Raw genomic sequence first — 72,089 nt, forward strand, 5'->3', positions numbered from 1 at the left:
CTTAGTCTTCCTAAAGTCAGTTACCATTTCCTTTGTCTTACTGATATTGAGCTGCAGATGACTCAGCTTGCACCATTTGACTAAGTCCTCCACCAGGACCCTGTATTCATCTTTCCATCCTCCCTTTATACACCCAACTATTTCTGAGTCATCAGAGAATTTCTGCAGATGACATGACTCAGTGTTGTAGCTGTATTAAAGTTCAAGGTATACCGAGTAAACAGAAAGAGAGCCAATAGCGTCCCAGTGGCCCCAGTGCTGCTTATAACCATTCCTGACATGCAGCTCTGAAGCTGTACACACTGTGATCTGCCAGTCAGGTAGTCCATTATCCAGGACACAATGGAAGTACCAATCTGCATTGAATAGAACTTCCCCCCTACCACCCCCCCAAAGCAATGTATGGTATTGAAGGCACTTGAGAAATCAAAAATACAGTGCTACTTGTGGGAGTAGGCTCTGTTCATCAGGTAAGATGACATCAATCGTTGACTCTAATGTGCTCCTGGTAGGCAAACTGCAGGGGATTGAGGGGTGATCTGACCAGGGGTCAGAGGTGAGTCAGGGCCAGCCTCTGTAGGGTCTTCATGATGTGTGAGGTCAGGGCCACTGGACAGTAGTCAGGGAGCTAATGTGTGCTGCTCTGTCATGCTCTCGTGCCAGGGGTTCAGAGTACTGTTTTGCCTATGACTTGACTTTGAGGACATCATGCAAATTGGCCAGCATTTAAAGCAGATAGGCCGAGCTGACAAATCAAATCCCGGTTGCTGCCCACCAGAGTGCGTGGAACCCAGCCCTTGCATGTTATCTATCTCTGTGACAAGTTGTTAATAGAAACGTGTTGCTTCTGTAAAATATTCATAATACTGTCCAGGACTGGGTCAGTTTGACATTAGTGGCTGAAGAGATCACATTAGCCTCCACTACAGTGGCTTCCACCTCACTCGGAACTAGTCCCCTGCCTAGCTTGCTCCACACCAGCCTCTGCCTCCTCCCGCCACTCCAGGGCTTCTTTGAGAAGGGCAAAAAAAAAATTGTTGGGTTTTGTCTAATAATCTTTTTGATCTCCCTGCAGAGGCTGATATCGTAAACATTCTCCGCAAGTTGGTCATGCAAAGCAAAATGGCTGCTCCATGCTGCCACCACCTTGCAATGATTAATCTCTTCCATTATGGACATCGAGGCATGGGAGTGCTCACACACAGATTCTCCTTCCCACTGCGTTCTCTCAAAGAGCTGCTTTTTGTAGCCTGTGAGTGAACAGGACTGCACATACACCTCCCCTAGCATCTCCAAAGTGCATTCAGTGTCTGACCGCTTGGACCACAGACAATATTTACTCTTCTGCCTTGCTGCCTCCCCTCCTAAATATTCATAAATATAGGTTGTCTTTTTCACTGGAGGGGGGGTGGTGGAATGGAGAAGGCTTAACGCCGAGATCAGGTCACCTAGACGCTCCTAAAACGCAGCACTGGAACCACCTCCCCTGAGAAAATACGACACTTTCTCTTTCAGACAGGATATGACACATTCCCTGGCCACAGGAGATTCACCTGCCTGCTGGTAGGCCTATCACCAAAGGCAGAAGGCAAGGAAGAGACCAGTCACTCTGTTGCTATTCCTGCAACTGTCCCAATGAAGCCTCATTTGTTTCTCCCCCCCAAACAGCATCATAGCTTCCTCACCTTCCTGTATCCTTGCTCCAAGAGCTTGCAATTCTGCCAACACACCAGCGTCAGACATTGTTCCTATGTATGTAGCAAACAAATCAACAAGATGAGGGAAAACAAACATATTAATGTCATTTCACCAACCCCGCGCTGTCGAGTAAGCAGACTGGTGCTGAATTGAAAATGGCAACTCTCCTCTAATGTTACCGCCCACTCAACTTTCATGCAGCTCCTGCCTTTAGCCAAGCTGTTACTTCAGCAGCACACCCCGAAGCACTGTGCAGATCGACCAGCCTCTCTGTAGATTCCCTTTCTCCAATTAAGTCCCTGAGCTCACAGCGCCAACCTCAAACCACTGAGTCAGGATTACAGGCAGGTTATGTACCCCTTTAAGGCAGGCAGTCCGACAAGGTCGTTTAAAATTACAACCAAGTTTTCTGACAAAGAGTAGTTTTGTTAAAAAACGTATGTAGAGAAGCAGGTCAGATTTCACATAAAATACAGCTCCTGAGTTATTATCAGACCGAATAAAGCGTGTTAGGTAAGTTTACTACATCAGAATAATAAAGCGCATTAGTGCCTCAGGTTTACATGGAAATTTATGACTAACCATACAACTATCACAAACTCAAGTTAAACAAAAGGTGCTAAATAAAAGGGGTAAAGCCAACACTGGCCTCCCCTTGGACAAGGCCCCAAGCCTGTGGGGGCACGCTTTTAAGGCCGCTGGGGAGGAAAATCCCACACTATTTTCCCTCCTGCCAGAAATAACAGGCACAATTCTCTGGCTACACTCAGTAGAATCTATCAAATACACGGTGGGGTCACCGTGACTCCTTTCTCTTTGTGGGTACAGCTCCCATCTGGGCCATCATTTGCCCCCTTTCTGTTCCATTTCTCCTTGTCTTCTGCCTCCACCTCTTCATATAATTTTACTAAACTGGCTTCGCTCGTTCCTTTCCGCCCACTTGCAATTTCAATTGCCTCTTGTCCCTCTGCTGTCTTCTTTGCACTGCTGTCTGCACACTCATTTCCTTCCTGCTCCTTATTCTCCCTTTTCTAGTGAGTTCTTACTTTGACCACTGCCACCTCTGCCGGCCCATGTCATCAGATAATCATGCACCACCCCAAAGTCATACCTGCTGCCTGTATATATCATCTGTTTGTACTGTAGCGCTGTGCTTCTATCACCGGAGTTGATCAACTCCCTGGTCGTGCTCCTGAAGCAAATCTTCACCTTCCTTCACCGCGGCCCACATCCATAAACATCCTCTGCTTCCCCTTCCAGAGATGTTTCCTTCTCACCGATCTCTTCTTCCCGCTCTATTTCCATTTGCCATTCGTGTGCCTCCCCTCTGTGAGGATGGACCTCGCAGGATTCATTCCAGTGTCCCTAACGATTGTTACCGACTTGCCTTTGGGGGATGGGAACTGCCTTTCTGCTGTCGGTGTCTGCTCTCAGCCTCCCCGCATCCAGGAGCTCTACAGTGGCATGGGGTGTGTGTAGTAAGAGTTGCCCCATCGTTACAGCTGGTTCGCCTACTCGCACCGCCCACACAGTCCAGCCTAAAGGCTGATGTATAATTGTGCGTCGCATCTACGCTGTAGGTGTCACTTACCCTACGCTGTACCTACATTGTACTCTACGCAGTAGGGTGACGTGCATCTCTCCAGAAAAGTTACTCACGCATCGTGGCGATGCAGACCGGAACAACTGTGACTGGTCCGCTTGGTAGCATCACGTTTCCTCTTATGCATTTCCGGTTGCTTATTCTCCGCCATGTCTGTAGGCTGTGGGTACATCGATATGAGATAGATGAACCAAATCGTCAAATCTACCTGCCAACATGCGAAAATGTTTGAAATGCATTTCCTCATCCACGTCTCTCATGAAGAAACTCAACATGGTGGCACAGAAACCCCACTGCCAACTAGAGTTTTGGCGCACACCATGCATGCTCACTATGGCGTAGAGCAATGCAGAAATGAAAATGAGGGCTATGGTGTAGGCTGCGGCATAGCCCGTACGCACAAGTAAGAATCAGCCTTCTGCGGGAAGTCTTGCTGCAACGTGCACGTGTTTAATTGAATAATAGGCCACTGGCCTTCTTGTGTCCCCATGACTTGCACCACTACTGCATTGTAATACTGTGGTGAACGACATATACCTGTCTGGACACGCCCCCTGCTGACTGCTCCTGTGGCTCCTCCCACAGACCTCGGTATAAAGGTGATTGGGGCCTGAGCCCGGCCTCATTCTCCAGGATGTAGTATGGTGGTCAACTACTGTTTGTTCTTTCTTCCAGTCAATAAAAGCCGATATCTCGCCTTCACATCTCAGAGAGAGTTATTGATGGTGCATCAATTTTATTGACTGGAAATTTTAAAACATGGAAAGCATTTTACATCCAGAAAGATTGGATTTGGACCCCCAAGCCCCTGAAGCAGCTCTTGCCTTTGAACTCTGGCTTGCATGCTTCCAATCATACTTGGAGGAGGTTAGTGCAACTGAACCCGCTGTTATGCACCAAATTCTCCTCTTGAGGGTCACCCTGAAAGTTTACTCACTTATCAGAGGCCTGTTGACCTACCAAGGGGCACTGGATGCCCTCAAAAGACAGTACCTGCGGCCGGTGAACACCATCTACGCAAGACATCGCTTAGCTATGCGACGACAGCGGCCTGGAGAATCGAGCGCTGAGTTTCTCCGAGCCCTACAGACACTCGTGTGAACTTGCGACTGCAAAACTCTCATGGCAGAACAGCATGCGGAGCTCCGCTTACGAGACGCCTTTATTACAGGAATCAGGTCAGTGTACGTGCGCCAATGGCTGCTGGAAAATGCCTATCTTACCTTACGCTCAGCGATCGAGATGGCCGACACGCTGGAGGCTGCTCTGCACAACGCTGGCGCTGTCCAGCCGCGTGATTCCCCGCCGGTTCCATGGACATCTCAGACCCCGCCGCCGCCGGTTCCCGTGAGTGAATTCGCCAACGCCGCTGCCAGTCACGATTCCATGAATTCCCTGAACCCAACCACAGCTGCTGCCAGTTGAAAGCCCGCGCAGTGTTACTTTTGCGGACTCGAAAAGCACCCCCGAAAACGCTGCCCGGCCCGAGAAGCGACCTGCTCCAGCTGCGGGAAGAAGGGCCATTTCGCCAAGGTCTGTAAGTCTAAACCACGAGCGGGGTCAGGCAGCGCTGCGTGTGAGGCATGGGGGCCACCATCTTGCCTGCCCGCCTCATGCGAGGCATGGGGGCCGCCATCTTGCATGGCCGGATGGGGGCGGCCATCTTTGTCGGCGTCAACATGCCCCGCCCCCGACCCACCGATGTTTACCGGGTACCAAGATGGCAGTTCAACTCTGGCCACCGTAACCCTTGACCAAAGTGCCCCACACCAGCTTGCAAGGTCAATGATGGACATCCTGGTGGAGGGGCACAGGACTAGCTGCCTGTTTGACAGGGGCAGCACTGAGAGTTTTATTGACCCGGATACGTCCGGTAAGCCAGAGGGTCACCATGGCTTCTGGGTCGCATTCCACAGACATCCGGGTGGGTTGTGTAGCGACATTGCTGGTGCAGGGCGCAGAATATTGGGACTTTGCGCTACTGGTCATGCCTCAACTGTGCGTGCCTGTGCTATTGGGGCTGGACTTCCAGAGCCACCTCGAAAGTGTGACTTTGGCATATGACGGGCCCCTCCCACCTCTCACTGTCAGGAATCCTCAGTTTTGTGGGACTTCGTCATATACCCCGCTACTGACCACACACACGCACACCGACCCACACATCCCACCCAGCACCATGCCGACAGCTGCGCTACCGACACCACTTGCAGCCTCTCCACCCTCAAGATCCTTTCCCCACTGCTATTTGCCAACCTGACTCCCGACTGTAAACCTGTGGCAACTAAAAGCAGGAGGTACAGCGCGGGGGACAGGGCCTTCATTCAGTCAGAGGTGCAGCGGCTGCTCAGGGAGGGGATCATTGAGCTAAGCACAAGCCCTTGGAGGGCCCAGGTGGTTGTTGTTCGGACTGGGCAGAAAAATAGGATGGTCGTGGACTATAGTCAAACCATCAATAGGTTCACGCAGCTTGACGCGTACCCCCTATCCCGCATCGCAGATATGGTCAACCAAATAGCTCAGTACAAGGTGTACTCGACAATAGATCTGAAATCCGCTTATCATCAGCTCCCCATCCGCCCAGAGGACCGCCCCTACACCGCCTTCAAGGCGGGCGGCGGGCTCTATCACTTCCTGCGTGTCCCATTCGGTGTCACAAATGGTGTCTCTGTCTTCCAGAGGGAAATGGACCCGATAGTGGACCAGTACCAACTGAAGGCCACATTTCCCTATCTGGATAACATCACCATCTGTGGTCGCGACTGGCCGGATCACAACGCTAACCTCTGATTTTTCCAAGTGGCCGAAGCCCTGAACCTTACTTATAACAGGGACAAGTGTGTGTTCGGAACCACCCGGCTCACTATCCTTGGGTATGTCGTGGAGAACGGGGTCATTGGCCCTGATCCAGACCGTATGCGCCCCCTGTTAGAACTCCCTCTTCCCACCACCTTCAAAGCCCTCAGACAGTGCCTGGGCTTCTTTTCCTATTATGCCCATTACGCAGACAAGGCCCGCCCCCTGGTCAAGTCTACCACTTTTCCCCTCTCTGCTGAGGCCTGCGCGGCCTTCAACTGCATTAAAGGGGACATTGCCAAAGCAACGATGCATGCGGTAGACGAGACCATACCCTTCCAAATAGAGAGTGACGCCTCCAATTTCGTGCTTGCTGCTACCCTCGATCAGGCAGGCAGGCCAGTAGCATTCTTTTCTCATACCCTTCAAGGCTCTGAAATTTGGCACTCCACGGTGGAGAAAGAAGCCCAGGCTATAGTGGAAGCTATTAGGCACTGGAGGCACTATCTCGCCGGCAAAAGGTTCACCTTGCTGACCGACCAGCGCTCAGTTGTGTTCATGTTCAGCCACCAACAGCGGGGCAAATCAAAAATGATAAAATTTTGCAGTGGAGAATAGAACTCTCCACCTACAACCATGATATCCTGTACCGGCCTGGAAGGCTCAATGAGCCCCCTGGTGCCCTATCCCAGGGAGCGTGTGCCAGCACACAGCTCGACCAGCTCATCTTTGCCACCCTCCATGCACATCTTTGCCACCCGGGGGTCACTCGATTTTACCATTTCGTGAAAGCCACGAACCTGCCGTGGACATCAGGATGATGACCAGGGACTGCCAAGTCTGCGCTGAGTGCAAACTGCACTTCTACCGTCCTGAAAAGGCGCAACTTATCAAGGCCACCCACCCCTTAGAGCGACTGAGTGTTGACTTTAAGGGCCCCTTTCCCTCCACTGACTGCAATGTCTACTTTCTCAACATTATCGACGAGTACTCACGGTTCCCCTTTGCCATCCCCTGCCCCGACACCACTACCACGTTCGTCATAAAAGCCCTGCGCCAGCTCTTCGCTCTGTTTGGATATCCCTGCTATATCCACAGTGATAGAGGGTCCTCCTTTATGAGTGACGAGCTGCGCCAGTACCTGCTAGCTAGGGGCATTGCTACTAGTCGGACCACGAGTTATAATCCCCGGGGAAATGGACAGGTGGAGAGGGAGAATGCCACAGTGTGGAAGGCCACACTTTTAGCCCTTAAGTCAAAAGGGTTGCTGGTCTCTCGATGGCAGGAGGTCCTCCCTGAAGCACTCCACTGTATCCGCTCCCTGTTATGTACATCCACCAATGCTACCCCTCACGAGCGCCTATTCTCTTTTCCCAGGAAGTCTGTCACTGGGACCACCCTACCAGCTTGGCTGACGTCCCCAGGGCCAGTGTTGCACCGGAAACATGCGTGGAGCAATAAATACTCCCTGCTGGTCGAGAGGGTTCACCTACTACATGCGAAACCCCAGTATACTTACGTGGTCTTACCTGATGGGCGGGAGGACATGGTCTCCGTCTGCGACCTGGCACCCGCAGGAGCAGCAGACCACTACCCCAAACACTCCCCGGTAACTATGAACCCTGTACCTGATGTGACACCGCGCACACCAAGCCCTACACGGACTCCTCACAACACTCCTATACCAGGGGTCTCACAGGCGCATATACCAGGCGTCTCGCACACGCATGAGGGATCACTGACGCCTAGTGGGCTGGCACCTCCAGTTAGGCCGGAATCAGCACACCCACCGTCTCCGGTTCAATCACCACCGGCACCTGTGCAATCACAGCCGGTGCTACGTAGATCGCAGCGACAGATTTGACCACCTGATAGACTTAACCTGTAAATATACTTGTAAGAAACTTCGCCCCATGGGGACTATCTTTTAAAACAAAGGGGGGGTGAATGTGGTGAACTACATATACTTGTCTGGACACGCCCCACTGCTGACTGCTCCTGTGGCCCCTCCCACTGACCGTGGCTCCTCCCACAGACCCCGGTATAAAGGCGATTGAGGCCTAAGCCCGGCCCTCAGTCTCCAGGATGTAGTATGGTGGTCAACTACTGCTTGTTCTTTCTTCCAGTCAATAAAAGCCGACATCTCGCCTTCATGTCTCAGAGAGAGTTATTGATGGTGCATCAAATACCCTCCCTCTTTGCTGCAGCAGAGGTTAAAGGGGGTGAGGCACATCTGGTAATCCTGGCGTGGGTGTGGAGACAGGGCTTTATTGCTATGTTCAAAAGCCTTTTCCTCAGCTGGCCTTCATCTTACTTCTTCCAGAGGGTGACTTCCCTCTTCTAACCAAGGCCCATATTGGGGCCACTAGCTCTAAGAACCCTGCAAAGAAATCACAGCAGTAATTGAATAACAAACATGAGGAAATCTGCAGATGCTGGAAATTCAAGCAACACACACAAAATGCTGGTGGAACGCAGCAGGCCAGGCAGCATCTATAGGGAGAAGTACAGTTGACGTTTCGGGCTGAGACCCATCGTCAGGACCTTCATGAGTCCTGACAAAGGGTCTCGGCCTGAAACGTCGACTGTACTTCTTCCTATATGCTGCTTGGCCTGCTGCGTTCCACCAGCATTTTGAGTAATTGAATAGACCCATTACCTTCCTCACGTTTACCGGGTGAGGCATGAAGTGGATTGCCGAACATCTGTCATCTGACATGTCCTTCCTCCCCTGGGAAATGGTGTAGCCCAGCAACTGCACGGTTTGTTTCCCTTGTATGGACTGGTTTTCAACCCCTCATCTTGCAGTATCTCCAAAACTCTAGCTATCACCCTTAAATGACCTGCTTCATCTTATGATGCAATTAGATTATCTACAGATTGTAAAATGGCCTAACGGTAGGGCGTTAGATTGAGCTGTTCAAAGTCTGCACCATGACCTTGTGAAAGATGGCTGGGCTTTTGTGGAATCCCTGGGGGAGTCTGGTCTACGTATACTGCTGTACTCTGAGGGTGAAGGCAAATCGGTCATGGGACTCAGGTGCTAAAGGAAGCCCTCAAAATCCTTCAGCGATATCCAGGATGGAAGAAAACATTATATTTTGGAGAGTGGCTGTTCGGGATTGTTGTGGGCCTCGCCACAATGGGATGCAATCTCGGCATGGTCTGATTAAGGACGGCATAGTCTATTGTTAACTAACATGATCCATCAGGCTAATTTACTGGCCATATGGGTGAGCTGGCAGTTGCCGCAGTCTCTCTGAGTATCCCCTGGTGTATTAGCTCCTTTACTATACCCTGAACAGCGGCCAGTGTGGCTACGATAGCTATGTTGTGTTCTCTGTTACTTGTATGTGTTCACTGCCCCTGACTTGTCCATGTTATTTCTCCCTTTCCTGAATCTATAATGGCCCCTGCTTCCCTTAGGCGGTCTAGTCCAAGGATAGTACCCTCATTATTTGGACCAACCCAGAAATACACTGGAAGCTACACCCTGCCGATTTTCAGTATCTGCGACTTGCTTCTTTCTGCTTTCACTGTTTTTCCTACACCCGTAATGTAAATAGCCTGTCCGGTTTTTGGCAAGGGTAGGTCAGTTATTGATACCGATACCCCCGTGTCCACTAACATATCACATCCCCGCCCCTCCCCCCAACAATGCTGTTGTGTACATCCGTAAGTCGCCACCGCGGGCAGTGGGGGCCACTACATGTTGTTCTGACCTAGAAGCAGTCTTCACCAGCTCTATGATCTGATCGTCAATCTGACTGGTCAGGCTGGGCGCCGGTGGGGTGAGAGATTGCGTGGCCGCTGTGACATTCACCTGCTTTACTTTCCTCTTTTTTGGACACTGCCTCCAACCATGTCCCGATAGGCCACAACTGCACATATCAACTCCTTTACCCTCCACGTCTTTTCCAGCAGTTCATAGCTACATGCCTCACCCACCGGCAAACAAAACAACCCCTCTGAGTCAACACAGCAGCTGCATCCACTGTAGCCACTTCACAATTTCTCTTGCACTTTCTCTGGTCTATCTCACTGGCCCATAAAACTATCGCAGAGTAGGTCGATCCCACCACTATCCCTAAATCTAAAGCTTTCTGGTGGGCTGAGATCAGGCCTTCCTTATCATTTTCAGGAAGACTGGGTCGTCCGCTGGATTACCACTTGGGAATACTTCTCATATGCTTGGTATTACTGACTCACTGCCATTATCATTCCCCAGTTACTCTCACCTCCTTCCCCCAGTCACTGCCTCACTTCCCCTTTAAAAAGAGCAATATCTTTCTTTATTGCTGGCATTCCCAGTAGTTGCCCATTTAGCATTCCGCACCCCCTGGGCCATACTGTCCCACATATTCCTTGGGTGCTTCGCTTTTACCAACATGTGTATATCTTTATGGTGCATCTGGTGAATTACAACTATTTCCTCAAGCTTGTACCAGAGCTCTGAATTCCCACATGCCACTTTAAGTGAGGGCAACTCTGACAAAATGCTCTGTTTCTGCCCGGTGGTGAAGGGCTTATGAATGGTTGTAATCAGAGTCAAGGGCTGGCTCGGATCATTGGAGTTCTCGACTTGATGTTGCCTGACCTCAATAGGTGCCATCCCGACAGATATATCTGGGTAAAACCTCCCCCTGAAATATCTCCACACTAATTCCCATACTATGCAAAATGTAAATGTGGGTACCAGTTAAACAACACATACGTAAAACCTCAGAGTAAGTATTCCACAATTTGCTATTTTTGTGTTCCTGAACTAATGCCTGTTGTATCCTTTCACATCACACTCACAAAACGCGCGTGCTAAAATGCAGCCCCCAGAATGAGTATACACACCTTCACTGGCATCCCGAACCTTCAATACCACAGACCATAAGACAGTAAGACATAGGAGATGAAATTAGGCCATTTGACCCATAGAGTCTGCTCCGCCATTCAATCATGGCTGATCCTTTTGTTTTCCTCCTCAACCCCAGTTCCTGGCCTTCTCCCTGTAACCTTTGATGCCATATCCAATCAAGAACCTATCAATCTCTGGCTTAAATACAGTACACCCAACGACCTAGCCTGCACAGTTGCAGGTGTTAACAAATTCCTCAAATTCACCACTCTCTGGCTGAAGAAATTTCTCTGCATCTCTGTTTTGAATGGACACCCCTCTGTCCTGAGGCTGTGCCCTCTTGTCCTAGACTCTCCCTCCATGGGAAACGTCCTTTCCACATCTACTCTGTCAAAGCCTTTCAAAATTCAGAAGGTTTCAATGAGATCCCTCCTCATCCTTCCGAATTCCAGTGAGTACAGACCTAGAGTCATCAAACGTTCCTTGTATGTTAACACTTTCATTTCTGGAATCATCCTTGTGAACCTCTTCTGGACCCTCTCCAACGCCAGCACAACTTTTCTAAGATGAGGAGACCCAAACTATTCACAATACTCAAGGTGAGGCCTCACCAGTGCCTCATAAAGCCTCAGCATCACATCCTTGCTCTTGTATTCTGGACCTCTTGAAATTATTGCTAACATGGCATTTGCCTTCCTCACCACCAAATCAACCTGCAAGTTAACCTTTAGGGTGTTCTGCATCTCAGATTTTGTCCCCATTTCAAAAATAGTCCATACAGTTATTTCTTCTACTAAAGTGCATGACCATGCATTTTCCAACATTGTATTTCATTTGCCACTTCCTTTCCCATTCTCCTAATCTGTCTTAAGTCCTGCATTCTACCAGCTTCTTCAACACTACCTGCCCCTCCACCAATCTTTGTATTATTTGCAGCCTTGACAACAAAGCCATCTATTTCATCATCTAAATCATTTCTATACAGTATAAACAGAAGTATTTATGACCCCTGTGGAACACCACTAGTCACTGGCAGCCAACCAGAAATGGATCCTTTTATTCCCACTTGCTGCTTCCTACCAATCAGCCAATGCTCTAACCATGTCAGTAACTTTCCTGTAATACCATGGCCTCTTAACTTGGTAAGCAGCCTCATGCATAGCACCTTGTTAAAGTCACAGGATAAAAGTACTGGTAGATATGAAGCAGCTTCTTTATTCAATAGACAGTAGGTGCAGGAGTAGGCCATTCGGCCCTTCTAGCCAGCACCGCCATTCACTATGATCATGGCTGATCATACACAGTCAGTACCCCGTTCCTGCTCTCTCCCCATATCCCTTGACCCCGCTATCTATAAGAGTATCTAACTCTCTCTTGAATGCATCCAGAGACTTGGCCTCCACTGCCTTCTGGGGCAGAGCATTCCACATATCCACCACTCTCTGGGTGAAAAAGTTTTTCTGCATCTCTGTTCTAAATGGCCTACCCCTTATTCTTAAACTGTGGCCAATAGTTCTGGACTCACCCATCAGCGGGAACGTGCTTCCTGCCTCCAGTGTGTCCAATCCCTTAATAATCTTATTTGTTTCAATCAGATCCCCTCTCATCATTCTAAATTCCAGTGTATACAAGTCCAGTCGCTCCAATCTTTCAACATATGACAGTCCCGCCATTCCGGGAATTAACCTTGTGAACCTACGCTGTACTCCCTCAATAGCAGGAATGTCTTTCCTCAAATTTGGAGACCAAAACTGCACACAATACTCCGGGTGTGGTCTCACCAGGGCCCTGTACAGCTGCAGAAGGACCTCTTTACTCCTATACTCAATTCCTCGTTATAAAAGCCAGCATGCCATTAGCTTTCCTCACTGCCTGTTGTACCTGCATGCTTGCTTTCATTGACTGATGTACAAGAACACCTAGATCTCGTTGTACTTCCCCTTTTCCTAACTTGACTCCATTTAGATAGTAATCTGCCTTCCTGTTCTTGCCACCAAAGTGGATAACCTCACATTCATCCACATTAAACTGCATCTGCCATACTTTTGCCCACTCACCCAACCTGTCCAAGTCACCCTGCATTCTCATAACATCCTCCTGACATTTCACACTGCCACCCAGCTTTGTGTCATCAGCAAATTTGCTAATGTTACTTTTAATCCCTTCATCTAAATCATTAATGTATATTGTAAACAGCTGCAGTCCCAGCACCGAACATTGCGGTACCCCACTGATCACAGCCTGCCATTCCAAAAGGGACCCGTTAATCACTACTCTTTGTTTCCTGTCAGCCAGCCAATTTTCAATCCATGTCAGTACTCTGCCCCCAATACCATGTGCCCTAATTTTGCCCACTAATCTCCTATGTGGGACTTTATCAAAAGCTTTCTGGAAGTCCAGGTACACGACATCCACTGGCTCTCCCTTGTCCATTTTCATAGTTAGTTCAAAACAATATTCAACAAAACTATATTCAGTGGGCATCATATTGAGGCCCCTTTGGTTGAAAGATTTGGCTGGCCAAACATGGGGCTCAATATTTTATGTGCTAAACATCAAAGGACAATTTTATATTTACAATGAATCCACAATAACTACACATGAACTTCACACCTCGTGATTTGCACCCACACCACAGACATCTAAATGCATTTTAATCAGTATTGTTTGGTCTGTGGTTCAAGGCCTTTAGGAACCCATTGTTTAGAGCTGCATTTTAAATTAAATCTACAATTTATATTCAGATTTGAATATTGGTGGCTGAAGTCATTTACTAAATGTAAATGTGCTGAACCAAAAAATTGCTCTAGCACCCTTCTGACTGGGACCCTTTATACAGTGACACAGGAAATATTCCAGGATATTTAACAAATTCCACCTTATCTAGACTCTTCACACTCTGGTGGTCTAGTTAATATTGGATAATTTAAATTCATTAATATTATCCTATTTACTTACAACTTTGAACAATTTCTCTACACAACCTGCTGACTATCTGGGGGTTTGTTGACAGTGGCAGAATTCAAATATGCAAGAAAGTATCGAACTCGAATGGGTCAAGGATGCTGGAAACAGACGAACTAATTGTCTTTGTTCTTGCCATTTGTTTGGAGGTGATGGAGGCTACCACTTTGTGAAGCTGCACTGGCATTCTCAAATTAGAGCAGTTGACTGTAGATGCAAGGAGTTTCTGCTATTGACCTGTTAAACCCGAGATCATTCTCAGATAAACTGTGTATTGTATGCAATGGCAGGTTTGCAGAGGCTATGTCCACACTAGGCTGGATAATTTTTGCGTAATTTTTGCTGGTTTTGCGTAAAAACGATAGGCGTCCACACCAGGCGCTTTTGAAAATACCTCCATCCACACTAAAATGGGTATTTGAGCAAATCTCCTCCTACTGGACATGAGCAGGACACATCTACAGAAAACAAGCAAAGAGCAAATGGTATACTATTTCCGTTTCCATGGCAGTGTTGTGCTATTTCCATTGGTCAAAAACTGGAGTACCTACAACAACAGCAAAAGAAAGTTTTCAACAATATCTTCGAGGAATACAAAGAAAACCTCCGCTGGAAAAAGCAGACGCCTTTTTGTACATAGATATGCTCCCTGTACATGGTAGATAGCTATGTTTAACTCCAAACGAGCTATTAACATAGACAATAAAGTAAACAACACACGCATGAAGCCGTCCACCATTGTTGTTGTGGTGCTGGAGATTGCGTTCAAGAAAACGGTGAAATGTCGCGCTGCCGCCACCATCTGTTATGGCACGTCATGACAGCTCCGGTTACGCCATCCACACTGCACAGCCCAGCCGGCGTTTTCAGATTTACACACTCTGGAGAGTGTTTCTGAAAAGCTCCGGTTTCGAGGGATGAAAACACCGTTTTAGTGTGGACGGAGGGTTAGAACGAAGAGAAAAAGCTTCAGTTACGGATTCATCCGGCGTAGTGTGGATGTAGCCTAAAACTAGTCAGAACCGAAGAGAATAAAGAGCCATAATTTACCAGTTGTCACTTCTGGATCAGAGCGATAAGAAGGCGCTAAAGGCCAGTCAAATGACCCATAGCCAACAATACTGCAAGGAAACATTTCAGCTGGTAAGGAATGGATATAAAAGCAGAGGTTTTCAGATGCAAGATAGCAATAACTCTCCCCAGAGACCCATTGTTGGAAGGAGGAATCCCCACACCAAGGGCTGGGAGAAGGAATGATCGATCAACTAGCCAATGGAGATCCCCTATTTCGGTGTCAAAATTTGGGGGAGTGGTCTGAGTGAGTATTGGTACAGAGGGAACAGGAGAATTCATGCTTTAAGTTGTTGGCCTGGGGTCAACAAAGTTATGTTGCTGTTTGTGCAGAGAATAAAGTGTGAGCTTTGATTAATTAAGAGCTGCTTAGTAAGTTCCCTAACCTAGGGATAGGGGCAGTTGATGAACAGTCAACAGGGTCAATAATACAGCTCGACTGGAGTGGCTTGCTCCTTCAGGTTTTCAAATTCTACTCCTATCACCTCACTGAACAATTCCACAGGATCTCATCTTCAAGTACTGCTGTTATGCCTGGCCTTATCAAAAGGTCAGCAACCCCTTCTTGCTTACTTGTGCCTATAGCATCTCTATCCTGGATTATAGAGCTGGGAGAAAGCCTCTGACTATCCACACAATCAATGCCTCTCATCATCTTATACACCTCTATCAGGTCACCTCTCATCCACCACCTTAATGAATAATTATGCATAGTATGACCAATTCTAGGCTGTGTCAAAGTAATTCTTTCCCTTCTTGTTTTACCCCCCTCTTACTCACTCTGCTTGCCCCCTACTTTTTTTTGGCTGGTGTTAATTAGCTAATTAGCCAATCAACTATTAACTAACGATTAGCAAACTTGCTTCTTTTCAATTCTTGAAGGGTGAAACTCAAAAACATGCTTTGAGACCCACCTATTTTCAACTCTCCCTCTATTACTCCAAGTCCTGTGAAGTCAAACTCAGAAATAGTCACTGTTATTCCCAAAGATCCTCTTTTAATTTTTTAACACCGGCATATCTCTCTGTTGACATCATATTTTATATTGCTGACCATGCAACTTATTTTAAGGATGTGGTCTTCCAAACAAAATAAGCTATTATGTTGTAGCCATGGAACAGAATATGTTTACCAGTGATTAGTTTATGTTATTTAAGGTAGAGGGGTTGGAGGTGGAACTGAGGATCCTGGATAAATGATAAACAACAGATAACTTTGTATGTGTAAGTTTTATTTGTGGCTATTGCCATATTAGTTTTAACTGAAACTGAAAATTGATAAATCTGCCTAAATTTTTTAAATAATAGAAGATCTTTGTTTTTTTGATGAAGACAACCACTGAAGGAATAATCCTCAATGAGCTAAAAGAAAGAAGAATCAAATCCTAATGATGCAGAAACACTGAGTACTGCACAGGTTATCTGATTAGACTAAGTCCCATTTGTTGGATTTGGGTTTAAACCCAGAGGTCCTCCAATTGAACATAGGAGGTAAAAATTGTACTGGGCCAGCTTACAATTACAATTAAATTCTTCCAGCATCTTCAATCTCTTTTGTAAAGTTGTATTATTAATTAGTCTTGTTTAGGGATGAAATGGCAGCAACACAAACGAGAACTGTTCTATTATGAATGCAATTTTAAACGGAGTAGCCTTTACAGATTACCAAACAATTAGAAAGCAAACCTCATGATATTGCCAGGGGAATGAATTACCATTCTAAAGAATTGTTATTCACTGCCTATGTTGACAGTGACAACTGTCCATGCTATTTCATAACTGAGCTTGGACAACATCTGAGAGTCAGCAACAATGCAAGTTTCAGGCAAGTTTCCAAGAAGAAATACGCCCAGTGAATTTCCTTTGGTGTTTGACGCTAAAGAGAGAATTGGTGTTTGAGCCCTCTATTGCTTAACCATTCTTTTTTTTCAGACCTGAGTAAGGAATTCGTTAAGCTCCATGTCCAGATTAGCACAGTTGTAATAATGATAAAGTTTATGGTGACCTTGCTTCTCGTCATTTTTCTCTGGGAAAGGTTGAAGTGCGGGTATTAGCAGTTGATCACATGATAATGGGAAACAGATCAGAGCTGTAATGAGAGTAAGGATTAGTGAGTGGGAAGGTTTAAGGTCTATCGGTCAAAGTTGCAATATGTAGACTGAAACTATTTGTCAGGAAATGTAGAGGAAGCTTGGCCCAAACACCACAGTGGAGATGATTTATTGGTGAGTGATAACTTTAATAAATTGCAAAATAACAAGCTGTGAGGGGCCACAAGGCAAGAGAGAATGGATACTTAACCCAAAGGGCAATAAGGTAACTGAAGGCTAGGGGCAATTGGTTGAGGCTAGCTTGTTTGATGGGTGAGCAAAGACTGGGGATGAGAAGTAGGTTTAAATAAGCTGCAGGTGACGAGTTAGAAATGAGCAGCAGGTGACTCCTGTTAGCTGGGTGGAGACTGGGAAGTGCTGGCCTGGCAGGACCTCTCCTCCTATGGCTGGCACCCAAAGGCCAAGAATGTTTTGGATGGGTCTGGTGAAACTCCTCAATGAACGATGGATCCAAAATGAAGCTGGATGGCATCCAAGATCTCTCCTCCAGGCCATACCCCTCCCAGTCGACCAGGTACTATACACCCCATCCGCAATGATGTGAATTCATTAACCAGTGAACCGTGTACACTGGACCACCTTCTGCCATCGGAGGTTCCAGAGTTACAGGCTCAGGTGGGTTGAGTGGTCCATGGACCTATGGAAGATAGATGTGACCCTGAGGGATAAGTGGCAGCTGGAGATGGCAAGTGACTGGATTGATGCGATGGGTGATCTTGAAGGGACCAAAGCAAAACATAGTCCCCAGGCCGATGTAGTCTGGCTGGGCCCTGCCAGTCATTGACCTGGGGGCTCTAGGTGCGGTTGGCAGCAAGGATGGCCCTCCCAGTCCTCTTCCAAGCATTCTGGCAGTGGTGAACTGGGGTCTGGGCAGGGGCGACCTCTGCTGTTGGCTTCTCCGTAGGGATCAATAGGAGTTGGTAGTCATGAAGCACTTCAAAGGGTGACCAACCCGAGCCAGAGGAGATATGGGACAGTTCAGTCCAGAGCAAGTACTTCTTCCATGTGGAAGGGTTAGAGGTGGCGAAGCATCGCAGAAACATCTCGACTTGTTGATTGGTTCTTTCTGACTGATGATGATAGCCAAAGGACAGACACACTGAGGTGTTGTGGAGGGAGTAGAAGGCACACACAAAGTGGGAAATGAATTTTGGGCTCTATTTTGACACAACATCCTGAGGAAAACCATGGCGGTAAACTACATGTAGGAGACCCAGTTTCGCTCTCTCAGTGGCTGACAGAAAGCATTGAAGTGGGCCACCTTGGAGAACTGGTCCACCACTGCCATAATCACTGTGGCCCTGTAAGAAGGCGGCAAGCCTGTGATAAAACCCATGGAGATGTGGGATTGGTAGAGGCCGCAGAAGCCCAGAGGTCTGCTGGTTGGAGGAACTGGGCAATGATCGTATATCTGATGTACATCTGCGATCATGCAGGGCCACCAGAACTGGCATAGCAGAAAATCCAGAGTCTATCGTGTGCCTGGATGGACACAGAAGAACGAGGAGTGGGCCCACTGGAGTGCCTCAGAGCACACGGCTGCTGGCACACACATATGACTATCAGCTGAGTTGGCCAGAACAGGATTGAGCTGTAGGACTTGACAGATCTAGTTCTCAAGTGTCAGACAATCGGGGCAAGGATGGAATGATAGGCTAAGGGTTGATTTCCATTTCAGCTGGGTTGAACTGTCATGACAGGACATCCACCTTGGTGTTCTTGGAGCAGGGTTGGTAGGAGATGATGAAGTTGAATTATTCAAAGAAGAGGGTCCAGCAAGTCTGACCCGGGTTGAATTGGTGGGTCTGTTGTCTGGACACGAGGTTCTGCTGATCAGCTCAAATCAGGAAGGGCTCAGTGCTTTCCAACAGCCAATGACTCAATTCCTCTAAGGCCTGTTTGCTATTGAGAACTTCCCTGTCTCCTTCTGCAAAACAGTGCTTCTGCATTCCAGCTGCACTCCGCCAGTAGAATCCCAATTTTCACAGTGTAATCCAACTCAAACGTGAGCCTCGGCACAAGTGAAGTACCTGGCCTAAAGCCTCTCTTCCACTTCCTGGATGGCTGAAAGCCTGGAGCATCTCAGTGGTGAATTCCCCACATTTATTGCAAATAACGGTTGTATTGTCCCAGTTAGTGGTAACCCAGGACAGAGACAAGAGAGAGATGATGAAGGCAATTTTGGCTCAGTCCATCGAATACAGAGATGACTGGAGCTAGAAGTGTAAGATGCTTTGAGACAGGAAATTGTGGCATCTGGCAGGGGATCCATTGAAGCATGGGGTTTCCTGCTGCTTCTGGATCATGTATTTGTGTCAGTGGAAGACTTCCTTTAGGCGAGTAAACTCTGGTGAGTCAATCATTTGTTCACCCATCCTGGCTGGAAACGTACAGGGGGCTTAACCCAAATGCAGAGCAGTGGATATAATTTAGCAGTGAGCGACTAATTTAATAATAAACTACAAAATAAAAAGCCATGGGGGGCCACAAACCAAGAGAGAACAGATTCTTTACACAATTTCTGGTTAAAGATGGCACTGGTGAGACACAGTGATGCTTTACTGGCAGCAAACAAATCTACTAATTATTATATTCATCACACTTTTTCTGGATAATGATCACTTCACTGCAATGAATAGCCTGTAACTTCCCTTTTGTAGTTATAGTTTTGAAATGCATGTATGACCAGGCATCTCCATAAACTGGAGTCTTGAAGGTGCAGTAAGTTTGTGGTGCATTGGGTACGGGTGGTAGGGCCCGGGCTCAAGATCGAAGAATGATCCAATACTTGGCCAATTTAAGCACTAGGCCAGACTGAAAGGGTCAGGGACGGGCTGCATCCAGGTGTCAGGGTATGGGGCTGAGAGTGAGGAATATGCCCTGATATTTGGCCGATTTAAGTGCTGGCAAAAGTCGGTGTGTTGCGGCCGGAGGCAAAGGATGGGCTGATGGGCTTACTCATCTCAGCAGTAAACTGAGGCTGTGGCTTGCAAAATAATGACCCTGGACTGGTTGCAGCGATGAACTGGATTCATGGCTGTGGACTCACTTTCAGGAACATTATTGTTATATAACAATACTTCTTACTGTTTGCACAATTTCGTTTTTTTTCCATAATTGGTGTTTGAGTTTTTTAAAATTAGTGGTTCTATTGGGTTTCTTTGTTTTATGGCTGCCTGTAAGGAGACAAATCTCAAGGTTGCATATAGTATACAGTCGGCCCTCCTTATTCGTGGATTCAACCAACTGTGGATCGGGAAAACCCCAAAGTTCTCTCTCCAGCACTTGTTATTTGAGCATGTAGACTGTTTTTTCTTGTCATTATTCCCTAAACAATACAGTATAACAACTATTTACATAGCATTTACATTGTGTTGGGTATTATAAGTAATCTAGAAATGACTTAAAAGTACAGGCAGTCCCCGGGTTATGAACGAGTTCCGTTCCTGAGTCCGTCTTTAAGTCGGATTTGAAGTTGGAACAGGTACATCTGGCATTATTTTACGTCAGTTAGTCAAATGTTTTTCTTAGTATATAGTACATATTTTACATTTCTTTGCATATAAAACATTTAAGAAACATGTATTTCAATAATTAAACCACTGTGTTGCTTAGTAATAATTGTAGCTTTTATTGGGGCAGGGCCTTTCACATGCTCCATTAAAATTGTTCTGATTGTTGACCGACTGTAGCTTAATGCTTTTCCAATGACCGATGGTGTTTCACCTCTTTCTGAATGCTTTATTACTTCCACCTTTTTTTCAATGGCGATCGTGATTATTTTCATGAACAGAAACGTCGCGAATTCAGAGCTACACCACCAGGTCCTGATGTCCACTGCACTGAACATGTTAAATAAAGTCCGGGATTCTGCTGGGTCCTAAAGATCACCGCACTGAGACAGGTTAAATAAGGGACTTGAGCATCCACGTTTTTTGGTATTTGCAGGGGGTCTCAGAACCAATCCCCTGCTGATAAGACTATACATATTTTGACAATAAAGGTATTTGAACTTTGAAAAAAGCAACAGGGTAACTGAATGATAGGAGGAATTGGTTGAGGCTGGCCTGTTTGATGGGTGACCAAGGAATATGGATGTGAGCTAGGTTTAAATAGGCTGCAGGTGAGTGGCAGGTGACTCCTGCTGGCTGTGTGGAGACTGGGAGGTGCCTGCCTGTGAAAGCCTGACAATATTAGCCTCTCAATTTCCTCTCATGTGAACAAGAAAAGATTAGAAAAAGATCATCCAAGAAAGATGCAGAGAAAATTAAGTGGACAGAATGTTAGAGAAGTAAAAAGTCAGAATGAGAAAAGGAGAGAAATAGTTACATCAGAGACACCAAAGTGATCTATTTACTACCTGCAGCAACAAGAAAACTACCATGAAAAGATTAATGTCAATTCATAGATTTTGAGTTGTTTCCTCATCTTTTACTCCTGGTGACTGCTGTCAAAAATAAGATTTTAAACAAAATAAAACAAAATGCTTTTTGTTTTCTTATTTGAGTTAATGGACTGAATTGCTTTTTAATTTCCCATTGCTTTGTTTCATTTCTGTTTACAAGTGAACGTCAAGCTTATTCCTGTGTGAGAAGACAAACTTAGGTAAATAATTAATGTCCTGAGTTGTGATTCTGAACTAACTTTGACAGACGTGTAACCTGAGTAGAGCTCGCGTGCATGACTCGTCAGGGTGCATTGCCGATATCTGGTTATTTCATTGTTGGAATAGTACTCTTCATTCTCAGCCAGTGCCTACCTGTTCAATTATCAAGAGTCTGAGAAACAGCAAAAGCAATGATTAAAAGTTGCTTTATGCAGGAAAATGTTTCACTGAGTGCATTTTGAAAAAGAAATTTTCTATGCCTAAAATATCAGGGTTCCATTGAAGCTTTTAATCAAATATAATCAATTTGAAGTTTGTTTTTCTCGATTATTGTAAAATCAAATTTGATTTTTATCCTGCTTTTCAATATTTTGTTTGTGAGTCTTTGGAATAAAATATACAGCATATTCACGATTAAGCTTCTAGCTAAATATTTTTAAACCATCAAGTTGTCAAACATAGAGCAATAGACACAGGCAGACAAAGAGCACTGACAATATATACTCTGGAATTTGTTGTTTTGCAACATATTAGTAGAATGCAGTTCAGCTAAATGCTGCAGTATTAAAGAGATTGCAGGAAGAAATGACATTGGAGAGGTTAATCATGAGTCTTTGAAGATGGTAGGACAGACTGACAAAGTCGATAGGCATGTGAATTTCAACATTACAAACATCTAGAACTTAGCTAAACCTCTGCTAAACACTAATTCTGCTCAACTAGAGTATTGCGACCAATACAGGTCATTGCACTTTAAATAAGGACATGAAGGTTTTGAGGATGGTGCACAGACATTTGTCAGAATTGTTGCTGAAATGAGAGATTATTGTTAAGTGATAAGAAGAGGCCAAGGGAAGATTTAATAGAGTGTTATAAAATCATCATGAAGAGGTTTGATAGAGTGAACAAAAGGAACTGTAGGTCATTATTGGACTCAGATTTAACACACATGGAAACAAGCTGATGGAATGTGGAAAATGTATATAAAGACAGTATCTGTTACTTGAACAGATGGTAGGTAGTTATACAATAATCTCCATCCGAATGGAATTGGATAAATACCCAAAGAAAGATTGCAGGGATATAGGGCAAGAGTGAAAACTAAGCTTGAATAGCCTTCTTCCCTGATGTGCTATTGTACTATTAATACATCTGATGAAGATAGTTTTCAAAAGTGGCAGAAATTCAACATCATTGCCAGCTTATCATGCAAAAGAGAATTATGTTTGGATAATATATTATTATGTAATTATAATCTATCATGATGCTTAATTATGGTTTGATTGGGTGACATGTGTAATGGCTGCAATTAATTCACATTGAAAATCTTAACTGATCAGCAACAAAACACGAAATGTACTTAAAACTCATTAAGAAAGTTCCTCTGAAAACAGACAGTAAAAAAACTCATTACAGCTAAAAGGATAGTTCACACTCATTAGCTACTATCATTTAAACTTTTGGAAAAAAATCTTCTCCCACAATTTTAAGTTTTATCTAAATAAAATTAATTCGAAGCACAATATTGTAGATGTTGGAAATCTGAACTTAAAAATGGGAAATACGAAATGTTCAGCATTATTGGTGGAGATCAAAATGAAGTTAATGTTTCACGTTAGATACACAAGTGTCTGCAGATGCTGAAGCAAAAATAAACTGCTGGAACAACTTAGCAGGTCAAGCAGCATCTGTGGAGGCAAAAGGATGGTCAATATTTTGAGCTGAGATCTTGAATCAGGACTGATGATGGGGTTTCAGCTGAAAGGATGACCATCCCTTTGCCTCTCCAGATGTTGCTTGTCCTGTTGAGTTCTTCCAGCAGTTTATTTTTTTTCTAATGCTTCAGTTTGATGACCAGTCATCAGAATTTAATACTCTCTGCCTTCTAATATCCTGTTGTACACAGAGCAGCACACATAAGGTGCAATGTGCTTGTCAAGGGAAAGTTGGTCTTTTCTGGTCCCAGGCCTTTGTTTCTCCTAGCTCTCCACTCTTCTAATATTTCCTGATATGTTATTGATCTAAAATGATAACACTCTACAAATGCTACCTGACCTGCTAAATATTGCCACTGTAAGAGAAGAGTACAATTTGATTCCTCATTGGTATACCTAAAGCGTGTAACACAAAATGGATGTTTGTAGGATAAAATGGTGGAATATGTAAATGTTTTGAGAAAGGACAAGGGGACCCATCTCCAGCACTGTTTTGAGAACTGCATGAGTACCAGTCTGCACTCCTGAGAGCAGATAATGGTGAAAAAATATATTTGCCTGGGAAGTGTTAGAGTAAAGGGCCTTGAAGGGTATAAAAAGAGGCACCTTGTAGTTGAAAGGGTATCTTCTTTTAGGCTGGGTCATGACTAGTGCTAAGAGCTGGAGATGGAGGACATGGGGGGGGGGGAAGAGAGAAGAGAGAGAGAGAGAGAGAGAGAGAGAGAGAGAGAGAGAGAGAGAGAACGAAAACGAACACATGCAATTCTGTCTAGCAGTATCTTTTGTGGAGGGGTTTAGTGATTGGTTGATAAGTATTATTTTGACTCCTTTACTATGTTATTAACCTGTTTCTCTTGTTCTGTATTCTATCATTTATATAACGCTAGTAAAATGATTTATTATAACCTTTAACACTTGTACAGTGCCTGCTTCACTTGTGGACGCCTCTTGCTGTTGAATCAGAAAATAACTAGGAGCGAATTCTGAAATATTTTTGTCCACCAATGCAAGGACTGTTAGAATCATGGAAAATAGTTCACAAATCATAGAAAATTGTGAAACTTGTAAAATCGTGATAATTTAAATGATCTGGAGTTCAGCATTTCTAGTCCCAGTACATGGAGTTTGTACAAATGGGATCAATGTGGTTATAGTTTATGAGCTGGATATTTTATGATAAATTTACTCTGCATCTGTCCCACTTACTTGGCTTAGAGCTCACCGATTTATGTTCAAAGTGTTAAGTGACAGCTGATATTAATTGTGATGTGGAGATGCAGATTGTTTCCTTGTGGGGACATATTTCATAAAATCCCACACACACTGAAAAAATATTGAAAGCAATTGCAAGTCTGTAAATCATTTTCAAATGCTGGTGATTTATGTTATTTTTGGCCACCTCCCACCATACTGATCTCAAAGCCAGGTGGCGCATTGATCACTGTAGGCTATAATATGCAAGAGACACAGTGGTAGATTTGCCTCTTTGCCCTTTATATTCCAGCTAATTGCCTAGCTGTGACGCATTATGTTTGTCAGAAAAGTAATTTTGAATTTCCTGTCCCAGGCTTCATAATATGTTGCTCTAGTAAATGCCATTGAGTTAAAATGTTAACTGTGGCCAATAAAATATCTTTCATTAACGATGGTAATTTTTAAAAATAATGGTTGTATGTGGTACTCTTACGTCTGCAACATAGCAAACTCCATTCTTACACTCACACTTGTATCTACCATACTGTTTCCCTTTTAAATGAATGTAATAAATCCCTAAAAACATCAACCATTTATTAGCATAAAATCATGTAATCAGTTAACTAAATGAAAAGATATAATGGTCTAATTTCTTACAGTTTATGATTGTAAATGTTTCTCATTATAGATTCATTCAGTCTTTTCATCTCCAACGTTCTTCTATATGAGCTTAACAGCTCTGATCTATTCATTCTAAGCACAGGCGTCTGCAATAGTTCAATTCCTTGAAGAGATCTTGCATTCATCCTGTTTCAAACCTGGCTTTGCAACTGTTAATTTAATGTAGTTATAATTAATATATTGTGTTAGATACTCCACAAAACAGAGGTAACTCTTTAACAGCTACTAGTGTGATTTGGCTTATCCCTGAGTGTTATAGACTCAGTTACAGCAGCTTGCATTTTAGTTCTGATGAAACCTGAAACATTAGCTGTCTTCTTCTTCGTGCAGGTATGGCCTGAGTAGTTCCAGCATTTTCTCTTTTTTCTAAAATTGTAGATTTCCAGCATAGCGAGCATTTTGATTTTCACTCTATTTTGTAACTCCGTAATGGGAGTTAGAAAACAGTCCTCCAAACAGTAGTAATGATGTGGTCTACAAATTACAATGGGAGATTGAAAATGCCTGCCAAAAGGACAATGTTACAATAGTCATGGGGAATTTCAGTATGCAGGTAGATTGGGAAACTCAGCTTGGTGCTGGATCACAAAAGCGGGGGTTTCTAGATTGCTCATGAGATGGCTTTTTAGAGCAGCTCATGGTTGAGCCCACTAGGGAAACAGCTATTCTGGATTAGGTGTTGTGCAAAGAAACACAATTGATTAGAGAGCTTAAGGTAAAAAAAACTCTTAAGGGTAAGTGATCATAATATGGTTGAACTCATCCTGAAACTTGTGAAAGAGAAGCTAAAGTCAGATGTATCAGTATTGCAGTGGAGTAAAGGGAATTACATAGGTGAGAAACAGGAGTTGATCAAAATTGATGAGAGAGGAGTTGGCCAGAATTGATTGGAAAAGACACTGGCAGGTGATGCACCATCAATAATTTTCTGAGACGTGAGGCGAGATATCGGCTTTTATTGACTGGAAGAAAGAACAAGCAGCAATTGACCACCATGCTACATCCTGGAGACTGAGGGCAGGGCTCAGGCCCCAATCGCCTTTATACCGGGGTCTGTGGGAGGAGCCACAGGAGCAGTCAGCAGGGGGCGTGTCCAGACAGGTATATGTAGTTCACCACAGCAGGAATGATGGCAGAGCAGCCATAGTGGGACCTTCTGGAAGCAAGTTGGAAGGCACAGGATATACAGTACATATCCCAAAGAGGAAGGAGTTTTCTAAAGAAAAGATGGCACAAATGTGGCTAACAAGAGGAGTCAAAGCCAACATAAAAGCCAAAGAGAGGGCATATAATAGAACAAAAATTCATAGGGAGTTAGAGGATTAGGAAGCTTTTCAAAACCATTGTTGTGTACTTGGATTTTCATAAGGCCTTTGACAAGGCGCCTCACATGATACCGTCTAGCAAGATAAGAGTCCACAGTATGACAGGAAAGATCCCAGCATGGATAAAACAGTGGCTGATTGGCAGGAGGCAAAGAGTGGGAGTAAAGGGAGCCTTTTCTGGTAGGCTGCCGGTGACTAGTAGTGTTCCACAAGATTCTATGTTGGGACCACTTCTTTTTACGTTATATATCAATGACCTGAAACTTTGTTGCAAAGTTTGTAGACAATGCAAAGAAGAGAAAATTCAGAAATCTGAGGTGCAAAGGGACTTGGGAGTCCTTGTGCAGGATCCCCTAAAGGTTAATTTGCAGGAAGAGCCTGTGGTAAGGAAGATAAATACAATGTTATCATTCATTTCAGGAGGACTAGGATACAAAAACAGGGGTGTAATGTTGAGGCTTTATAAAGCACTTGTGAGGCTTTATCAACACATTGAGAGCAATTTTGGGTCACTTTTCTTAGAAAGGATGTGCTGACACTGGGCAGGGTTCAAATGAGGCTCATGAAAATGATTGAACAGTTATAATATGAAGCGAGTTTTATGACTCCGGGCTGTTTTCACTAATATTCAGAAGAATGAGGGGTGACTTAATTGAAACCTATACTGCTTCATCATCCTGCTGCTCTCCGAGAGACTGCCGTAGCAAATTTATAGCCAAGATAGTGTCTGTAGGTTCTTTGTTGTTGCTTTTGAAATGGCAAATAACTGATTTAGACCCCAACCATTGACCACATCTACATGAAATGCTGTCGTAGGAAAGCAACGTCCATCATCAGAGATCCCCACCACCCAGGTCATGCTCTCTTCTCATTGCAGCCATCCAGGAGATGGTACAGGAGCCTCAGGAATCACACCACCTGGTTTAAGAACAGTTACTACTCCATAACCATCAGGCTCTTAAATAAAAGGGAATAACTACATTCACTTGCCCCATCATTGAAATGTCCCTACAATCAATGATCTTACGTTAAGGACTCTTTATCTCATTATCTCATGATCTCCTTATTTATTGCTATTTATTTGTATTTTCATTTGCACAGTTTGTCTTCTGAACTCTGGTTGATGTTTCATTGAACCTGTAATAGTTACTATTTTATAGATTTGCTGAGTATGCCCACAAGACAATGAATCTCAGGGTTGTATATGGTGGCATATATGTACTTTGGTAATAAAATGTACTTTAAACTTTGAAATGCCTTGTCATTACAGTCTAGATGTGTAATCAGTACTTTGAACTCTAGAGCTATCAACCAAATATCTTTTATTGAAGATAGTACATCTCAATTAGTGGTAGTGTCTTATGCTGCTGTTTCGAACTGTCATTGAATCTTTGGGTATCCTACAAGTGGCAGTTCTCTGTCAATTCCCATTATGCCAACCAGTGGCATTTTGCATTGCTGCTGCTGCCATTATTTTGTCCATAGTTACTGATCCTGTGGCTGATAGTCTTACTGATGTTCATCCCAGCTCTTCAACTGAGCCTTGCAGTAAGAGAGCATGTTTGAAAGCAAAGACCATGCACGTGCAGAATTCCAATACCAGGACAGTAAACTCCAAGGTTTAGAAGTGCTTCTTCAAAGTCTGGAAATTTTCTACCAAAGTTTAGGAATTCTCCATCAGGGTTAACATTTTTTTTGTCTGTATAGCTTCTGTGAATAATACTCTTCTCATAAACTTATAAGAAAGGTGCTAGAGGAGGGGGGGGGGGTGGTTGAGTTACTCATTAAAGACCTATCTGTCAATTGGTCAGCTCCCTCATTTCCACTGTGCTCCCATCCTGTTTTAGTTGGTGAGGTCCAAGAAGCAAGGACTGATCAACGGACCCAGAATAAACATGTGCTGCTGTTCTTCAAATTGACCGATTGATATAACAAAGAGAGTGAGCTTCTTTACTGAATATGCAACCTAATGCATTTGCATCTAAATGTAGACATTGATAGGTTAGAGATGAATTCTTGATGTAATGCCACTTCCAATGTAATTATCCCCCACCCCCAAAAAGTGTACATGCGACAGAATTACTTTGAAGAGTAAATTTTGTTTACCAAGCTGTGATGAGCTAAGGAACAAGGTGGCCACAACCTCCCAGGGAACCTCCTTGTGGTTACTTAAAGATTTTTTTTTGTCAAATCTGGTATAAGCGCATTTATAGTATACTTTGGAGAACAGCTTCATGGATTGAAAGCAGTAATTTGACCTGATTTTGGACATTTCAGTAGGAAGTTAGGATTTCATTCAGTTCTTTGCTTGGAAATAATAACTTAGAAGCAGTTATGTACAAATTAGCTGCCTTGCAACCCTTACTCATGGGGGGTGGATTTTCTATAAACAGCTAGTTATAGTAATATAATTCAGGGTAAATGTAATATAGGTAGCTTACTTACAAACTTCTGTTTTACAATATATCATGCAAATGTTTTGTGGTTTTTTTTTTCAGATGCCCCCAATTTTTCAATCCATTATTAGAAACAGCAATTACAAAGTAATCTGCTCTGGGTATTAATAAATACCTCAGCTGATTGCTCACCCAATCAAAGAGAGTTTATTTAGGTTTAAAATAACTTCAAAAACCTCTTTTCTTACTAAAGTTAATAGTTAATTTTGAAGACTCTAAAAAGCCCTGTTTCATGTCAGTTTTGTTTCTTCTTTCTGTGTGGAAAGATGGTACTTTCTTAAGAACTTGTTGCCATGGTAATTTTAAGCTGCGATTCTTTTGTGAATTTATCACCTGCTGTTTGAAATAATGGCTGGTTTTCCTAGTAATAGCAAAACTACCATTGTTTGCAGTCGTTTCTCCGTAAAATTGGCAACAAATTCAAGAGCTTTACAAGTATATGGTTTAACAAGGAATTTTCAGTTTCTGTCAGTGACCCAGCATCTTCACAAGTTGTGCTATTTACTGCTATCTCTAGTAGAATTAAGCTGAAAACATTTGGCATGGCTTGACTTTCACGAAGTAATCCAGCTGTGAGATACCCCGAATGTCTCCATTTAGTTATGTGAACTTTAAGTGAGTTTTTAAGACATACCAAGTTAGAGCAGGAGTAAGCCACTTAGACTCTTGAGACTGTTGGTCTATTCAGTAAGAATATCACTAATCTTATACTAGTTCCAACTTTATGTTCCTGTCTGTTCCCCATACGTCTTTACTCCCAAAAGGAGTAAAAATCTGTCATAGTGCTGAATAATTTCAGTAGCTCAACCTCTGCACCTCTCTTTCCAAGCATTCACTACTCTGAGAAGTTCCTCAGATCTGTCCCATGTTCCAATTCTTCTTCTGAAACAATGTTTCCCATGAGGGGAAATACGTTTTTTATATCTACCCTACATGTCCACTAACAATCTGACTTACTTCGAGAAAGTCACTTTGCGGCCTTCTGAACTCCAATGATTTACTGCCAAACTAGGTTCTAATCACTGCCCAATAAAGCACCTAACATTATGGGATTGGATATCCTTCCTATAAATATTGCAAGAACTGCTAATAATTCACCTTTAAATTTTAGAAAACAATATTTATATTTCACCTTCATTTTCATCATGATTGTATCTTCCAGTCTTTTTCAAAGCAGATTTAAGTTGTCTCGTTGTTTCCATTTCTGCGAGGTTCCCTGCCTAGCTAGTTTGATGAGATCACATCTGCTGGATTCCAGTAATCCCATTGAACTGATGCCTGACATCATCAGGCATTGGAACATGTGAGGTTCTTACCACAGAGATCACTAAATTTTTGTGGAGATGTTTTCTCAAGGTCGGTAGGAAATAGTGTTTCCTCAACATAGATCACAGGCTCGGGATCTCCATCTCATGCTTTCATACTGATAATTACAACGACTGCACAATATGGTCCTTAATGAATACATGGCAATGTGGAAGACTAGCAAAAAGTTGAAGAAAATTTCTGTTCAAAGTCATCCTTTTATATAAATCCCTGTCACGTGATGTACACTTGCTATTTTTAGATCCATAACTCTGTAGTTATTTTCTTTTTTGCAAATGCAGATTCGATATCTGTTTGTAAGGCACACGTGAATCAGCCTCCATCATCCTTCCTAAGAAACCATTCCAGACGTCAAACACACACTCTACCATTGGTTTCTTAACCATTCATCTAACACCTGCAAACATGAAGAAATCTGCAGATGCAGGAAATTCAAATAACTAACACCTGTGCCCTTTTCATCTTGTTGCTGTGTACAGGATTACTCACTAACTTCACTGCCACATCTCTCCACTTTACTTGTTCAGAGGAGACCAAATCCCAGGTTATTCAGCCTTCCCTGTCCCTCATTTCTAAGTCTTTTATAGTATTTTTGGTTTAATTTGCAAGACCATTTACATCCATTTTGAAATGTGGCGACAAAATACTCCAGTTGTGGATGAACAAAGAATATTACTTCCTTGTATTTGTACTCAGTGCCATAATGTGTAAGGCACGGAATCTTACATGCTTATGAAAGCACTTGCTCAATCAGAATTGCCACCCTAAAAAGTATTTCCACAGGTCTCTCTGTGCATACAGAGCTTTCCGTTCAGGCACTCTGTTCCCCTTCTCTCTGTTCCTTATTCTCACAAAAGAATGTCACGAACAGAGACTGAAAATAACAATGGTCCCAGTAGTTACTCCAGGTGAATATAACAGACTACTTCCCCTGGTCCCAAAGTCAACTATTTACTCTTTCTCACATGCTGGATGTAGACTGCATTTGGGAACAGAGAGATCATTTCCAGGCCCTTAACATTTCATTTTGAATGGCATGGAGCTGAAATGATCAATGACTTGTTTTGGTCTGTATGTACTATGAAAGATTAATCAATTTGGTTGAATAGTTTGCATTCAATGTTACGCAAGACAAGTTATTAATTCCTGCTTTATATACTGTGTTTAAGAATTATGTAATTAAGTAAGAGACCGAACAATAAGGAAATCGGATTTAAATGAATAGTTTTCTCAAACATGCTCCTACCAGATGACAGAATTGAGGTGCTTCAATCATCACTGTTTCAAGGTTAAATGGCATTCAACTGTACACAAATACCCATTAATACAGCCAAATGAAACAGCGTTATTCCAGTGCCAAGGTGCAAAACACAGAACCAATTGTCACACATGGCAGAAGGTATTTATAACGTGTATATAATAGCAAGCACATATAAGATATTCATAAAATACAGCCACATAAAAAAATCCAAATCCGATCCATGAATGTTGCAGCAGTCTGTAGTCAAACACACAAACAAGCTGGATGAACTCAGCAGGTTGAGCAGCATCCATTGAAAGGAGCAGTCAACGTTTCGGGCCGAGATCCTATGTCAGGAGAGGCAGGGGCCCTATAAAGAAGGTGGGGGGAAGGTGCAGGTGAAAAACCAATCAGAGGAAAGGTCAAGGTGGGGGAGGGGAAGCAGGGAGGGGATAGGCAGGAAAGGTGAAGAAGGAATGTAAGGTGAAAGCACTGTAGTAGACGAAGGCAGAATCATGAGAGAGGTGATAGGAGAGGAGGCAGAGTGAAAGTGGGCTGGGGGAAGGGAGAGGGAGGGAATTACCGGAAGTTGGAGAATTCGGTGTTCATACCAAGGGGCTGGAGACTACCCAGACGATATATGGGGTGTTGCTCCTCCAACCTGAGTTTGGCCTCATCATGACAGTAGAGGAGGCCATGTATGGACTTATCCGAATGGGAATGTGAAGCAGAATTGAAGTGGGTGGCAACCGAGAGATCCTGTCTGTTGTGGTGAACAGAGCGAAGGTGCTCGACAAAGCCGTTCCCCAATCTGCGTTGGGTCTCGCCAATGTAGAGGAGGCCGCACCGGGAGCACCGGATGCAATAATGACTCCAACAGACTCACAAGTGAAGTGTTGCGTCACCTGGAAGGACTGTTTGGGGCCCTGAATGGTGGTAAGAGAGGAGGTGTAGGGACAGGCGTAGCACTTACGCTTGCAGGGATAAGTACCAGGTGGGAGATCTGTGGGGAGGGATGTGTGGACCAGGTAGTCACGGAGGGAACGATCCCTGCGAAAAGCAGAGAGGGGTAGAGAAGGAAAGATGTGCTTAGTGGTGGGGTCCTGTTGAAGGTGGCGGACGTTGTGGAGGATAATATGCTGGATCCGGAGGTTGGTGGGGTGGTAGGTGAGGACAAGGGGAACACGGTCCCTGTTGTGGTGACGGGAGGATGGGGTGAGGGCTGAAGTGCGGGAAATGGAGGAGATGCGGGTGAGGGCATCATTGATGATGGCAAAAGGGAAATCACGATTCTTAAAGAAAGAGGACATTTGCGATGTCCTGGAATGGAAAGCCTCATCCTGGGAGCAGATGCGGTGGAGACGGAGGAACTGGTAATTGTAGTCAAACAGAATATGGCTTGTCTTCTGCTGAGCGAACAGTAGAGGGCAGCACTGACACCAGCTCAGACGCTGCGTCACACTGCTCCCAGCACTCTAGTAGAGTGTCTGACTCCAAAACTTCTCTCCTGGACAGCCGTAAACAGGTAACACTGCGTCTTGAGGACTTGTCCTCGCTATGACCAAGGCCCCCACAGCTTTTGTTTTCCAAACAGTGGTGTGCATACTGCTTGCTGCATAGCAGCCCAAGCCCAAACATTGTCTAGAAATTGCTCCACAGTCCAAGGAGCTGCAAATGGGACATGGTTGAATCATCAGCACAGCATTTCCATTTCTTATGTTAAGAAGGAAGTGGGATTATTGTTACAACATCTGAAGATGTATCTGCTTAGATCACTGTCCTGTAGAACTCCTGTTGCGATGTCCAATGGAACTTCTCATTTCGTTTTTAGAATCTTTTTATTGGTACATAATCTTCTACAGCTATAAAATGATATAAAACTTCAACAGATTAATATGTATATAATTAATAAAGCTGAAGAAAAAAAAGCTGATCGTAACATATAAAAATGGAAAAAAAATTATATAGGAAAAAGAAGGAAAAAAAGAACCCCATCTAACTAGGAAAAAAAAGGAAAAAGATAACACATTAGGAATCAACCCCCCCGGAGCAATACATTTGACCATCATTTAAATATAAAAAAAGAGTCATCAACTGCCATTTCATATTTATATAAAAAAAATTAAATTGGAAGGAAACCATATAGCTTAATTCAAATTAAATGATAATATTTGGCAAAAGAACCCCATCTTCTCTCAAAATCGAATCAAGGATCAAAAGTTCTACTTCTAACTTTTTCCAAACTAAGACATAACATTACTTGAGTAAACCATTCAATTAATCTAGGGGAAGAGATATCTTTCCATTTTAATAAAATAGCCCTTCTTGCCAGTAGTGTAACAAATGCAATTATATGTTGATCCAAAGATGAGATACCCTGAATATAATGTAGAACTATTGCAAATAGAACAGTCAATCTATTAGGTTGTAAATTAATTTTCAGAGCTTTAGAAATTGTAGAAAATAAAGATTTCGTAAACGATTTTAATGAAGAACATGACCAGAACATATGTGACAAAGTAGCTACTTCAGTTTTACATCTATAGCAGTTGTTGTCTATACTAGGAAATATTTTAGATAGTCTCTCCTTCGTTAAAGAATAACGGTAAACAATTTTAAATTGAATTAAACAATGGTTGGCACATACAGAAGAAGAATTTACATTTTTCAAAACTTGAAGCCAATCTTCATTAACAAAGGTCATATTAAGTTCTCTCTCTCAATCTTGTTTAATCTTTAGTGATAGGTTCCCGTTCTGTAACAAAAATAAATTATAAATTCTGCTAATGGAACCTTTCACTAAGGGATTCAATTTCAAAATGGTATCCAACAAATCAGATTCTTGTAAATATGGAAACTTAGGTAAATATTGTTGTAAAAATGTCTAACCTGAAAATATTGCAATAAATGTGTATGAGCGAGAGAAAATTTATTAATTAACTCTTCAAAAGTCATCAATCAACCATCACAAAATAAATCTGTAAAAGAATGGATTCCTTTATTTTTCCATAGAAGAAAAATGGGGTCAGTTGTTGAAGGTTTAAATGAAAAGTTTTGATATAAACAACTAGACAACTTAAATTGTTTAAAACTAAAAAAATTATGAAAATGAACCCAAATCTGTAGGGATTGTTTAATAACTGGATAGAGATTTAAATTTGGAATTTTAGAGTGCTGTAAAGGTAATGGGGTACCTAAAATTGAAGTTAAATTAAATTGTTTAAAGGCTTTTGATTCCAAATCAACCCATAATGATTTTTGGTTCTTCTCAAGCCAATATAACCAAAAACATAAGTGTCTGATATTCACAGCCCAATAATACAGTCTTAAATTAGGAACTGCAAGACCACCATCTTTTTTTAGATATTTGTAAATGGTACTTGTTAATTCTTGGTCTCTTATTGTTCCAAATAAAGGAAGAAATAAGAGAGTCAATTTGATTGAATTTTTTTTAGTTAAAAAGATAGGTATATTTTGGAAAATATATAAAAATCTAGGTAAAATCATCATTTTCACAGCATGATTACGACCTATTAAGGAAAAATTAAGTGGATTCCATCTAGAAAATAGTTGTTTCATGTAGTCCATTAAAGGAACTATATTCGCTTTATAGAGATCTTTATATTTTTTAGTGATTATAATACCTAAATATCTAATTGTATTAACAATTCTAAAAGGAATATCATTATATGTACTAACAGGAGCATTTAATGGAAAACAATTAACTTTTATTCAAATGAAGTTTATATTCTGAAAATTTTCCAAAATCTTTAAGTGTTTCCAAAAGATTAGGAATTGATTCCTCAAGATTCAAAATAAAAATCAAAAGATCATCTGCATAAAGAGAAATCTTATGTATAGTTCCAATTATTGAAATACCATGAATGTTTTTGGCATCCCATAATGTTACAGCTAAAGGCTCCAATACAAGATTAAATAATAAAGGGCTTAATGGACATCCCTGTCTTGTACTATGGAAAAGTGAAAAGAAAGAAGACCTGTAATTATTAGTAATAACCGTGGCAATAGGGTTCTTATAAATCATTTGAATCCATCTATTAAAATTATTACCAAAACCAAATTTTTCTAATACTTTAAACAAATATGGCCACTTAACTCTATCAAATGACTTTTCAGCATTGAGAGAGATAAGACATTGAGGTTGCTTAGATAATGATGAATATATAATGTTCATCAATCTCCGAATATTAGAGAAAGAATAATGGCCTTTAATAAAGCCCGTTTGATCCATAGAAATTATTTTAGTTAAAATATTTTCCAAGCGATTAGCCATTATTTTAGAGAGAATTTTTGCATCCACATTTAATAGCAAAATAGGTCTATATGATGAACATTCAACATGATCTTTACCTTTTTTAAGAATTAAGGAAATAGATGCTTCATAAAAAGAAGGTAAATTACCCTTCTCAAAGGATTCATGAAATATTTCCAAAAGATACAGAGAAAGTAATCTTTAAAATTTTTTGTGAAATCCCACTGAGTAACCATCAAGTCCAGGAGCTTTACCTGATTGCATTGATAAAATAGCTTTCTCAATTTCATGCTCAGTAATTGGAGCATCAAGCATCTGTTGATCTTCAACAGAAATTTCTGGAATTTAATCATGTGAAAAAACTTTCATTTTGAAGGAATCTGCAGGAAATTGAGATCTATAAAGATCAGGGTAAAAATCTTGAAAAGTATTATTAATGTCCTCATGATTACTTGCTATATCTCCATTATTTTTACGAATTTTTAAGATTTGTCTTTTAGCTCTAGCTGCTCTTAATTGAGAAGCTAAGAGCTTATTATTTTTATCCCCAAAAATATAATATCGACTTTTCAATTTAAGCAAATATCCTTCAATAGGGTATGTTAGTAATAAATTATACTATGATTGTAATTCTACTCTTCTTTTAAATGAAACATTTGGAGAGATTGCTTTGATGTTATCTAATCCTTAATTTTTTTAGAGATTTTATCTAATTCCATTCTTCTTTGTTTCTTCAGTTTAGCTATATACAAAATAATTTGACCGCGTAAATAAGCTTTTAATGTATCCCAAATTACTAACTTAGAGACGCTTCCTATATTATGAAAGAGAAAAAACTCTTTTATCTGAGCTTTGATAAACTCAACAAATTCTGAACTTTGTAATAAATGTTCTGAAAAACGCCAAAGTGGTCTGGTAAAAACAACATCTTTCAGTTCAAATATTAAGTTTAAAGAAGCATGATCAGAGATAGTGATCGCATCATACTCACATTTCTGAACACTGAATAAAAGTCGAGGGTCAACTATAAAATAGTCAATTCTCGAATATTTATTTTGAACATGTGAATAAAAAGGGTATTCTCCATCACTAGGGTGTATATGCCTCCAGATCTCAATTAAACCATAATCAATTAAAAAAGGAATTAATAAGTGATGCAGAATGATTAGGAAGTTGATATTTGGATGATGACTTATCCATTAAAGGATTTAGACAAGTATTAAAAATCACCACCCATTAATAACGTATTAAATTCTAATTCATTTAAATTAGGTAATAGAGCAAAAACTGTTTTAAAAAATGAGGGAACTTCAACATTTGGTCCATAAATATTAACCAAAACCATTTTCCTATTATAAATTATTCATTTAACAATCAAAAATCTACCATTAATATTGGCTATAATATCCTCCTGATTAAAAGGAATATTGGAATCAATAAAAATAGAGACACCTCTAGTTTTACTCTGGGAGCTTGCATGAAACTGAGGGTCACCCCAAAATTTAAAAAATCTATTTTTATCACATAACCTGATATGCATCTCTTGAGCAAAGATTATATCAGGCTGGAATCGGTTAATAACTTTAAATGTTTTCTTACGCTTAATAGGATGATTCCAACCGCGACCATTCCAAGTTAAAACATTTAACTGTTTAGATATCATCATGGAATTTTGTATCTAAAAAGAATAATTAGATGCATGTCAGGATAGGGTAGTCAAAAATGGCGGAGATGATCAACAATAAAAGTAATTGGCGTATGCTCCAGGATTCCTTAATGGGAAAAAAAAGAAAAAAATCCCACCAAAACTACAAAGCCCAGAAACAAGTAGATATCAATCGACACAAGCCCCAAGAAAAGCATAGATGCAAATACAAATGCAAACTCCGCCTACCTAAGTAAAAAAAAGAGAAAGAAAAAAAGTAATTTCTGTCTTCCTCTACCGAACATAAAACTCATTACAGTCAACATATATCTCAATATAATTAACTTAGAAGGAAAGTGATTTTCTTGTAAAACAAAATGACCTTCAATTGAAAGTAACCTTCATAACATTAGATAAGGGAAGAAAAACACATCCAAAACAATTCTTGAAATATTTGCACAGAAGAAAAACAATCGCCATCTTTAGATTGTCCGGTCTATCCTTAAAACATAAAGAAATCCAAATAATTACTTAAAAAATCTTTACAAAAGCATATGAAACAAAAAAATTCATTTAAATGCTGCAGAAAAAATTCTAAATGGTTCAAACTTATTACAGTCTATCAACAGTTCTCCCTCTGTATCTTCTGAAATCGAAGCCATCCAAAACAGTCATTTTCAGAGATAAAAATGTATTTTAGGGTAAAGACTTCTGTAACCATCAGATCTTCCAATCTCATCACTCTTTACATCGCGAGACAATTAAGCCATTAAAAACCATTCAAGCTTCATGCTTCAGACTCGTCATCAGATGTGTCAGATAAAGAATGAATAAAACTCAATGCTTTGACTGGATCATCAAAAATATGAAAGCCAGGCTTTTTGACAAAAAGCCTTAATTTCGCAGGATACTGAAGCAGTGGAAAGAGCTTTTTGTCATACGCTGATTTCGTAACAGATGCAAATCCAGCATGCTTCTTAACAATTTCGCGTGGAAAATCTTCAAAAAAGCAAATGTCTGAATTCTGATACTGAAAAAGTCTTTTTTTTCTCGCAAGCTTAATAATACGGTCTTTGTATCTGAAATGGAGAAAATGTACAACAATGTCTGTTTTTACCTTGATCCAAAAATTTTAAAGTGCCGATTCTGTGAGCCATTGCAATATCTGAAGGCTGTAAACAAACCTCTGGAAATAAAGACTGAAACATTTTTGCGAGATAATCCAGTGTGTCGGTCAATTCTGATTTCTCTTTTAATCCAACAATTGGAATATTATTGTTGTTGTTATTATTATTATTAATATTATTATTGTTGTTGGGCTTTTTCCAAACAAGAAGAAAGGTCCGCAGTATTTTGACTAACTTCTTTAAGTTCAAGGCTCAAAGAGTCAACTTTTCCTTCGAATTTCTCTTTTAGTTGAGTTATCTCAGTGCTGATATTGCTGATTTGAGATTCTAGTCTCTTTATCCGGGGGGGGTGTGGGGGGGGGGGGGGGTTCCTCTGAGAATTCATCAGCTTTTTTGGGCTTTCCATTGCCCAGGTCTGGATTTCTTTTGGCGCTTTTGAGAGTAGCCATAATTATAACTGTTATTCTACAGATCCGACTGAATAAAGTTGAAATTTCAAAGTTTAAATTGGAAAAGGGAGAGATTAAAGGTGGACAAGGAGCGACTGTGTCTTACATGTCTGTAACCGGGAGGCAGAGTCGGAACTTCTAAATTTCAATTTTGCCATGGCTTCTTGATGTCACATTTGGATATGTGCTGCTATGACACTGATGAGAGTCAGATACAGCTATTTTGTTCATATTTGCCTACTTTGTTCATGGGCACTGACTGAGACCTAGAACTTAGTGATATGCAAAACTCAAGCTGAGTTTTATTAATTTATTGAGATACAGTGTGGAGTAGTCCTTTTGGCCCTGTGAGCCATGCCGCCCAGCAACCCACAATTTAATCCTAGCCCAATGATGGGATTATTTATAGTGACCAATTAACCTACCAAACGGTACATCTGTGGGAGGAAATCCACGTGGTCACGGGGAGAACTTACATGGAGCGACAGCAGTTGAGCCCGGGCTGCTGGGACTGCAAAGCGATGTGCCACCCTAAGCAGAAAGCAGGTGAGTGAGAAATGCCACTTGCTAGCACTGTCATAAGTGCCCTCCATTACCTCTGATCACTGAGGCTTGGGTTTGCCATTTTCTGGGCCTGGTACATGTGGGGAATCTACCGCCTTTACGCAGACTGGGAATTGCTGGTAGAAGCACAGTGGAAAAAGACAAGGCTGGAGTCACAACCACCCCCATGTTAATTCTGGTTGAAGATGGTTGCAACATCTTCATCTGTGCTTTTTGCACTCATGCTAGGCTCCATCATCAATAAAGATGGGCATTTTCTAATGATGTGTGAAGACTGTAAAACTTTGACCAGCTCCAATGGTTGTGAAATGGCTCAACATTGTTTTTAGCATGCATGGTGCAGCTTCATTGCAGTGGCCTTTCAAAGTATACAGCACTGACCCCAGTCATACCTTCATGCTCAACCATTCGTACATACCAACGTTCAACAAATCAACAACACTAGTGTGTTTCAAAATGATAAATTACCTTTGGTCACTTCGTTACTGGCCTCCTCCTTTCAGCCTGCTCCTGTCCTGATTTTCTTATGAGGTTGTCCCCCACTGCAGGAGCACTCTCAATAAATCGCTGCTGATCAGTAATGGAGATGTCTACAGATGGTCAAGGTTTTGAAGTGAAACATTGAGCATCTCAGGATTCTAGAAGCCTTGGAACAATTCAGCCTGCACGGTAACAGTGCTGAGGACCTAAATGAGTCTAGCTGCAGGGTTTTGACCCAAAATGTCAACAGCTCCCTTCTCCCCATAGCTGTTGTTTGACCCATTACCCATTGAGTTCCTACAGCCAATTGTTTGCTGCTCCAGATTTCAGCATGTGCTAACTCTTGTATCAGCAGCAATCTAGGCTTTGCTGATTGACAGGGAATGGGGAAAGGACAGAACGGCAGACAATGTTGTCATAGTCATTGAAGCATAGTGTGGTAAATCTTAGAAACAGTTCATCTGGCCTGCTGAACGGCAGACAATGTTGTCATAGACATTGAAGCATAGTGTGGTAAATCTTAGAAACAGTTCATCTGGCCTGCTGAAGGGTCTCTGCCTGAAATGTCGACAGTCCTCTTTTCCACAGATGCTGTCTGGCCGGCTGAGTTCCTCCAGCATTTTGTGTGTGCTGCCTGAATTCAGCATCTACAGATTTTTTCTTGTTTGTCATTTGGCCGACCATGTCTTTGCCAATAATCACGCCCATCTATACTAATCCTTCTTGCCTGCATTAATTCCATAGCTCTCTCTGCCCTGCTTATTCAGTTCCCTGTCCAGATCCGTCTGAAATGTTCTGATTGTTCCAGCCACCCCACCTCCTCTGGTAGCTTATTCCAGCTCTTTCTGTGTGAAACATTCACCTGTCAGATTCACTTTAAACCTCTTCCCTCTCACCTTAAACCCAGAAGGCACAGATGTTGTTATGTTGCTGAAGGACAACACGTTGTCCAATGAAGGATCCCACTCTTCCAGAGATGCACCTCGGTGGTTTGGTGGAGGAAGAACGGATGGACTGTCATGACTTCTTGGGTCCTGAACAGTCATGATGGGAACAGTCTGAGACTCCTCAGTAGCACTCACATCTTTGATGGGAGGTCTGTGTGGAAGCAGTGATATTGACCATGGTGGGTCGCACAGAAGGGCTGACTGCGGTGACAGCTGTTGTGTGTGGTAATGAATAGATTCAGAGCTCTGAAACAATACGCTGTCACGTTGCTGGATTGATCCATACCCGTTGAATTGTGTGCGCCCTTTCTGGCAGGCTTTCTAATGCATTTGCTCATGGACATCCTGTGGTGAACTACATTTAGCTGTCTGGACACGCCCCCTGCTGACTGCTCCTGTGGCTCCTCCCACAGACCCCTGCAGAAAGGTGATTGAGGCCTGAGCCCGGCCCTCATTCTCCAGGATGTAGTATGGTGGTCAACTACTGCTTGTTCCTTCTTCCAGTCAATGAAAGCCGATATCTCGACTTCACGTCTCAGAGAGAGTTATTGATGGTGCATGTTGAAGTGTGTGATATTTGGAGTAATAGCCAATTATGTCTGTAGCATATAGTTCTAAAGTTTCAACCAAGACATACCCAGACCATCAACACAAGAAAATCCAGTAACTGCTGTAGGAACTTACTAGGCCAGGCAGCCCCCAAGGAAAGGAGTAAAAAGTCCATACTTTGGGCCAAGACCCTTCATCAGGACTGGAAGGAAAGAGGAGATGTCAGAGTAGGAAGATGGGGGAAGGAGGAGGAAGAAGTACATGGTGGTTGGAGGTAGGTGAAACCAGGAGAGGGGGAGGGGGTTTAGTAAAGAGCTAGGTGAAAGATTGGTGAAAGGGGAATTTGATAGAGGAGGACAGAATACTATGGTATACATTCTTTGATAATAACTGTACCTTCTCTTCTTAACCTGTCCATCACCTCCCTCTGGTGTTCACTTTCTACCATAGTCTTCTGTGGGTTTCCTCCTCTAGATTTATTGATCATGGCTGCTAGAAAATGACTCTCAGTAACACACATGCAAAAGGGTTTCAGCCCGAAACGTCGACTGTATTCTTTTTCACAGCTGCTGCCTTAGCTGTTGAGCTCCTCCAGCATTTTGTGTGTGTTACTTGAATTTCCAGCATCTGCAGATTTTCTCTTGGTTGTAATTGAATCTCAGGGTCGTATATGGTGACATATATGTGGTTTGATAATAGATTTACTTCGACTTTTGTTTGAACATACTCATTAATGGGTGGACGGTTTCATGGAAAGTGGTAGAGTTTGAGGGACGGCATGTGAATTTGAAGAACAGAAGAGTTTAAAATGAATCTGAGAACGTGTTTGAAAGTGGCTGTTAATTTTGACAGAGCAGACTCAATGGGCTGAGAGATTTCTAATGACTTTGTCATGTTCTTTAGTGAAATAGCAGAAAATGATTAACTATAGTTTATATATATTTAAACTCGAATATACTAGAATATGTCTAGTAATCTTTGATTCTCTGTAACCCTTCATCAAATGAAAGGAGTATTATGCTTCATAATCTCTACTTTGCTGAGGCAAGATATTATGAGCTTTGATAGCTTTTATTCAAAACTTTCTCCAAACCTTTATAACATCTGAAGGACCAAATATTAAAATGTATCTTCAGATTTTGTTAATCCTTAATGGAAGTGGTATTAGAAAAACAGATTTTCAAAGTCTGCTTTTTAAAGACCATTTGCTGATAGATATTTTGCAAAGCAGTATTGCATTTTACTACATGGTGCATGAAGCATTGTATCTGGGCTAAAGGTTTCATTGCAAGCAAGTTACAAATTTTAAATACTTCATGTGACAGAAAGTAGATTAAAAAATTGGCAAATCGAAGTATATAAAATGCTCATAGTGGTAAAAAACCAGCAATATCTAAAAATTGTATGTAAAGCTCAGTCTTTGTTCAATTTTGTTATGAAATAGATCTTAACAGATACACAATTGCATAGTCATTGTGTGAGAAATACTTTACAGTACCTTATTGGCAAGACAACATTCAAAACACTGGATGGGTTCCTTAGAAAGAAATGCTACTGATTGATGGTTGCTTCTTATTAAGAGAGCTGGGGAAATGTTTCAAGGTATTGGAGTTGGCATTGCTCAGGCATGGTATTGAGGAGAAAGGAGTGAGGATCTGTTGTCCCATGTTTTCATGCTTATTGGGATGTCCTTGGATATCACTGTGTACACAAGTCATGCTATATTTGTGAGCAGGGAGCTAGTCTACATATTTTTGGGGGGGGGAATCAGTGACTATTCTTGACCTCCCACTTCTCACTAACTAGGATAGTGAAGAACCTAAGTTCTTCAAGAATCCCATCATGATGAATTGCTCATTTGAACTTTGCCTTTGAAATAATTAAAAAGGAAAATTTTTGTATGGCGTGAATTGTAACTGTCTGGGTTTTGCCCAGTTCCAAAGCTCAGTGGCATACATTGATACTCATTCCAGTTTAAAAACAGCAATAGTGCCATAAAATGTTGGAAATCAGTTTGCATATAGCTTTCTACCTGCAAGTTTTACATTATGGCAATCACGGCATCAATCTGTCACTTTCGGAAAACCTTAATCATGGATTGCTGGTACTTCAATAATTGGAAAGTATGAGACTAATTTATAGGCATCATCGTCAGTGATCTGAAGGTAAGATGTCCAGCCACTATACTGATTACTGTAACAATTTTCTAGCCAGAATGGACCAGGAGCATGGGAGATAATGTGAAAGGTGCTTTTGCTCTGAAGTTAGAACAAGCACATTCCACAAATGGAATATTACTGAGTAGCGCATTGAAGTTTCCTTTGATACCGTTTTGCACAGAAAGTTACTACTAGTACTCCTCCAGTGAGAATTTGTGATGATTGGCAAGACAATGATTCCTTTGTCACTTAGCTTCCAAAGAAGTGCAACTGTTGAACAACCAGGTCTGTGTTAAATCTCTAGTGGATATCAGCTAATGAAATATACCATTGTATCTTCAGCTTATATTGAGAGATGTCATGCTTTGCAGATGATCTGTTGAAATAGAACAGATATTTCTCTTTTGTGTCAAGAAAAGAGGTAACTTAAGCATCGTTACTGGTAATTTTAAGACAGTTAAACGTTTGAAGTTTCTTAGGTAGGAGAGGTAAATCTCAGGGCTGTAAGAGAAGACCAAAGTCCTTGTAACTTCTGCCATGCCATGTTCACCAATGCTCTTGCTGTTACTCAGCAGAGATTAGCAAATTAACCTCGGCAGTGACACAGCAGAGAGTCCTTTTTTGGCAACTCTTATAACATGTTTAAGGTTGCAAATTAAAAACAGAAGCTCTTGCTATTGGTAAAGTTTTGATTAGATTGTCTATAATTTTATTATGCTTTTAAACACTCAGATGGGATCATGCTAATATTATTAAGAATAGTCAGAAATATATATAGAGAAGAAAAAACACAGCATTTTATGAAATACGGAGAAAATTAACTGCTGAAGAACTGATTGGCATTGTTTAGGGTTTCTGCGTGCAGAGTCTCTTCATTGAGCCTCCATCTGCTTTGGATGTCAATTTTCCTAACGTAACAGTTGGTTGTATAAGAGAAAGCAAAACGAAACTGTTTGGAATCACTCTTATACAACCAACTGTTACGTTAGATGTGTTAGTAATAGAGTATCAAGATAATCATAATAAATGTGGATAAGCGTATTTCATTTATGTTGCTGATCAGCTCAGAGGTTGTTGGTCAAGAGGGTTTTAGTTTGATTCATTCTTGGGCTAGAAGACAAAGAAGGCTAGGAGTTTCTGCCTATCCATAGTTGTAGCATCAGCAATTCATAGAACATTTACATTGAAAGGATATTTCTGTGTCAGTTAGTATAATCTCACCTTTTAGTCCAGATCCTGTAGTAAATATGCAATGAAACAAAAAAAAAGATATAATATAGCCCAGTCCCTGAGTGTCATGTACTGTAGGTTAATGGTGCATGGACATTGACAGCAGGAATAGGCCAATCATCATGCTGCTTAGTGCAGCACGCTTCTCTTCCACCGAGTGAGCACTGGAGTGCAGCAATGATGGGAGGGGCCAGTCCCTAACCTAGCATGGACTCCCGTGCACCTGCCATGCCTCGGCTCTCTTCCCCACCACATATTTTATATCTGCTAGGTGTGCCTTGTGCTGTGTACGATTGTCGGTACTGTGCCTTGTAGCTTGGCATCGGAAGAACGCTCTTCGTTTGGCTTTATTTATGGGTAGTCATGTCTGGTTAAATGATAATCAAACTTGAACTTGCTCTTTAAATACACATTCAAGTGCTTCTCAAAGGTCGCGAGAGCTTTTGCTCCCACCGCCTGTTCATGCAGTTAGTTCTAAGACCCCGCTAGCTTTCAGGGAGAACTTTTTTTTCTCACACTCTCCTCTAATTCTCTGACCAGTTTTTAAAACTATGCCCATGGTTTTTGATTTGTTAATTTTATCCAGCCAAGTCGTAACTTTAACTGCTTATTTTCCCTACCTGGGTATTCTAAAAGAAACACCCTCATTTAATCCTGTCTTTTCAAATTTTCTTGCCCGCCTCTCTGTAAATCTGCTCTGCATCACTCCAGTGGGATCACATTGTTTAAAGTGTATTCATTTCTTTGGTGGCTGCAGGTAATAAAAGTCAGCGCTTAGTACCAATCCCTAATAATGCTTGAGAAGATACTGGTGTGACACTTTCTTGAAATGTTGTACTCCTTTGTGAAGTTCTCCTTTCATACCGGTTAGTAGAGGTTTTCAGGATTTAGCCTCAACAATGGTGATGTATTGCCAAGTTGGATGATGTGCTGCTCAGAGGGAAACACAAAAGTTCTGAAACTTGCAGGAATGGTTGCTGGTTTGGTAACTCTGGTGAATAACTGTAGTACATTTTGTATATGGTCCAAATCCTGTGTTCTGTTTTGCCATGGATTATATCGAGCGACTTTTCTGTTGTTGGAATGGCATTCTTTCAGGTGAGTGATCATTCCATCATATTCCTGACTTGTGCTTGTAGATGGTGGAAAGGCTTTGGGTGGTCATGATATGACTCACATCACATAGAATAACCAGGCCCTGACTGTAACACAACCAGGGACTCTGCATTAGGGTCTACGTGTCTCTGCAGGCAGGCTGTACTATGCGTTCGGCAATTGCACTCATGAATATGCACGTTATTAGGTAATACTGAAGAGATAAAACCGAAACCTAAATTGAATAAATATCAGAAAGAATTCATAAAAATTGCATTGGCAGTAGCCAAAAAGGCTATTGCAGTTACTTGGAAATCAGATTCATACTTAAGTATAGATTGTTGGAAGAACGAAATTTTCAGCTGTATTCCACTTGAAAAAATTACATATAATTTAATAGATAAATATGAAGCATTTCTGAAAATTTGGCACCCTTATTTACAAAAGACAGGATTAAATATATAGATGCTCCGAAGATAAAATTATTGGTTATCAGGGGAAAGAAATAAATACATATACTAAAGCTATTATGAACTCCATGGAGCATGTGGGGATCTTCCGATATCCAGGCATTCATTCTTTCTTCTTCTCTTTCTTTTTCTTTCTTTAGGAATATGTTGGGGGGGAGGGATTAAGGGGAGGGGGGAAGGGCTGATAATTTTTTTCTTTAAAAAATGAATATGCACATTCCAGCTAATTACTGTCTCGGTATGGTGGTGTTTAACACCATTCTTTTCATCCTAGTCTTGTCGAGATTTGACCAGAAGCACAACAATGCTCACATTCCCTGCTTACACTCATCATTGTCTGGGAAAGAGGATTACCATTTTGACTGATGTTGTAAAGGAGTGGTATTCATTTACTATTTACTTATTGCTTCCAGCTTCCAGTTGGCATTTAACTGTCAGTTTGAGAGCTTTAGTTAACATCCCTGTTGGACTAAGGTTTATTGTTTTGTTTCTCCTTTAAACTCGGCAGGAGTTCTCATTGAAGTCAGTGAACTGTCATTCACCTTCAGTTTCCCTCCCCCACCCCCTCCTTGTACCTCAGCCATATCTAAACGCTTTGATACTGACAAGTAGTTATGTGGTTAGTTGACTTTGTGACAGCAATAGACCCATGGGCATTAATGATGTGGGAATAGTTCAATATCAAGGGTTACGGGATTTCACGTAGGCGTTGGATTATTGTCTCACACCTCTGTGGCACATGTTACTTGGCACGGATTTGCCCATGTGTGAATGTTGTCTAGGCTTTGCTGCATGCAGGGATGGTCTGCTTCACTTATGAATGGAACTGGACATTGTGCATGCATCATTCTCAGCTTTTTATGGAAGAGAAGTAATTGATTTTGCAGCTGGAAATGACTGGGTTAAGACAACCCCCTGGGGCTGGGATGACTCAGCAATCAGAACATCCTTTCTCTGTATCAGGTGATTCCACTTGTTAGATTGCCTTCCACCTGGTGAAAGTAATGACAATAATAATACGTTTAAAGATATATACACTGCAGAAGATTTTAACTAAATATAGGTCTGTTATATCTCATGCATCAGTAAGAGCACTGTGCCTTGGATTTGAATTAACCATGTCAGTCTTTCAACAATCTTACTCTTGCAAAGAGTTTTTTTTTGGTAGAATTATGAACTAGAACCTACGGTAATTTGAAAGGGATTTGAGAATTTGATATGTGTGTGATCTGAGGATCCAGACCCTCATAGTTGGGGCTGATACAGTGTCTCATCCACCTTTCCATACAATCCATGAAAAAAAACTTTTTACTGAGCATGGGGTATCTATACTAGAAAGAGCCAGTTGTAATAGTTAAAGTCATGACATATTGTCAGAAACACACTGAGTCTCAGCAATTTGCAGAACGGTAAACTTTATTTTTCGAGTCTGCAGAGTCGGACCCAACCAGCTCCTGCTAGATTGAGTCCCGAATTACACTTCGCACAGTTTTTTATACCCTACTTGTTTACGACTTTGTGAGTTGCACCCATGTGAGGTGCAGACATTCTTCCTTAATCTCATTACAAAATTACAAATGTGATTACCCTTTGGCCCACTTATCAGCCTCAGCGCATTAACACCGTTATTGTTCAACCGTTAAGCATGTCTTCCCGTTACCCGTATCGCTTCTTTAATCAGCAAGCTATTGTTTCATCCTCATTTTGCAAATTGGTTTATACGTTGCCCTGCAAGTTGCTTTGCACGTTCTTTCTGTGTCAGCACATTCTAAATGGACTCCTTAAGAACCGTCTTTAATTAATCATTTCTCTCAATCCACCCTTTTTCTTTTTAGAATGTGCTATCAGTTGGGCTTTTGCCACGGGTTTACATAGGCTTCTTCCTCTAGCTCTATTTCCCTTTGTAGGAGTACCTGAACAGGATCAGCTGGGGCCCCTGGTTGCATGACTTGTCTTGCCACCCGAGCTACTAGCTCCCGCAAGAAGGGGATCAGACATGGAAGCAGAAGGAGGACCATCAATCTCCCTCCTATAACCCCTAAAGCGGTTCGCCACCAGCCTCCTTTCAACCATCCGTCCAGCCAGTCCCAATACCCCAGCGGCTTCCAGGTCTGTACCGGCACGTGGGCCAGTTTCCTTATTTTATCTGATATTTTTTTTGAACCACCTTTCCGTTGTCATCTATCTTTAAGCAGCAGTTGGTTAGATTAAACTTTCCACATACTCCTCCTTTTTGTTGTAGTCATAACATTTCTCGTTTACATGCGAGTGTGATACAAAGGACCCTGGAAAAACCGTCATGCCCACCCTTACCGTCGTCCTGCACTTATCACATCCCCCTTCAGCACTTCTCAACAATAGCAGTATATACATTACAGTCCCAAAGTTCATTCTGTCCGTCTTTTGAGCTTTAGCACCATCGGGTCTTCTCCCTGGAAGCAAGTCCATTCTGCACCTTCTTCGGGCTTTACGGGTCCCTTGATTCTCGCGGCGTGGGTCCACTCTTTTTCTTTTGTCCTTACTGCGGCTTCGGTGGTCAGTAGCACCTGGAATGGGCCTTCCCACTGCGGCTGTAACTTCTCTGGCTTCCAAGTCTTAATCAGGACCCAGTCACCGGGCTGAGTTCGGTGGAGTGCGAAGTCCAGAGGTGGGGTTTGTGCGAGTAACCCCTTCCTGCGCAATTCTGCAAAAGAACGAGACAGTGCCTGTAAATAGTCCCTTACAAAGACATCTCCCCCTTGCAGGGAAGGATAGCCCTCCACCTTGTTCCAATATGGAAGGCCAAACAACATTTCATAAGGGGATACTCCTATACCTTTTCGAGGAGCCGTGCGGATTCTTAGTAGGGCCAGGGGTAGACACTTGGTCCAGGGTAGCTTGGTTTCCATCATTAGTTTTGTCAATTAGGGGAACTTCTTGTAGATCTTCCCTACTTTTTGTCTGAAGGTCTGTTAGCTCCACGCAGTTATGCTCGGTTTCCTCCCCTGTTGATTCCCCGTATAAGAACTGTGCCGGGTTACAACTATTGTTCTTTTCAAAGCTTAAATCATCCCCGACCATCAGAATGGTTTCGTATTTCAGTATGCGAGAGTCCGTCAACCCCCGCTGAGCTTTTTGGGCTAAGAGGGTGCTAACGGAGTGCGGGGTATACACTGTCATTCTTCCCCCAAAGGTTAATTTCCGTGCTTCTTCTACTGGTACGGCTGCTGCCGCTACGGCTTGTATGCACGTCGGCCATCCCCGGGATACCGGGTCTAACATTTTTGATAAAAAGGCCACAGGTTGCCGCTTTCCTCCTTTTTCTTGGGTTAGTACTCCTAACGCAGTTCCTTCATTGTTTGTTGCATACAGCTGAAAGGGCTTTTCCAGTGCTGGCAGTGTTAATACCGGGGCCCGAATTAGTTGCCCTTTTATTTTCCTGAACTTCTGTTCTTCTTCTTCGGTCCAGCTGATTATTCCCCGGTCTTCCTTTGCCAATTTGTCGTACATAAACTTCACCAGGGAGGTATAATTCTCTATCCAAATCCGGCAATAGCCCACTAAGCCCAGAAATTGTCTTATTTCCTTCTTTGTCCTGGGAAGCGGTATTTTAGTTATTCCCGCTATTCTTTCTGGGGTTATTTGGCGGTGCCCTTTACTGACTCTGTGTCCGAGATATGTTATTTCCTTCTCCACAAATTGCAGTTTCTTCTTGGACACCCGCAATCCTTTTTCTCCTAGGTAATTCAGGAGTCTTATAGTATCGTCTCGCACTACCTCCTCTGCTGGTCCCGATAGTAGTAGGTCATCGACATACTGTAATAGTTGGTTCTTTTCGGTACAATGGAATCCAGCCAATACTTGCTCCAGTACCTGTTCGAATAGGTTTGGGGACTCCGTGAACCCTTGGGGCAAGACGGTCCACCGGAGTTGCTTCTTCCGCCCAGTGAAGGGATTTTCCCATTCAAATGCGAACATACCTCGGCTACCTTCCTCCAACGGGCAACTCCAAAAGGCATCTTTTAGATCTATCACACTGAACCATTCATGTTCAGGAGGTATTTTGCTCATTAATATATAGGGGTTAGGCACTACCGGGTATCGTGTTTGGACTACCGCATTTAAGCCTCTCAGATCTTGAACCATTCGATACGTGCCGTCGGGCTTTCGGACCGGTAGGATGGGGGTATTAAAGGGTGACATACATTCTTCCAGGAGTCCATCTGATACTAATGTCTCAATTACAGGTTGTAATCCCCTCCTCCCTTCCATGGCAATGGGATATTGCCGTCTTCTCTCTTCTGCTTGTTTGTCCCACTGTGGGTCGTTTACTGGAAATTTCCGGTCCCCCGGTAACTCATTCGGCTGTTCCCTTCCCCAAATTGATATTGCAGCTTGTCGTATCATTTGCCTCTCTTGTGCAGAAAATAGCGTTCCCATAATCGCATGCATTTCTTCCCAAGCGTAAACATTAGGTCCTAAGAATTGATCCAACTGTTCTGCCAGTCCCATCGGATCTTCTAATAAAGTTTTCATATCTTTCTTAAATCCTCGTACTTCGGTACTTGTCAGAGGGACGTTTACAAATCCTGTTCCTGCCCGTTCTCCTCCCATTGGAACCTCTCGAAGGGGACACAGCTGTACCTCTTCCTTTTTTTAATTCGTCTTTCTTTTTCTTATCTGCTCTTGTCACACTCCTTGTTTCGATCCTTGCTTTTGCTTTTTCCCTAACATCCCTCTCTTCCCTCTCCGGGTCTATTTCTTCTGTTCCTTTACTTTCTTCACGTCCTCCCTCTGCTCCCGCAAGGGGCGCAGAAGGCTGGACATAGGGAGGGGGTAAATGATCGAGTGGGTCCCACTTCCGCTCCCCTTTAATGCCCAATTTAAAACTCTTTGTTGTTACTCCTGGCCAGGGAGCCCAACAAAAAGCATAAGCAATTTCTTCCAGTTTTACATTTGGTTTTGAATTAACGTAAATGTTTAAGGCTTGTCGTACCCAATCCTCCTCAGACCCAAGCCGCGGCCACCAGACCGCAGGTTTTTCTATCGGCTGTTTCGACCAAATTAAACAGTACTATATCATTTTTTTCTTTTGTTTCCCTTTTAGTCTTCCACATCCCCAATTCTCAAACATTCTACCGAGGGGGCTATCAGGAGGAACCCCCGGGTATGGTCCCGGTCTTCTCCGTCTCCTCTTTCTTTTTAGAGCCACCCCCTCCCATCTTATTCCGCACTTACTTAATCCCGCACCCTTCTACTGCAACAGTAGGCACTTTACCCGGTGCGTCCCAAGGACTTTTATCAGGAGGACCCCCGGGTAGCGATCCCGGTCTTCTCCGTCCTTACTTATTCCCGCACCCTTCTACTATAATAGTAGGCACTTACCCGGTGCGTCCTGGGGACTTCCAGTACCAGGTACTGTCCCCTTCTCCCCGTTTACCGCTCTGCGCTGTCCGGATATCACTCGCTCAAGCCGCGCTGGAGCGACGAGCAAGGAGTCAGGGACCGCCAAACTCGGCGGGGTGCACCGTCTCCGATGTCCTTCCTCGTGTTCACCGCGGCCGGAGTGTGGATCCCGGACGAGCCCCCACGTTGTCAGAAACACACTGAGTCTCAGCAATTTGCAGAACGGTAAACTTTATTTTTCGAGTCTGCAGAGTCGGACCCAACCAGCTCCTGCTAGATTGAGTGCCGAATTACACTTTGCACAGTTTTTTATACCCTACTTGTTTACGACTTTGTGAGTTGCACCCATGTGAGGTGCAGACATTCTTCCTTAATCTCATTACAAAATTACAAATGTGATTACCCTTTGGCCCACTTATCAGCCTCTGCGCATTAACACCGTTATTGTTCAACCGTTAAGCATGTCTTCCCGTTACCCGTATCGCTTCTTTAATCAGCAAGCTATTGTTTCATCCTGATTTTGCAAATTGGTTTATACGTTGCCCTGCAAGTTGCTTTGCACGTTCTTTCTGTGTCAGCACATTCTAAATGGACTCCTTAAGAACTGTCTTTAATTTAATCATTTCTCTCACATATTATATACGGGAAGGCTGAAGATGAGGATTTAGGGATGAGCAATAATTGCTAAATAGAAAAGCTGTTTATATATTTCTAAATCTCTTACAATAGTAAAAAATAAGTAACTGATACTTCCTACTTGAAGCAAGTCACCGTCAGTGCCATAGAAGTTGTTTGGTAAGAATTAAGACTTGTGGCCCATTAAAAATCAACTGACAACTCCGAATGTGCTTTTGGCAAGATTTCTTGGCAAGTTAACTTCACCATGTTTGAAAGGTAACTCTCTTCAGTGTAGCACAGCATTTGGGGACCTCAGCTTCCTGATTTCTGTGTTTACCTATGAGTGTGCAGTTACTAACAGTTCATGTCCTCCTTACACTTCAATGGTGGGGATGCTGTGTTAGCTTACAGCAAAATATTGTCATTGTTGGAGTGAGGAGAAGGAAAATCATTTTCCAGTGATCTACATGTAATCAGATGCAAGGGAATCTACAAAGCAGAAAGCCTCTGATCAATGACTATCACCAAAGCTATCAAACTGTTGACATCTTTCTGATATCAGACAGTGAGGTCAATAAATTGATGAGCCAATGAAGGGAAGAGAACTGACAGACCAAAGCTGATGACAGAATCCACTGAAGGGAGTCAGTAGATCAAATAATTACTTGCTTTGAAAAGATGGATTTTTCCTTGGGATTCCAATGGCTAAATTCCTATCAGTTATTTTTAGTGGGATCTGGAGTAAACTTCACTGAGAGATCTTTCCATGCTGATTAAAAAAAAAATTATAAGCAATAATGTGTATGATGGGTAATGAATAATGTGCTAACTGTATATGTTAATTCTTTGAGATCCTCATGTGGAATTACATTGAGGTATAGTGTTTCTTCTTGGAAAATAAGTTTTTAAAAGATCCTATAATACATTAAAAAAACAAATTTTTCAAACTGAGATAACTGTCTGTGTGTCTATGTATGAGACTTTAGTGCCAATAGAACAATAAGCTTTTGAATTACAGAACAATGGTGTTATTTAAATCCCATCTGTTAGATCTCTGAGGAGTAATAATATAGTGATTTGTAAATTATGATTGTGAAATATCTTAAACATTGAACACATTATCGTTTTCATTCCCAAAACAGGCACTCTGGGAAAATAATAACAGGAATAATTGTATTTATTGCTTTCTGAACAAAATTGAACAGAATCCCTGGAGAAGCTTTGCTTGAAATCATTATATAAAGCAGCAGGTTGAATTTCTTGGCAACACTTATTTGCAGTTCCAGCTTTTATTTTGAGCTTGCAGCACTAAAGTTAAAGCCCTGCAAAAGCCTTGGTTCATCAATAATTTTTCTCTGTTGTGCAGTTAAATATGAGATAAAGATTCATTATGTTTAAACTCCATGGTGGATCAAAATGTTTCTGCTAATTGCCTGCATCATGTTCTATGTTTAAACCATTCTGTTGCATTCCATCTCTGCTGCCCCTAGCCCAAACTCTTGTGTGATGTGTAACATTGTACAGGTCCACAATCCCTTATCCGAAATCCTTGAGGCCAGATGCAATTCGGGACTTGGAATTTTTCGGATTTCAGAATCCCTCCTTATTGGTTCCGGGACCCCCTGTGGATACCAAAACACACATATGCTGAAGTCCCTCATTTAACCTGTCACAGTGCGGGTGGACTTTAGGACCCGGCGGAGCTCCAGATCTACGCACATCCTCTCGTATACTTTAAATAATCTCTAGATTACTTATAATACCTAATACAATGTAAATGCTATGTAAATAGTTGTTATAATGTATTGTTTAGGGAATAATGACAAGAAAAGAAATTTATTTCCAACAAAAACATTCAATAAAACATAAAAATATACAGCTTCAAATGAACTGATTCAAACACATGACTTATTGACTTAAATGACTTATTGGAATAAATGTAGAACGTCACTGTCACTATAAAACTTCAGTAACTTGTCTTTCTGTTTCTTTAAATCATATACAGTGGTAGTTCCGATACCATATTCTTCAGTAAGATGCCGCACAGACATATCATGATCAAGCTTCTGCAATAACTCCACTTTCTGCGTTATTGATAATGATAGATGCTTCCTTCTCTTTTTCTCATTGTTACCCATAGGGGTATCTGCAGCTCTTTTTGACATTTTCACAGTGAAATTAAACACAAAGTCAACAGTGAACACAAAATATCAGCAAACAGCAAATGCACGTGTAACCAGTATGAGCGCTGAGCCACAACTGACGTCTGGTGGCCTCTGCTAGTGCTACCACGTCACACCTGAGTGACGTCAGCTGTTGGCGATAAAAAACTTTGGTTTTCGGAGACTTTTGGATTTCAGAATTTCAGATAAGGGATTGTGGACCTGCATCTTTAATTTTATAACCATAGCTGCCCTTCTCCTCTAGATAAGCCTTTGACCTACGTTCATTTCTATTACGGAGCACTGCTTTCAGTGTTTTATGGAGGAGCGCAAGAAGCAGCTTGGTGATTTCACTTTAAGGGAAACGGATGCTGACTTATATTCTATCCCCTTGTTGGAAAGGGGTCCTGACCTAAACCATGTTGAGGTATGGAGATGGTAAAATGATGCCTGGAATTAGCTCAGCAGAATGAAGCTGATCAACATCAAACTGCTCCACCTGGTAACAATGTGACCCAGAAGTGAACCACTGCCCACGAAGCTGTTTGCTGGACTTCCTGTGGTCCGCAGGCTGCGGGAGCCATGCAAGTCTCCAGAGCTCATATATTGCTGGCACCAGTCCCTCTTCAAGGCCTTTGCCACCTGGTTACAATTCTTTCACTGGAGGCACCATCCTCTGTTGAGCAACTCAGTCAGGTCAGAAGACTTATTCTTGATGAAAGCATTTTGTTTCAGATTGCAACTGACCATCACTAACCATTTCATCTTTTGAATTTGCATAAATATTGGCTGGAACCTGCAGCAGCGTGCTACACTGCTTTGCATTCATCAGAGCCGGTGGAAGTACAATTCCCTCAGGATTGTTGTGAGCTCTACTCTCATCAGCTCACAGCATACACTGGGAGAAACCTGGAGGAAATAACAAGATTAATCAATTTGAATGGTGTGCGAACTGAATTTACAGTAGGACTATTCACTGAATTAATCAGCTTTCCTTGAATAAGTGTTCAAGACCTATCCTTACTATTCTATTACTTACTCTATGCATGTTTCGTCTCTGTCTTTTTTGAGACAAAGTCCAAGGCAAAACAAAAATGGCTTCTTTGAGCCTAGTTGTTAAATGATATTTGAAATTCAACAGTTGCCCACCAGGCTGGTACACTGGGAAGCTGCAGATTTGGTGCTTTGTGACATCGAGCCCTGAGATCTGCTGATTTGAGGTGAACACTGCAAAAAGCCAAGCGCATGCGAACTGAACATTTTTGCAGCAGAATTGCCACCACCCAAAGAAGTCAGTAATTGCTTGTAGGCTTCATAGGGTTGATTAGGAAGCACGTCATTTGTGCAGGTCTAAAGTATTTTGGGAGGTTGAGTCTGTGCTTGAAGGTTCAGTATAACTTGGACCAGTTGCCGGATGTGGAAGGCGTGATGATGGGTGTACTTTAGGAATAAGGAAAAGGGGCACAGAGCAGGACTGTCTGCCTGAAGAAAGAGACAGAGCTGGAGTTGGATGATTTATTCACAGAGGTAGTTCTCTTTCTTTAATATTTTGGTTAAGTAATGATTAATCGAGGAGGCTATTTCTTCAAAGGGTTTCTCACAAAACTCTTTTACCTTTCAGCCATACCGGCAGCCACAGAACAGGGCCAAAATTCCTTGTCCCTTTCAATGATGGTCACTGCTGAAATGAATATCTATGCACTCATCTCATTGGAAGCTGGCGTTGGAATCTAATAGAGCATTAGGGGCAAAGGGGTCTCTGACCTCGGGTGTTTCTTTGTCATTAAGTGGAAGGTTGTAGACAGAGTCAGCATGAGAATTCCCGAGGATCCTGACGTTCCTGGGGATGGAAGGGAACACATTTGCACTGTTTCATGTTGCAGACGCTATGTCAAAATAGCGAGATGTGAAGGATCTTAAGCCAGATCATTCCCTCTGTGCCCAGCTGATCTGAGAATCTACCCAACTGTAATGCTGTTGAACATCTAACGTTTGGAGAGGAGCCACGACTCCTTCATGATCTTGCCATCTGTCGAGTTTGCTATTTTGAATGTCCAAATAACAACAAAGGCTGTCAGCTTGGGAACATCTGCTCCTCACGCTAGTCCAATCTGTGTGCGTGATAGGAGAATGTTAACAGATGCAGCCTTATGAAGAAAACACTGGGATCATAACCAAATCTCTGACACCCATTAGAGGTTTCTGAGAGTATAGTCCAGGACGGCTGTCACAAAGTATTATTTCCCACTGCATATACCATTAGATATAGTTCTTTGCTGAAGCTGGGGAAGTGGTGCGATGATGGAGAAAGAGCAAAAGGAAGAGGAGATGCTACTGTGAGTCACTTCTGGTTAGACTGTTAAAAAATCAGCAGTGATATTCTGCAAAACAAGAGAAAATCTGCAGTTGATTGTCACAACCATGGATTTGGCAGTGCAGTAGATATGGCAATTGCGCTTGAGAATTTGCATGTGTCAGCTAATTATTATTTAATTGTGATGGTTTTTAACTTCATACCTGTCATCGTAGTACTTGTCAAGACTTGGACAGAGCAACACTTCGCTGCTGTTTTGCATTCGGCCTTCCCTGAGATATTGGACTTTGAAGTCAACTGAAGACTTACGTATTTGTTTAATATTTAGATGTTCTTTTCATCTGCAGCATAGGCTTCGTGTTTCTTTTGAGTTTTAGTTAACAGCCCTGTTTGACCTAGCATTTATTTTCCCTTTAACACTGTTCACATTAAAGTCTCTGAACTATCGGCCTGCTTCAGTGTCTCTCAGCCTGCACTTGGGCCTTATCCAAACCTGGTGACAGCAAGTCTCGACCAACAAAGATGGACCCAGCGGAGAGAGAGCAGCTGACCTTGGCCATGAGACTCATTGGTCAGGTAGGAGACAAGCTACTGGCAATGGAATCTGTTTGCAGTGAAGTTACAGAGGCAATGAGGCAGATAATCTCGTGCTGACAAGCCCAGTCTCAGTTGGAGGAACAGGTATCATCCCTAGCCGCAACTGTTCAATAGCTCAACGCAGACAATCGGACTCAGCTGTCTGTGATTCCTGCACTCACGGACGCTGTCCACAAGCTTACTGTAAACAGCCAGCATCAGCTGAAAGCCATTAACGTTCTTGCCAACGCAATTCAGCAGCTCAGGCCGCTTCAGTCCCACTCCCAGCATCTGGCAGGTCCTCCTTTTCTGCTGCCCTGACAATCTCTGCTACTAGTGCTCCCGTTCCCTGCTCCGGACCAGATCTGACTCCCATGACCATTCAGGATCTGGGTATTCCACCGCCAGGCAGATATTCTGATGATCCTGATGGCTGCAGGAATTTTATTACCCAATGCGAGCTGACGTTCCAAGCTCACCCTGGTCGTTTCGGTGATGATGTGTGAAAATTGGCATACATGGTCAATCTTCGTGATGGACCTCCTCTCGGCCTGTTGAAGGATTTACAGGATCAAGGATACCCTGCAGCCCAGTCGTTCCAACATATTGTGGGTTTTTGATCTTCCAGAATGGGGTCAGGAGGCTGCCTACTGACTCTTGGACCTGAACCAAGGCAGAGGAATAATGAGAGCCAATGCAGTGAAATTCCATACCCTTGCAGTAGAGATGGGATGGAATGAAAGATCTCTTATCACTGCCTTCCAGTGTGGACTGAATGCAGGGGTCCGGCATGAGTTCGCCGTTGGGATGAGCAGGATAGTCTGGATGACCGGATTAATCTGGCTATTCGAGTTGACGACCGGGTGACTGAGTGGCACAGGGAAAGAATGTTTCAAACTTCTTACGCGTCGCCAGATCACCGTTTTTCCTCACCCTCTCCCTCTCCCTCACCATCCAGCACACAGCCCACGGAGGAGCCCATACAGTTGGGGCGCATGCGCCTGTCTCAGGAGGAACAAGAGTGGTTCCCACCTTTACTGTGGTGATCCAGGACACTTTCAGGCGACATGTTCCAAGCATCCAGTAAAAGAGAATACCCGTCAGCAGGGAGGGGAATCCTGATGGGTTGGTTCTCTCTTCAGTCAGCTGCCCCTAATTCTGTAATGCTCGCAGCTTCCTTGTCGTGGAGGTCTCAGACCCATGCACAAGACGTTTATTGACTCTGGTGCAGCTGGGAATCTTATGGACATCTCTCTTGCTCAGAAGTGGGGAGTTCCAACTCAGGAATTAAGAGAAAAGATCAACGTCAAGGTGCTGGATGGGCGACCTCTGGGAACCGGCCAGATCCACCTTTTCACCCAACCCCTCCAACTGGTGCTCAAAAGCAACCATCAAGAAGAAATATCTTTCTATCTGGTTAACTCACCTGAACTGCCTCTGATACTTGGTCTCCCCGGTTATCTGGACGTAACCCATGGATCGATTGGTCTCTGAAGGTGCTCCAAGAGTGGGGACCGGCATGCCTGTCTACCTGTTTGGGTCCAGCTCAAGCTCCGTTCATTCCATGAATCCCATCCTGTGTCAGTGAAGGATGTGGACCTGTCTGGGATTCTGGCTGAATATGCGGATCCCTTTGAGGTTTTCAGTAAAAGAAAAGCCACCACCCTGCCCCCACACCGGCCATACGACTGTGCCATAGACCTCCTTCCTGGCACTAGTCCTCCCCGGGGCCGGATCTCTTCCCTCTCTCGTCCTGAGACGGTGGCCATGGAGGAATACATCAAGAAGGCATTGAGCATGGGGTTTATCCATCCGTCAACCTCGCCGGCAGCAGCGGGCTTCTGTTTTGTAAGCAAGGAAGATGGCAAGCTCCATCCCTGCATCGATTATCGGTCTCTAAGCAACATCACTGTGAAGAACTGCTACCCTCTTCCCTTGCTGGCGTCTGCGTTTGAACTTCTCCAGGGAGCTACAATACTTTCCAAAATTGATCTGCGCAATGCTTGCCATCTAATTCGCACAAGAGAAGGGGATGAGTGGCTTTCAACACCTCTAATGGCCACTATGAGTACCTGCTGATGCCTTTTGGTCAGGCCTTGGTTAACAATGTGCTCAAGGACATGTTGAACTGGTTTGTGTTTGTGTATTTAGATGCAATCCTTATCTATTCCCGCTCTCATCAGGAGCACGTCCAGCATGTCCAGAGAGTATTCAGATGCCTTCTTGAAAATAACCTGTCTGCCAAGCCTGAAAAATGTGAATCCCATAAAGACTAGGTGTTGTTGTTGGGCTCTGTACTTACTCCATCCAGTGTTCAAATGGACCCTAGTAAAGTTCAGGCAGTTGCAGAGTGGCCTAAACCATCTACAGTTAAACAGGTACGGCACTTCATGGGGTTTGCGAACTTTTATCGCCGTTTCATCTGGAATTTTGGCTCTATTGTGGTTCCAATCAATGCACTCACCAAGAAGACCTCGGCAGGATACCATTGGACTGACGATGCCGACCAAGCATTTTCCGAGCTAAAGCGACGTTTCCCCACTGCCCCGCTGCTGCAATACCCAGACCCATCTCAGCCAATCATTGTCGAGGTGGATGCATCCAATGTCGGCATTGGAGCTGTCCTCTCTCAGCTCTCGTCTGCGGAGAGCCGGCTGCACCTTTGTCGCTTGACTCCAGCTGAGAAGAATTATGACGTTGGGAACCGGGAGCTTCGGGCTGTCAAGGAGGCCCTGGAGGAAAGGCGACACTGGCTGGAGGGGGCAGATCATCCATTCTTGGTCTGAACAGATCACAAGAACCTCTCCTGTATTCAGGATGCTAAGAGACTCAATTCTTATCAAGCCCGGTGGGCTCTCTTCTTCACACGGTTCAATTTCGTCCTCACTTATCATCCCAGCAGCAAGAATACAAATGTCGATACTCTCTCTCTACAGTTCGACGGATCTGAGGACAATGCCGATCCAGACCCCATTCTTCCTCGCTCGTGTATCACCGTCCCGGTGATCTGGGGAATAGAGGCAGAGGTGAGGGCTGCCCAACAAGCAGATCCAGGCCCGGATGGGGTTCCTGTTTGTCCCTGATGCGGTACATTCCAAAGAATTGGAATGGGGTCACTCCTCCTGTCTGGCTGGACATCTGGGAATTCTATGGACTCAGGAGTTTATAAAGAGATAATTTTGGTGGCCATCTATGACCGAGGATGTCCATGACTTTTGTATCTGTCTGTCCCACCTGCACTTGGAACAAGACATCACGCCAGCATCCTGCTATGTCCACTGCCTGTGCCCCATCGTCCCGGTCTCACCTCTCAGTAGATTTCATCACTGGTCTGCCCCCGTCTAATGGAAATACCACCATTTTGGTCATTGTGGATTGATTTTTCAAAGCTGCCCATTTCACTATCCCCTCCAAGCTCCCATCGCCTCATGAGACTGCCATACTCATGGTTCAACATGTATTCAGGCTCCATGGCTTTCCTCAAGGCAGTGTCTGATCGTGGACCACAGTTCACTTCCTGCTTTTAGGAGGCTTTCTGCTCTCTTGTCGGAGCCACACCAGCCTCTCGTCTGGCTTCCACCCCCCAGTCTACGGCCAGGCTGAGAGAGTGAACCAGGAGTTGGAGACAACCCTGCACTGTCTTGCCTCTTCCACCCCCAGTCTACGGCCAGGCTGAGAGAGTGAACCAGGAGTTGGAGACAACCCTGCACTGCTTTCCTCTTCCAACCCCAGTCTACGGCCAGGCTGAGAGAGTGAACCAGGAGTTGGAGACAACCCTGCACTGTCTTGCTTCTTCCAACCCCAGTCTACGGCCAGGCTGAGAGAGTGAACCAGGAGTTGGAGACAACCCTGCACTGTCTTGCCTCTTCCACCCCCCAGTCTACGGCCAGGCTGAGAGAGTGAACCAGGAGTTGGAGACAACCCTGCACTGCTTTCCTCTTCCAACCCCACGTCCTGGAGTTCCCAATTGTTTTGGGCAGAGATCGCCGACAATAATCTCCAGACGTCCTCCACTGGTATGTCTCCCTTTGAATGCCAGAAGGGATTTCAGCCCCACTCTTCCCTAATCAGGAGGTCGACGTAGGAGTTCCTGCTGTTGAACAGCTGATCCAGCGCTACAAGCGCACCTGGAGTCGAGCCAGGGCTTCTCTGCTGTGCGCCCAGAAACAGCGCTCCCGGCAGGCTGATCGGCTCCGTCGACAGGGAAGGCCATTAAAGCCAGGACAGGAGGTCTGGTTGGCATCAAGGGATCTTCCCTTGAAAGTTGAGAAACGGAAATTGGCCCCACACTACGTGGGACCAATTGTAGTGGAAAAGGCTGTCAACAAGGTGTCCTATAGATTGTGCCTACCAGCATCACCAAAAATCCACCCAGTATTCCATGTTTCCCAGCTCAAGCAGGTTACTACCTCTCCCCTGGCCCCAGTGACCCCACCTCCCCCTCCTCCCTGCCTGGTAGATGGTTCCCTTGTCTATACTGTGTGGTGCCTCCTGGCATCTCACTGGGTATGTGGTAAGGGCCAGTACCTTGTGGACTGGGAAGGGTATGGCCCAGAAGAACGCACTTGGACCCCAGTGAATGATGTCTTGGACAAGTCGCTGATCCGGGACTTCCAGCGGACACAGGTCTGTGGCGCCCCGGGGACGGCATCTGGAGGGAGGGGCCCTGTCACAACCACAGATTCGGCAGCACAGTAGATATGGTAATTTCACTGGGAATTTGCACTTGCCAGCTAATTATTATTTAATTGTGATAGTATATATCTCCATACCTGTCATCATAGTGCTTGTCGAGACTTGGACAGAGCAGAGCAACGCTTTACTGCTGTTTTGCTTTCAGCCTTCCCTGAGATATTGGACTGTGGAGTCAACTGACTCTGAAGACTAGCGGTATTCGTTTAATATTTAGTTGTTCTTTTCAGCCACAGTGTAGGCTTTGTTTTCCTTTTGAGAGCTTTAATTAATGGCCCTGTTTGGCCTAGCGTTAATTGTTTCTTTTCCCTTTAACACTGTTCATATTAAAGTCTGTGAACTATCAACCTGCTTTAGTGTCTCTCACTCCGCGCTTGGGCCTTATCCGAACCTAGTAACATGCTGAAAGTCCAAGCAACGCACACAAAACACTGGAGGGTCTCAGCAGGTCAGGCAGCATCTATGGAAGAGTAAACTGTCGATGTTTCAGGCTGAGACCTTTCATCAGTGCTGAGGAAGGGCCTCAGCCCGAAACATTGACTGTTTACTCTTTTCCATGATGCAGCCTTGCCTGCTGAGCTCCTGCAGCGTGAGGTGTTTTTCTCAGTCGTAGTTTTGTACATTTGCTGCTCCTCGGATAATGATACTATCTGTACCTACGTGCTGCAAAGCCTGGACTCATTCAGGCATGGCTTCACTAAATTTCATCTGCCATATTTTAAGAAATTGCATATTTACTCTGCACATCTTGTAATTCCCTCATATTTGATTGATTCCCAATTTATTTGATAATTAGCATAAAATGGTAATGTTTTCTGTGCCCTATTTAAATGAGCCCACTCTCTGTAGCTGTCTAATGCCACTTATGAAACCTTACAAAGTCATGAATTCTTCTGGGATGAATAATGGTTCTTTTACAAGTAAGATACCTTTCAGATGAAAATTACATCCATAATTTATGATGTTTATTGATAGTATTTGCTGGAATTCTTCTTTGACTTGGTCTGTGGATGACAGCCTGATGGCCTTTTGGAAAGTTAGAGCTTCCTAGGTTTGGTGAACATTCCTGGAATAAGAGGAAGTTAACAGTGAATAAATTCCCATTTAGTCTTTTTCAATTGGTCATTTTCAAATACACAGCACAAAATTTGTCTTCTCTGCTGTGAAAACTGCAGACCAGCAGTCGCCACCGAAGCCCTGTGAATCCTACTTGAGATTCGTCAATGGCTGGCTTTCAGCTACCTTTCAGGAACATCACAACTCTTATGCAGCTATAGTCACTGTAGTGGATATCCCTGCAACCTGGGAATAATTGAGAAGATAGCTTCAGATGGATTATCATCTGCAAATGGATCTTCCCAGGTTACAATTAATAATGAAGAAACTTTTAATTATTAAGCTTGCTTTCTCTATCTTGGCCTCTTCACACTGCAGCTCAGTGAGGACTGTAAATTGTGAGCTATGCGTCGAACCCTTTGCCTTCTTTTGTTTCATTCTTTTAGGACTTATCCATTCTGTGTTTTTACTTTGTTTTCAGAACCATTCCATTCCTTCTAGGCCTTCCATGTATCTGTTAATTTTTTTATTTTGTTTGTCGTTCATTTTCAATTCTTCTGTGTCACTCTCTTTATTCTTCTTATTTTCACGCTGCAGTTCTGGATACATTATTCATTTAACTCTTTGCTGGCATAGTTAACCCATAGCAGTCATTTGGTTTATACTTTATAGTTTGCAATGCTTTCATTAATTGCACATTTTTATGAACTCTGTAGTGTTCCCATTCAATTCATGATCACAGCAACTCCAATTTAATTCCATGTGAACCCAGGATATTCCTATTCATTCTTTTAAGCTTAAAAATTTATTCAATGCTTTCCTGTGTTGCTGTACAGTGTTGCTGTAAATATGACTGTGACCCAAATGTGACAGACAGGTTTCCTGACTCTAATACTCTTCCATTGTTCCAGAGTCTGCAGTATTTTGCCCTCAACTAATTTTCCATATTAATCAGATGTAATTAGGATAGTTAGGGAAGGCTAACAAGGGGCATACTGCAAGGGACTGCATATTGAGCTGTGGTTTAGATGACATAGAAATGAATGATCTTATGCTAAGCACAACACACTCAAGGAGAAATTGGGAGCTGGGAGTTGAGGGAGAACTTGACCAAGCGGTCGCACTGCAGCATGCATGTCTCCAGTAAACTTTAGGTCCAAATTCTTTCACAAGCTAATTCAGTAATTTTATTGATCAAACAAGAATATGCAGCAGTAGTATGCATTAGTTTGTGTCATACAACTTAACCTCATGATTGTTTAGCCACATAACAAATAAAACATTCTGTATTTTCTGGAACCATAGTCAACCATAGGAAAAATCTCTCCTCTATCTGGTTGATTCACCTGAACTGCTGCTGGTGCTTGGTAATCTGGACACAACCCATGGATTGTATCCCTAAAGCCAATCCAAATGTGGGGAAAGACATGCCTATCTACCTATCTCAGTCCAACTCAAGCCCCAGTCCGGAAATCCCCTCCTGTGTCGACTGCTAGTCTGGACCCGTCTGGCTTTCTGGCTGAATGTGCTGACCATGTTGAGGTCTTCAGTAAGAGGAAGGCTACATTCCTGCCTCCAACGAGCCATATTACTGCGCCATTGACCTCTTCCCTGGGGCTTGGTCTCTTCCCTTCTCATCCTGAATGGTTGCTTGGAAGAGTCCATCAAACAGGCATTGGCCTTGGGGTTTATCCATCCGTCAATCTCATCAGCAGGGATGGTGTTCTTCTTTATGAGCAAGGAGGATGGCAAGCTCCATCCTGCATTGATGATCAGTCCCTCAACAGCATCACATTGAAGAACCACTATCCTCAGCTGAGCTCAAACATCTCTAGGAAGCAACCATCCTTTCCAAGATGGATCTGTGCAGTGCTTATAACCTGGTTCATATCTGAGAAGGGGATGAGTGGAAGAAGGTCATCAACATCTCCACTGGCCAATGAGTACCCTGTGATGCCCTTTGGTCTGGTCAATGCCTCTGCTGTTTTCAATTACATGCTCAGGGAGGTGTTGAATTATTTCGTATTTGGACAACTTTTGGATCTATTCCCCTTCTCAGCAGGAGCACAACCAGCATGTCCAGAGGGTTCTGAGACAGCTCCTTGAGAACAACCTTTATGCCAAGCCAGAGAAGTGTGAGTTGTGCGAAGAGCAGGTGTCATTTTTGGGCTATATCCTCACCCCTTCCAGTGTTCAAATGTACAGCTCAGGCAGGTATAGTGTGGCCCAAAACATTTATGGTCAAACGGTGTGGCGTTACATGGGGAATACGAACTTTTATCAACACCCCAGTTCCATTGTGGCCGCCAGAAATGCTGTCATCAAGAAGACCTCTACAGGATTCCTTTGAACAAGTGAAGCAGAGCAGCCATTCTCGAAACTAAAGCAATGCTTTACAGCACCCAGACCCATCCTGACCCTTCATCGTCCAGGTGGTTGCATCAGATGTCAGCACTGGAGCTGTACTCTCCTTATGCTCCTCTGTAGCTTACCAGTGCCTTTCTTTTCTGTCACTTGACTCCTGCTGAGTGTAACTATGATGTAAGGACCCAAGAACCTCTGGCTTTCGAGGAAGTCCTGGAAACATGGCGATTCTGGCTGGGGGGTGCAGAGCACACTGTATTGGTATGGGCAGATCACAAGGACCTCTCCTATGTTCAGGACATCAAGTTACTTAACTGCCGTCACACCCATTGGGCTCACTGGTTTAATTTCACCCTCACCTACCATCCCAGCAGCAAGAATGCCAAGGCTGATACTCTCTCTGGGCAGCTTGACTTGTCTAAGGGCAATAATTTGGGGAATAGAGGTGGAAGTGAAGGCTGACCATCGGTCAGATCCAGGACTGGGTGGGGGACGTCCCAACTGTCTGACTGTCCCTGCTAATGTGTGCCCCAGACTGTTGGAATGGGGTCACTCTTCTTGTTTGGTTGGACATCTAGGAATTCAATGCACCCTGGAATTTATCTACAGATGAGTCTGGTGGTCATCTATGTCCCAGGACGTCCACCACTTCATTTCTGACTGTCCCACGTGCCCAGAACAAGATGCCACACTGGCGCCCTGAGGCCTGCTATGTCCGCTAACTGTGCCTTGCTGCCCCTGGTCCCACCACTTGGTTGATTTCATCACTGGGCTGCTCCTGTCCAATTGGAACACTATCATTCTGGTGGACTAATTCTCCAAGGTTGCCCACGTCATTGTTCTCCCTAAGCTCCTGTCGGGCTGTGAGACTGCCACCCTCATGGTTCAGCACGTGTTCAGGCTGTACGGCTTCCCTCAGGGCATAGTATCTGATTGAGGGCAACAGTTCATGCCTCATTTTTGGAAGGGCCTCTGTACTGCTGTAGGAGCCACAGCTAGCCTCTCATCTAATGGTTAGACTGTGAGATTGAACCAGGAATTGGAGCCAACCCTACATTGCCATGTCTCTTCCAACCCCATGTCCAGGAGCTCCCACTGGTGTGGGCAGTGACTGCTCAGAATAGTCTCCAGCCATCCTCCTCTGGCATGTCTCCCATTGAATGCCAGAAGGGATTCTAGTCACTGCTTTTCCCTGACTGCGACCCTGCTGCAAAACCACAGGTGTGCGTGAAAATGGGCCGGGGCTTCGCTGTTACATGCTCAGAAACGACATGCCTAGCAAGCTGATTGGCTCTGCAGACAGTTGAGGTCTATCAAGTGAAGGGAAAATGACTGGCTAGAAATTGGGATCTTCCCTTGAAGGCTGAGAGCTACAAGTGCTATGTGGGACCATTTGTAGTGGAGAAAGCTATCAACAAGGTCTCATTTGCTTTGTGTTTACTGTCATCAATGAGGAGTCGCCCAGTGCTCATGGTTCCCAGCTCAAGCTGGTGCCTCCCTCCCCTTTGCTCTAGTCATACCCCTCCTCCTCCTCCCCGCCTGGTGGGTGGGTCCCTGGTTTATTCTGTGTGATGCCACCTGGCATCTCACCAGATGCAGTATCTCGTGGATAGGGAGGGGTGTGGTGCTGAGGAACGTTCTTTCATTCCAGCTCACGTCCTGGTCATGTCTCTCCTCCGGGACATCCAGCGGGCACAGTTCTCTGGCACCACGGGGACCTGTTCCTAGGGAGGGGGGACCTTTCACAACCATGTACTCTGTCACGGGGTCTGCACACCCTTGCGGGCGAGCTGTGGAACAGGTTTGGTAATCACACTCATGAATATGCACATTCCAGTCAATGAGTACTTCATTGTTGTGGTATTTAACTCCCTCTCTCTTGTTTCAGTCTTGTCAAGACTTGACCAAAAGCAAGGCAGCATCAATGCTCCCTGCTTACCATTGTCCTGGTTCTGGCAAAGAAGATCATCTTCTAGATCAGGGGTTCCTAATCTTCTTTATGCCATGTGTGGTAAACTAATTATACCGTCTGAACATGCCCCCCTGCTGACTGTTCCTGTGGCTCCTCCCACAGACCCCGGGATAAAGGTGATTGGAGCCTGAGCCCTGGTCCCAGTCTCCAGGATGTAGTGTGGTGGTCAATTGCTGCTTGTTCTTTCTTCCAGCCAATAAAAGCCGATATCTTGCCTCACATCTCGGAGAGTTATTGATGGTGCATCAACATGAACCCCAGCCATTAACTGAGGAGTCTGTGGACCCCAGCTTGGGACTCTGTTAAGGAGCAATATTTATTTAGTATTAAGCTACTACTGCCGAGCCACTGTATTGTTGTTAGTTTTAGTTTGACAATTCTAGTTAACAGCCCTGTTGGCCTAGTATTTATTGTTTTTCCTTCATTCCTGCACAGTTCATATTACAGGTCAGCGAACTGTTGACCTGCACTTGGGGTATTACCACACATCCGTGTCACAGTTACTGTCATATAATTTACTGATAATCCATACTGGTTAGGAAATTGCGAATATATTAATTGATGTATGTCTCAGAAAGGCAGTGTCCATTATTATTCAGGACCTCCAGCACCCAGGGCATGTCCTTTTCTCACTGTTACCATCAGGTAGGAGGTACAGAAGCCTGAAGGCACACACTCAGCGATTCAGCGATTCCTAGATGGAAATTGAATCTGTGAACACTACCTCACTTTTTAAATATATTATATCTGTTTTTTGCATGATTTTTAATCTATTCAATATACATATACTGCAATTTATTTATTTTCTTCTATATTGTGTATTGCATTGAACTGTTGCTGCTAAGTTAACAAATCTCACAACACTTGCCGATGACAATAAACCTGATTCTGATTCTGAACTGATTCTGTGGTTTTCTGAAGTGTCTAATAAGACCAATCTGGGAACCGCAGGTTCTTCCACAGATGATTTTCGTTCACGTAACTAGTTATATCCTTGCCAGCAAACACCAAGCAATCACTGGATCAAGTGTAACCGCATCTTTCAAAGCATACCAGCTCTGGAAGATACCTTTTCAAGCAATGAAAATAACTTACAGCATGTAGAAGAAGGGAAGAGTTTAAGGGTGTTTTGGAAGTCATACAGAATCTATGGTGCAGTGAAGAATATTGAGATGCATGGGCAGAGGTAGAGTAAATAAATGTGAATGATGCTTGCAAGAAACTCTGTCCAGGCTTTGTTCATGATTTTCAAAGCTGTGAAGGGGAAAGCAGTGGCTCTTGGTAACCAAGTATATCATGAGATTAATGAAGATGATGTCACTGACCTGCTTGAACCTTACATGAAAAAGCTATCCAATTCTAATGGAATTGGAAAAAAAAACTGTTGGGAGAGGAAAAAGAATGAGAAGTCAAAATCCCGGAACTTGAAAAACACTTCATCACAAAAGAAGTGGCAGCAGCTTTGAAGAAATTTGAAGAAGATTTGGCAATGCTAGAAGAGAAATGCTAAATTTGTGGGTTTTTGCCTTCAGGCAAATAACAGAGAGGGGTTTCAGCCAAAAGCATTAAGTATCATAATCCAATATTTCACAGCAGGTTTTTAGGCTTTACATTTTACGGGCTTATTTGTGTAAAGAGGGTTTCTTCTTTTTGTTAACTAGCAGGAATGCTAATTTACTGATAACGAGAATGGTATTCCTTTGTAAACCAAATGGGGATTAATGTTCTTTCTTCTGAGTCTGTAAGCTTTTGTTGACGGGCTTTTGGGCAGATCGGCGCGAGGGGGTGGAGAGAGAGGACACAATGCTCTAAGCTGGGTGAGTATCGGACCCCAAAGGGGGGTCCGAGGCCGGGAGATTCTCCGAGGGGGGGGATGAAGCTAGATGTGCTTGGTTGACCACTCGGAGGGTCCTGAGCTGTTTGGAGAGTCGAGGAGTTCGGAGGGTCCTGAGCTGCGAGTCGAGGAGTTCAGAGGGGATCGAATGGTGGCCAGAAGACTTCAGTAATTGAGCTCCAATGGTTGTGCACGAAATGGTTTGGACTTTGATAAGTTTGGCGCCTTTTCTTTAATTTTCTCTTCATATATACTGTATCGTTATTAATCACTTAGTTATAGTAACCTTTATAAATTGTACTCATTTAATCGCATATGGTGTACTGTCTGTTTGTGGGCGAGGCGGGGACATCACACAGCATCCACACCAGCTGATTACCCAGTTTGGCGGGGCCGAAGGCTGCTCCCCTTAGACGAGAATGAACTGAGCGAGCCTGAGGCGACCCAGGGGGTTACATTTGACTCTCAATTTATTTTTATGTTCATATTCTATAATAAATGTTTTGTCTACGTAAATAAGGAGTGAAACCCAATGGTTAAGCTGAGTCAGCAGATTGCAGTGATCCTCAGAAATGCAAGTTAATTAGGCTGAAATTAACAGTAAACAGGTCTAAATTTAAAATAAAATGAAAACTCTGGATAAAGTCAATTGACAAAGAAACAGCCTTAATGTTGACTACTTTGTATCTCTTCTTTATATTATTCACTCAAGTGAAGTGGTGTTTACAGACTAAGACATTCCTAATTGCCATTGAGAAAGTGATTGTGGGTTTCCTTCTTGAAGCACAGCAGTCCTTGATCCACAATAATAATGTGTCAGATTAAATGAGGAGCATCCTTGTTTTGGCTGGTATGTCTTTTTAAAATATTGATGACCAGCTATCTGCTGTACTGTACTTGGGAAACCATGTTGCTCTGCTGGGGCATTTGCAAGTTGTTTGGAAGCCATCTGCTCTGAGATCAGAAGAAAGCTCCCAGGCTGTGCCGATGATTGACAGCTGTTTCTGCAGCTCTGAGATAAATCACAGGGTCCTTAATGATCTGGAACTCTCTGTGATGGACACCTAGTGTCCAGAGACCGGGTTGAGACCCGTTGCGATTGTCAGCCAGAGTCTGTAACCCTCCAAGAAAAACTGTCCCATGCACGAGTTGGAAATTCTGGCGTTGAAATGGGCTGTGGTGGATAAGCTGAGTGACTACCTCTATGGGACCAAGTTTGAGGTCCCCCAACTGATGGCGAAACTGGATGCCACAGGCCATCGGCGGTTGGCCGTGTTGTCTACCTATGATTTTAGCCTGAAGTACTGGCCAGGAAGCAGGAACTTTGGTGCTAATGCTTTGTCCCAACGGGCCGGGATAGGGACGGGATAGGGACGAGAAGTGGGAGAGTGTTCCTGCCCCAGGGGTGAGGGCCATGTGTCAATTTGCCATCATCGTGAAGGCAGAGGGAAAGGAAGGGAAGGATAAAGTGGTGGATCAGTTGGGAGCTTCTGATGATGCCATTCCCCCAGGTTTAATGAAACCTGACTGCTCTGAAGACAAACCAGCTGCCGGAATTGAGTTCTGGGGACGTGGCAGCTGCTCAGCGAGATGACCCGGGCATTGGTACCATTTGGTCTGTGGTCAAAAAGGGAAACATGGCTCAGGTGGAGAAGACAAAACACTCAGTAGTGCCTCCATTACTAAGAGAATGGCCTTGGTTAGAGTTGAAGAACCAGATCTTCTACCGGTTCACATCACCCCCAGACCGACCTCAGCATCGCCAGCTGGTTTTGCCCGAGAAGTATCGGAGGATTGCATTGAAGTCACTTCATGATGATTCTCGCCACTTGAGGGTTGAAAGGACCGATGGACTGCTCAGAAACCTGTTTTACTGGCTCCAACTGAAATCGGAGGTTGAAGAATACTGCAAGTCGTGCATTTGAGGCATATGGAGGAAGACACTGCCGGTGAGGTCCACTCCATTGTCCCACTTGCAGACTGCAGGGCCTCTGGACCTGGTGTGTATGGAGTTCCTGTCAATAGAACCCGATGCCAGCACATAGCGAATGTCTTGGTCATCACAGACCACTACACCAGATATGCGCAGGCTTTTCCCACCAAGGACCAGAGGGCGTCCACAGTGGCCAAAGTGTTATGGGAGAAGCATTTCCTTTATTACGGCCTTCCCAGGTGAATACATAGTGATCAGGGATGGGATTTTGAGAGCAGACTCATCTATGAGTTACTGGGCATGCTTGAAGTTGAGAAGTCAAGGACCAAGCCCTATCACCCATAGGGTGATCCCCAGCCTGAGAGGTTTAATCAGACTTTGCTAGACATGCTTGGGACCCTGGAGATCAGCACGAGGAGCAGGTGGAGTCAACATATTGGGCATCTGGTTCACAGTTACAACTGTACTTGAAATGAAGCTATCGGGTATTCGCCATACTATCTGATGTTTGACCGTGAGGCGAGGTTGCCCATTGACCTTTGTTTTTGGACTGACGAGGGTTAC

The sequence above is a fragment of the Hypanus sabinus genome, chromosome 4, assembly GCF_030144855.1.
Source record: "Hypanus sabinus isolate sHypSab1 chromosome 4, sHypSab1.hap1, whole genome shotgun sequence".
Lineage (NCBI taxonomy): Eukaryota > Metazoa > Chordata > Chondrichthyes > Myliobatiformes > Dasyatidae > Hypanus > Hypanus sabinus.